The sequence below is a fragment of the Silurus meridionalis genome, chromosome 2 (genome assembly GCF_014805685.1).
Source record: "Silurus meridionalis isolate SWU-2019-XX chromosome 2, ASM1480568v1, whole genome shotgun sequence".
NCBI lineage: Eukaryota > Metazoa > Chordata > Actinopteri > Siluriformes > Siluridae > Silurus > Silurus meridionalis.
In genome coordinates this window covers 4176840-4248659 of record NC_060885.1, presented here as the reverse complement: position 1 = coordinate 4248659, position 71820 = coordinate 4176840, and the positions used below count along the sequence as shown (strand labels likewise).

At 39.4% G+C, this 71820-nt stretch overlaps 4 protein-coding genes across 7 annotated transcripts in view; 2 read left to right on the top strand and 2 right to left on the bottom strand.

The window, feature by feature from the left end:
• galntl6 (polypeptide N-acetylgalactosaminyltransferase like 6) overlaps positions 1-7030 on the top strand; it is a 290808-nt gene extending 283778 nt beyond the window's left edge. Inside the window, exons 12-13 of the mRNA XM_046838264.1 lie at positions 1261-1410; positions 6020-7030. Coding sequence (XP_046694220.1) covers positions 1261-1410; positions 6020-6187 — 318 coding nt within the window. The 3' untranslated portion in view covers positions 6188-7030. The remainder of the gene's footprint in view (positions 1-1260; positions 1411-6019) is intronic.
• Positions 7031-18946: 11916 nt separating this feature from the next.
• Positions 18947-54185, top strand: galnt7 (UDP-N-acetyl-alpha-D-galactosamine: polypeptide N-acetylgalactosaminyltransferase 7). 2 transcript variants are annotated; one of them, XM_046868774.1, is made up of 12 exons: positions 18947-19231; positions 22056-22495; positions 42559-42725; positions 44033-44163; positions 44304-44383; positions 46180-46362; positions 49771-49888; positions 49983-50105; positions 50318-50536; positions 50652-50750; positions 51687-51812; positions 53013-54185. In XM_046868774.1, the coding sequence occupies exons 1-12, from the start codon at positions 19109-19111 to the stop codon at positions 53148-53150; spliced, it is 1947 nt and encodes a 648-aa protein (XP_046724730.1). In that variant the 5' UTR covers positions 18947-19108; the 3' UTR covers positions 53151-54185. The 2 variants fall into 2 exon arrangements, with proteins under 2 accessions (XP_046724730.1, XP_046724729.1); XM_046868773.1 differs by lacking the exon at positions 46180-46362 and adding an exon at positions 46567-46749 and having other exon boundaries at positions 18948-19231.
• Positions 54186-55166: 981 nt separating this feature from the next.
• hmgb2a (high mobility group box 2a) lies at positions 55167-57404 on the bottom strand. Its single transcript, XM_046868775.1, has 5 exons — positions 57258-57404; positions 56443-56614; positions 56042-56193; positions 55783-55957; positions 55167-55704 (listed from the first exon to the last, which is right to left on the bottom strand). Exons 2-5 carry the CDS (start codon positions 56587-56589, stop codon positions 55540-55542), a joined length of 639 nt encoding a protein of 212 aa, XP_046724731.1. The 5' UTR covers positions 56590-56614; positions 57258-57404; the 3' UTR covers positions 55167-55539.
• Positions 57405-65124: 7720 nt separating this feature from the next.
• LOC124403802 (scrapie-responsive protein 1-like) lies at positions 65125-68402 on the bottom strand. Of its 3 annotated transcripts, none has more exons than XM_046877588.1 (3): positions 68336-68402; positions 66816-67054; positions 65125-65981 (listed from the first exon to the last, which is right to left on the bottom strand). In XM_046877588.1, the coding sequence occupies exons 1-3, from the start codon at positions 68339-68341 to the stop codon at positions 65915-65917; spliced, it is 312 nt and encodes a 103-aa protein (XP_046733544.1). In that variant the 5' UTR covers positions 68342-68402; the 3' UTR covers positions 65125-65914. The 3 variants fall into 3 exon arrangements, with proteins under 3 accessions (XP_046733544.1, XP_046733550.1, XP_046733538.1); XM_046877594.1 differs by having other exon boundaries at positions 68238-68376; XM_046877582.1 differs by having other exon boundaries at positions 68285-68376.
• Positions 68403-71820: the final 3418 nt, after the last annotated feature.

Genomic DNA, 71820 nt, shown 5'->3' with positions numbered 1-71820 from the left:
TTTCCAAAAAAAAAAAAAAACGTGGTATGCATGACAATGTCTTTTGGCACACTGACTTATGAAGATCGGTGCTCCCTGTGACTGTGTGTGTGCAGCCTTGTGCTGCCATCTGTTGGCATGTTACAAAATGCCACCTCATTTATACTAATAACATAAGAGGCAGGAAATGGAATTTATTTCCCAGATTGGAAAGGATGGAGTGGAAGATCTTGAGTGGCCTGCTATACAGCTCTGACCCTCAACCCTTTTGAACAACTTGAAATGAGGTGAACTAGAATGCTAAATGCATGTGCTTTTCTTTATTATATAATACACTAACAAGTACATTCTGCCTTTTGTTGTAGTTCAATATAATTTTTTCTAATATAAAAATACAATATAGTCCCCTTTAGACACGGTGCTTAGTGTGGAGGTAGTGTGCCTCAGTCATACGGCCGATTTGGAGTGGGTTGTATAATATAATTTGCTCGCTCATAATTAAATTAAATATAGTGCACCATATGGTAAGTGGAGAGTGAATCGAGCTAAAGGAACAGACTCGAGCAAAACTAATACCGCAATAACGAGCGCATGGCAGTGTTGCCATGGCAGCTGCGATGTGAAGAAGAACCAAACTGTGACGGCAGCCTAAGACTCATATGCAAGGATGTTGTGTACGTAAAACAAAAGTCAGCCATTTATTAGATACAACCAGTTGAGTTTTCCATGACTGGGAAGTTGTGTTTAAATAATGCGGACCTATTGAGATGGTAAGATTCATGGATTCGCATCGCTGCATCGGCATTCAATTTGTTTTTATTTGTATAGCACTTTTAACAATGGACACTGAAAGTGACCAATAATTTGTGACCAATATTTAATATGTAGATGAATTTCTTCTCGCTAAACTGTTTCTCGAGCGCGTTCTCTCAGCACCGCTGCTGTTACATGAATATGACGTGTCACAACACTACGGAGGTCGAGACGTGTCCTGAGATTCACATAGAATACAGATTAACATGGCAGAGGTAGAGCTGTAACTTCCTGCACACAGAACAGTAAAAGTTTCTTTTTTGCACTACAAAGGCGTGTTTGTGAAAGGGCCATGCTTTAGAAATCAGAAGGCACTTAAGAAAAATGATAGAGACGTACATCCCTAAAACCTATGCATCATTATACATTTCAACTGACCGCAATGCTGATAAACACTTGCTGTGTAATACTGTAACATGCAGTTTAATGACGTCACAAATAGGAATGATTTTCCGGCTTTTGCTTTAGATCTTTACCTTTGGCTGGAGGGAGGACATCAGGCCCGGGGACCCTCTGCACACCAGGAAGTTGTGTTTCGATGCCATCTCTCAGAGCAGCCCTGCCACTCTGTATGACTGCCATGGCATGAGGGGCAACCAGCACTGGAGCTACCGCAGGGTAACACACACACACCACACACACATACACAAAACATACTTATAATGCAATGTTCCCATACATCCAAGAAAACTTTTAGGCAGGATTTCCATATAAAATGTCCATGTATCCAGATAAAATGTCTTGTAAATATCTGTAGGACTAAAATAGAATAAATCGCATGACTACTATAAATAGATATTTTTTACCCATTGATGCCCCATTTGCCACCTGTATACTGCACTTTTCTAAATTCTCACTGTTAAACAAAGACACTCCTGTTCTTCAATTTCATAAAAGCTGCATTTTATTTTATTATTATACATTTTATTATAGCAAAATAGAAACTAAGTGGAACTGTTCTGCCACTTTATTGAAATCTGAACCAGGAATGTTTTACAACATTACCTGCAACTACAGATGACTGCTGAAACTATAAGCAAAAATACCGATAGTTTTTCCGCCATGCGTCTGTTGCTGGGGCGGGAGAAGGTCCACTGAAATAGCGGCCTCTAGAGGCAAATCACTGACACCACATGCTGTTTGTTTTTACATGTGAGCTGCATATTAATTAATACATTCATATTCAATTCATTTAGCACATTTTATGATTTTAGTACTTTATTTTATAATAAAGGTCAGTACTATTTTACATGGTGTGTTTGTTTTATCAGTATACATTTTAAAAAATTGGTTGATTATTCACTTATCAGCTTATTGTGGTAGAAGAGGAATATCATTTTCCTTACAATAACTAGTAGACCCAAGCCTGTTCCATCATGACAATGCCCCTGTTCACAAAGCCAACTCCATAAAGATCTGCTTTACATGGGTTGCAGTGGAATATCTTATTATATAGCTCTGATGAACTGACCTCCTCAACTCATCTACACCAGCACCTGACTTTACTAACACCCTTGTTTTTAAATGAAATATCACACAAATCTCCAGAAGCACACTCAAAATATAGTGGAACATCTTCCCAGAAGAAGAGTGGAGTTTATTCTAAGAGTGAACGGGGACTAAATGTTGAATGGGATTCTCCAAAAACACATACCAATCTTATGGTCAGGTGTCCACTAATTTTTGTCTGTATAAGTCTGTGGGTAGTTGAATCAGTTGAGTTTGTAATCAGTACGTATTCACATATGGGAGAACAAAGTGTGATAATGTGAAGGCTTTTCCCAGGCCACCACACAAACACAGTTGATTAGCATGTTTGATGATCGGCTTGAATGAATTAGCTCAATTTAGACTTTTTCGCACTGAGCACTGGGCTGTTGAGTTCATACGTTCGTTACAGCGAGGGCTCATCAGCAGTGGGGGAGGCACTTCAGTCTGCATTAAACACTGTACTGCCCATATGGTGGATCATGTGATCAGGTTTTATGTGGTAGCAGTATCATTAGCGCTTCAGCTAAGACTCATTGTTGTAATTTTCCTTCAACAGCATGGCCAGTAGAGTTTAGATTAATACATCAGGGTTCCTAAAGATTTTGGAAAAGTATATATATATATATATATATATATATATATATAAAACAAAAAATACACAAAGTCTATGCATACATTAATATTAATACTTTTAAAAACAAGTTTTGTTTTTGTCTAAAAAACTTTCTGCGTCCACACTTTCATGTTCTAAAGTTTCCCAAAAGTTGCTGTTCTGCGTATGAGAAAAACATAAGACCCTTCGACACTCGTCATTTCCGTCTGACGTTTATTCACTTCACGGCTCTTTGAAACGTCACGCCAACGATTAAAAATGCGTTTTTTTCGGAAGCCAGAAGGAAACGGAGAAGACCGAGAAAGAGAGAAGAGGACGAGAGTTAAATAAAACAATACAAATATTAAATATATAATATAAATATTAATACGAAACTATATCAGTGTGGACGTGGCCAAAAAGTGTTTTTGTTAATGGACTTTAATTTCTTTTTTGTATTTTCTTGGTGAATTGCACATGAACAATCCTTCTGTTTTAGTATCGTATTTAGTATTTAGTAGTTTAAAGGCTCTGGCATGGAGAAGCTGGTGTTGGATCTGTGATGATCACAGATGTTGAGCTCAGTAGCTCCTAGTTTTATAACCATAAAGACTGTATATGACTGTAGAAAGAACATTACTTCTTATACTCCAGTACTCATGTTAGTTCTCACTCTCCAGTGTTCTGTATTGTTGAAAGATTTATGATCAAACTCTTGATGTCACCCAAATGAGGATGGGTTCCCTTTTGAGTCTGGTTCCTCTCAAGGTTTCTTCCTCATAACATCTAAGGGAGTTTTTCCTTGCCACAGTTTTGCTCATCAGGGATAAATACACACCATTCACCTTGACTGTTGATTTCTGTAAAGCTGCTTTGAGACAATGTCTGTTGTGAAAAGCGCTATAGAAATAAACTTGACTTGACTTGAGTATCCCAGATTTAGTAAAATGCTGTGCATTGAATATGATTTGGTGTTTATTTGTATGAACTACAGTAGCTATGCAGCAACAGACACACAAGTGATTGACTTTTTAGGACTTCTGATTTAGTTAAGAATCGATTTTTTCTTTTTGCTGTAAAGACAATCTCTTCTGAAAAACACCAACTAAAAAAAGAACCAGTTTATTTGAGATGAAAGAACGCTGCACTGTGATTATGCCTCCCCCGGTGCGTTAGCAGGTGGCATTAAGGGGTAGAAAGATAAATAACCTACCCTAGTGAACCACTTCTACAGCGTACGATGCTCCCCTGTATTTTTATGTGAAATCTGCTCTCGTCCTCGCTCGGAGTGTGCTGAATAACGCCGAGCTCTTTGTGGCATTGCTGCAGGTTTAGCGCAGGAGCAGGTGGATGCTTTATTACGAAGAGCTCCGGCACAGCCGTGCTCTGCTCAGAGTGCACGTTACGGCTCTGCCATAAATGATGGAGGCTGATGCCGTGGTCGTGTTCCTCCAGCCTCCCAGCAAGATGATATGAAGGGCCTGACTAGAGAAATTACCGTCATTGCAGGATAGGTCAATGACGGTGGCGCACAAAGGCAATATACACTTGAAAGGACAGAGGTGGAGGCTGGTGGCGGAGGAGCCTGAAGTGAACCGAGCAATAAATCAACCGGGAGAGCAATAACCCATCTTACTCTTCTTCCTCTCCTTACTTCAGTCTTTTTTTTCACTTTCTTACATGTATACTGTATATATGTATACATATATCTACAGTGGTTCCCACAGAACTTGTTGGGGTTACGATCTAAGACCGTTCTGAGTTCAGAAATTTAGCAAATTTTGGACGGACCCCCGCAGCCCCTGTGGTACTTTAGTGAATTCATCTAGACATTGACAACTTATTACAATGTGTTTTAAAAAATTTTATGAACTTTCTTAGTGATTAGTATCTTTCTCTTCTTCTTCTTTCGGCTTCTCCCATTAAAGGGCGCCACAGTGGATCATCCGTCTCCATACCCCCCTGTCCTCTACATCTGCCTCTTTCACACCAACTATCTGCATGTCTTCCCTCACCATATCCATAAACCTCCTCCTTGTTCTTCCTCTTTTCATTCTCCTACTGATATACCCCATGTCCCTCCTCTGCACATGTCCAAACCATCTTAATCTCACCTCACTCACCTTGTCTCCAAAACGTCCTACATGCGCTGTCCCTCTAATAAATTCATTTCTAATCACTCCTAATAAAAACTTTAACATCTTATCTTACATTTAAGATCTGAGTTCACTCACAAACCTAATAAGTGCAGACCACAAGTTTGTTTACCAATAAATACCAGTGGCATTTATGACGGTTTAGAGATATGGATTCTTTTGCGTTTAAAGTCCTGAGTCAAGAATTTCTCTTAGAAGGAGAAAATCCTGACATTTCTGCATATCGAGGAAGTGAATGAATGGAGGATTGAAGGAATGAAGACATTTGTTAAAGTCTGCTGAAATAAATAAAACAGTAACGTAGATCATATCTATGGAAAATGTAATATAAAATGTACCACACACACACACACACACACACACACACACACACACACACACACACACACACAGAATCCTTAGTGTAGCCTTAGTGTAGCCTTAGTGTACCCACTCTGCACTACCATGCACTCCCACACTTTATGTACATTACTGGTCTGTAATCCCTATTTATTACCCACACTGTCTATACTGTCTCATATTGTCTGTATTGTCTGTATTGTCTTGTATAGTCTGTTTTTGTCTTGTTGTGTCTGTTTTGTCATGTATAGGTTTTTATTTATGTCTGTACTTTTGAGAGTAACAAACAGCTGGAACCAAATTCCTTGTGTGTGTCAACACACTTGGCCAATAAACCTGATTCTGATTCTGATTCTGATTCTGATGTACTTTCACTCAGATTCCTCACAAGGTTGATTCCTCAAGCTCCCAACCTTTACTGATAAAATAAAGTAAGCATTAATGATTAAGGGGGTGTAAAAAAAAAAAAAAAAAAAGGTTTCGGTCGCTTAGTTCCATCCCTGTAATCTGACTGAAGGGGAACAGGAGATAACAGCCGGATTAAACCCTTCCTCTGCCTCTTCTTTGCCCCATGAATATTTATTTTTTAGCGTATCTAAGTTTTTTGTAATAATAAATTTCCCTTCTCTGTCTACTCTGGTGGTTGCAGGATAAGTCTCTTTACCACCCAGTGAGCAGCGGATGCATGGACTGCAGCCCCACCGATAAGCGGATTTTCATGAACAAGTGCGATCCCGAGTCGTCGACGCAGCAGTGGCTCTTCCAGAGAGTCAACCTCACCATCCTGGACAAATTCAACAGCGCCACCACTTCCTAGGACGCTTTGGAAAAACGCAGCCAGCCAGTGGACTGGCTCCCAGAATCCTTAGCGAGGGGGGTAGATTTACTTAGTGTCTGAGTGTGGCTCCCCCCTACTTCCTCACCCCTCATCCTCCCAAAATGCCCACTAGTGCAGGAGCAGAAGAGGAAGGGGCGGCTCATGGGCAGGGGCATGAAGATGGGGCAGAACCTGAAAGACTCATGGGACCCTCAGATGGCTAGCAGGTCAAGGAGAACCTGTTCTTCTCTCTCGTTCTCGTTCTCTTTCTCTTTTTCAGCTCGGCCCCCAGTTCTTTCTAACACACTGATCAGCAGTGCTCTGTTTAAATATCGTTTCCTCCTCACCCTATCGATATCGCATGGTGGATTTGTACCGTACCGGGAAAATAAACCCGGAAGTGACGTTTTAGCATCTCTGTGTGGGTCTGAGGAGGTTTGTTTGGACTGTGTATTTATTTCTATTTATTTGTTCGTTTTTTTGTTTTTTGTTTTTTGGGGGGGGGGGGGTTGGCCATGATAAGCTATTATATGTGTAACTGACTTTGTTTTACCTTCGACCAAGGGTAAGAAATGAAATCGGATTTGCCCCACAGAGCTGGAGATGACAGGATTCAATGTTTTTCCTTTTTTTTTTCACTAAGAATCATGCCCCTTTCCTGCCCCAGTTCCTATCATCTCAATTCTAAATAAAGTACAAAAAATCAGTACAAATGTGAGTAGATACAGACTCCTTTCCTCCATGTTCTCGTTATTATACAGAGAAACTGTATGAAATGGTTCGTTTTTTCTCTCTATAGGTTTTTTTTTTACATTAAACAACACATAGATATCACAATTAATCCTTGCCAGCTGATTGCTGATGTTTCAGTATGTATTTATGCAAATGAGGCTTCTTCTGATTAAATATGCATACATTTGCACACTAAAAACCATCCAATTAGATGCTGGAATTAAAATATTATTTTCATGTATTTATTAATTATAGATTTATAGATTTATTTCTATGACAGTAAACCATGGATCGCCGAAATACTCGATTCTGTGATGCTTTATTCAGACTTTTTTAGTAGAAAATCTGAAAATATTTTATACATCAACATTGTTTGGAGAGATTCCTCTGTAATGTCATTCAAATGATCTGTGATCATCTTCTTTCAGATTCTCCCGTTAGAGGTTTCCACAGCGGATCATCCGTCTCCATACCACAACAACCTCTATAATAACATCTGCCTCTTTAAAACTCAACTACCTGCATGTCTTCACTCACCATATCCATAAACCTCCTCCTTGATCTTCCTCTTTTCCTCCTGTCTGGTGGCTCCACCATCAGCATTCTTCTACCTATTCTTCACACGTCCAAAACATTTCAATCACACCTCTCTCGGTCCCCCTAATAAATTAATTTTCAATACTGTCCATCCCTGTCACTCGCATCATCTTCAATTCCACCATCTCCAGCTCCACCTCCTGTGTTTTACTCAATGCCACTGTCTCTAAACCATACAACATCACAGGTCTCACCACAGTCCAATAAACTTTCCTTTTCACTCTTACAGATACTCTTAGAATCTGGGATAATCTGGATCTTTTTTTTTTTTTATTTATGCCTGTTGTGTTTTGTAAGTAATGTTGTGTCTCCCTCTGCTGGTCATTGCGGCACGATACACCCTAATCTCGTTATTTATTTATTTTTTTTACAGGAAGATAATTATTTCCTATAATTTTTAATTGATTTAAAATGTATTTATCACAATATTAGTAAAATCACACAGTAATCAGTGCAGTGTTGTGTAAGGTCTGAGGTGATCCAATGAATAGATCGACACTCAAACTTGAGCCAGGCTTGGTGCTGTGATATACACCGTCTGTATTTATGCACTCATCTCCTAAACACACAGCAGGTGTCTACGGCAAACCAGGAAAGCTGCTCTAGAGTCTGGTTCCGATTCAAATGTTCGATGTATGTGCATCCTGACTTTATTCTGAGGCCGATTCGATTCACGTCTCAACGCATAGCCAACAATACAATACATTAAAGATTCAACACAATGCAATGGAAACAATAAGATGCACTGCAATTCAGTATTCAGTACAGATAGATCGCATTTATTTCTTTAATTCAGACAGGCAACAAATCATAAACATTTTTCTTAGGTGCCTACTGACATCTAATGCATGGCCCTTTCACAAACGCGGTGCAAACAAAAAGATGATATAAAACCAGATGTTCTTTTCCTGTTCTGTCTCCAGGAAGATGCAGCTCTACCTCTGCCATCTATACTCTTAGTACATGCCTCAGTCTCCGTATTGTTGTGATAACACATCGCTTTCTACATAATAAAAGTATAGCGCATCTACTAATCTTTTTCTTCTTTCGGCTTCTCCCATTAGGGGGCGCCACAGCGGATCATCCGTCTCCATACCCCCCTGTCCTCTACATCTGCCTCTTTCAAACCAACTACCTGCATGTCTTCCCTCACCACATCCATAAACCTCCTCCTTGGTCTTCCTCTTTTCCTCCTTCCTGGTGGCTCCATCCTCAGCATTCTCCTACTGATATACCCCATGTCCCTCCTCTGCACATGTCCAAACCATCTCAATCTCACCTACCTCACCTTGTCTACAAAACGTCCTACATGCGCTGTCCCTCTACTCAATGCCACTGTCTCTAATCCATACAACATCTCAGGTCTCACCACAGTCCTATAAACTTTCCCTTTCACTCTCACAGATACTCTTCTATCACAAATCACTCCTGCTGTCACTCTTCTCCACTCACTCCACCCTGCACTCTTTTCTTTACTTCTCTAACACACTCTTCATTACTTTGCACTGTCAGGTACCTGAACTCCTCCACCTTCTCCACCTCTTCTTCCTGTAACCGCACCACTCCACTGCCCTCCCTCTCATTCACACACATGTACTCTGTCTTACTCCTACTGACTTTCATTCCTTTTAATCCTCATACAGTACCACAGCTCCTCTCTCGGCACCCTGTCGTATGCTTTCTCTAAATCCACCAACACACAATGCAACTCCTTCTGACCTTCTCTATACTTCTCCATCAACATTCTCAAAGCGAATAATGCATCTGTGGTGCTCTTCCTCGGCATGAAACCATACTGCTGCTCATAGATGATCACCTCTTCTCTCAGCCTGGCTTCCACTACTCTTTCCCATAACTTCATGGTGTGACTGATCAACTTAATTCCCCTGTAGTTACTGCAGGTCTGCACATCTCCCTTATTCTTAAAGATCAGTACCAGCACACTCCTTCTCCATTCCTCAGGCATCCTCTCACCTTCCAGAATCTTGTTAAACAATCTGGTTAAAAACTCCACTGCCATCTCTCCACCTTCCTCCACTCTTATACGTCACCCTATGATCCTCCTTCTTCTTATAATACGTGTTCACCACTGTTATTTCTATCCTTTTAGCAAAATCTACTTCTACATTCCTCTCCTTAATACCATACCTACCCATCACCTCCTCATCACCTCTGTTCCCTTCACCTACATGCCCATTAAAGTTTTATTCACCAATCTTTCATTCCTAGGTTCACCTTCTACCACTTCATCTAATTCACTCCAGAATTTTTCCTTCTCCTTCATCTCACAATCCACTTGTGGAGCATGGGCACTGATGACGTTTATCATTAGCCTTCAACTTCCAGCTTTACGATCATCACCCTATCAGAATCTCTCTTCACCTCCACTACACTCTTACTGTACTCTTCCTTCAGAATCACCCCTACACCATTTCTCTTTCCATCCACACCATGATAGAACGGTTTAAAAAGCTCATCTACTAATAATTATACATGAATAAATCTGTTTTTAACGATGCACATGTTACAAAACGATGCTTTGTGATACAAATACCAACTTGTATCCATTGCACACTTTTTTTAATCGATGCATCACATCTTTAACTTTTATAGTACGGTGTGTTTTGTGTGTCTTTTTAGGTACACAAGGGTCTTGAACATCTTCTGAATCTTGGTTAACTCTCCTGAAGGCTGAAAATCATTTGAATACCTCGTTGAGAGAAAGAGAACGAGAAGGAGACACACAGTCACCAAATCATAAAAAGCATCCTTTTCTCAAATTTTCTTGTCGAATCAGTGTCTGGTCCAAATGAAAAGGTATCCTGCTGATGAACTGAGATTCAGAGATCCTCAATAATATAGTAACTAAAGTACTATTTCAGTTCACCTAACCGCCAGAGGTAATGTCACGCCTCTAAATAATGCTGTTTTTTTTTTATGTATATATCATTCTAGTTTTGTGTAAAGCCAAACTGAAAATCTTTTCCTGATTTTCAAAATCTGTAAGATTTTCTTTATTCACAAATCACAAGGTAAGTCATAATTAAAAACTCCACGCAAAACTCCACAAAAGGGCGGAGTTTGAAATTAAAATAGTGCCCTTAATCAAGTGTTATCCTTTTCAGCCAATACTTTTGCTCTCTCTTATAAACTAGTCTTTAATTTATCGATTTGTAGTTTGGTTGCTTTCTTTGAGTCATAAATACCACATTTCTTTTTCAAATGCTTAAATGGATGATTTAGACGTTTCTCAGTGCGAGGTGCTATCATAAAGTTTTGAGACTAATTTTGTAACACACCAACAGGTGGCAGCACAAGGCTGCACGCACAGCCAAAGGGAGCACTATTTTAATATAATATAAACAGAGCCAATCTCGAAACTTTTTGGTACCCCCTCGTATCTAACATGATGAATGAGGCCCAGTGTCAGGAAGAACAGGTTTCCCCTTTGTGTTGACCTGAAAGGTGTTCGGAGAAAGAAATCTGCCCCCTGCACCTTTAAAACAAATTGGAAATTTACCTCCAAATAAAACCAGGTGCACAATTGGGTCGTCTGAGACAAATTTTGAAAATCCTAAAAGATTCCTATAATCCGAGACTAAAATCTGTAGTCTTTGATCGCTGGTTTGTTCACCGATAGCCGATTAATGGTCGTTGCGATGAACGTTTTCCCTCCGATGAAATTCTGGCAGTCAGAAAATTTCAGACACTTTTCTGAAGTGCAATTTCTCCCACAACGTCCAGGAACCAATAGGAGCGCCGATTAGCGTGACAACTTCAAACACCCTCTGGGAAAATGTCCAAACGAGCCAGGTGGACAGTACAGCAAGAAGAGAAACTTATCGAGTGATAGAAGGAAAAGGAGTGTTTGTATGACGTTTTTATTTTCAAGGCCTGTCATGAACAAAATGAACGCTACAGATTGGTTTTGTTTGCTGCCAGCTACCGTTAGCGAGAGTACGTGGGTCTGTCACGAATTGCTGATGGAAAACTTCAGACGAGTCTTTTTCTTGTGTGCGTCACGTTCTGCTTGTCGTACAGTCTGACATAATGACAACTGAGATCCTACAGCATGACACGGGGATCATGTTCGTACAGTCTGACAAGTAACAATCACAAAGGACTATTCGAAATCACACAGTGTACCAAATAAGAGAAGTTTCTCTGGAATTCAGGTGGAGCAGAACAACCAGAACCACAACTAATCATTAACTGACCAAAAGCACCACACGTCACATTTGAGATCTTCTTGAGGACGAAGTCACCATTTTACAAGCCACTTCTAACAAAACGAAATCCAAGGTCACACCTGCCATCATGGAGCAGGACTTTTTGGGGTCTTCCTGCTAAATTCATCTACGTAGGTATTTGTAACTCAGGCTGCGGCATCTGGTTCAGAATCAGCGAGTCGAGAATGCTGTGTCAGCATTAGTGTCACCACATGGTTGGAACGGGAGATGTTCAAACCAGACACTGGTTAGTAACGAAGCAATTATTCCATGTTCTTTGATGCATGTTCTCCAGCATCTTCAAAGTTATGTGTTAGCAGAAATCTAGCTAACTGAGCATACCAAATCAAGAATATGGTTTGAGAAAATCGCAGTCAAACTAATGAAAGTATCTACAGGTGTTTAATCAGCTAGTGCTGGGAAAGATCTATCTTACTGCAAGAAACAGTAAACTCTGGGAAGCCATGATTTTAGACCCAGTATTGCAAGGTACAATTCAGCTCACTTATCAGCGTCAGTAGTGTGAACCATTGTGGGGTGGTGAAGAAGAGAAGAGAAGAGAAGAGAAGAGTGGAGTGGAGTGGAGGAGTTGAGTTGAGTTGAGTTGAGTTGAGTTGAGTTGAGTTGAGTTGAGTTGAGTGGAGTGGAGTGGAGTGGAGTGGAGTGGAATGGAATGGAATGGAGTGGAGTGGAGTTGAGTTGAGTTGAGTTGAGTTGAGTTGAGTGGAAAAGTGCATTGAAGTCTCAGTCAATCAGTCAAATTCTGATGCTGGTTCATTAGGACACAGATTGAGAATATTATCAGTCCAAAAACTTCTAAGAAAAAAGTGAAAACACCTAAAAAGTCAGTTTTCTTGCTAATTTAAGAACATCAGGAGGAGGAGGTCATAAACATATACTAGAGAAAGTTCTGGAAGCTCTGGGTAGGGTGTGTGCTAAATGCCATAAATGTAAAATGGAAATGTGAAATGAAGCATGTCTTCCTTGAACACAGAGAGATGGTGGGACCAGTCGGGCAGTGGTTGAGTATCAGAGGGAGCATGGTGCAGCGTAGGGTGAGATACATGCTGGAAGGTAGAGGGGTGATGGTCTATTTTTTGCTTTGCAGGTGAGTTTTAAAGCCGATGTAGCGGCTAGAGAAAGACAGTGAAGAGAGCGTAGCAGTGAGGTGGTGTGGGAGAACTTGGGAAGGTTGAAAAAAAATAATTTAGGACTCTGATCTTCTGCTGAGCAGCTCACTTGACACCTGACAGCTCATGCATATTTGCAGTTTATGTTAAAAAATGGATCTCAGAAATGTCTTTTCTTGTATTCAGGAAGCATGTGCAACTAAAATCTAATTTCGAACGAGTACTTCTGTTCTAAATGGTTATGTGGACTAGTCTTGGGTCTATTTTGTTACCAGAGTGCCAATGAATCATACGTAATCTGATTTGCCATCAGATAAATGTGACTCGTTCAGAATTTAGAGTCCCCAGTTTCCCATCTGGAGTGTTTTAGAGGGAACCTGGTTTAAAATTTCAGAACTGTGAAGGACACACACACACACACACACACACACACACACACACACACACACACACACAGTAACACTACATGACACCTCAGAAATCTTTTATAACTGAAACTGTCATTCTGATATATTGTTCATTTCGTGAACACATTTCCTCTTTTCATTCTGAATTGAAAAGGATGCATGCAATGAAACTGAGACGTTTATAACACCACAAGTCCACTAGAGGGCAGGACACTGATACTACAGCTGCATACAGACTTGGACAAATTTGTTGGCATTGTGTTCATTACTTGTGCATTAAATATTAAATAAAAAAAACCTCACACACACACACACACACACACACACACACACACACACACACACACACACACACATCTGTATTACCCAAATGAAGTCTACCAAATGTTAACTTCATTGAATTTTTCCATTTTTTTTAATTTAATCCAAAAGATTTGTGCCAATTTAATCGATTACTCAATCTGATCAATCTCATTTTATTGATATATTAAAAAGACAAAAGTGCCTCATGAGAGAAGAAGAACCCACAATTTTCTTTCTGAAAATAACATGAAACGAATAAAATTGTCATCTTATCTTTTGCTTTAGATTTTCAATTCTAATTTGCAATTAAAAAAGGCATGAACAAAAGTAATGGCACCCATATTCAACTGCAGATTTCTGTAGCTCTCAGTGAGACTTCTGCACCTGTTTACAGGAACTCTGGTAAACAAACCTTTTCATAAACAAACTGCTCCACCAGTCTCAGGATCGAGGGGCACCTTCTCCTCACTGCAAGTCTCAACTCTTTCCATAAATGTTGAATAGAATTCAGATCAGAACTCATAGAAGACATTTTTAGAAAAGTCCAGAGTTTTGTTTTGACCCATATTTGAGTGATTTGGGGTCATTACATTAGTGGCAGCTTGGTGGTGCTGGGATTTGAACTCATGACCTTGCGATCAGAAGTCCAACACTTGAGCAACCACTTTCCCCGTTATCCTCTCAGTATCCTGTTGAACTGCAGATGGAATCATCATGGAATCATCTGATCAGAAGTGTTGGCGCTCATACAGTCTGTTTAGCAGCGTTGCGCACAAAGTTTTCTTTCATTTCTTGCTGAAGTCCCCATTTTCACACACTCTGATATTGAGCAAGACGACACTCCTTTTTCCAGCATTCTAACATCATGTGAAGGTGAGGTTCCATTCTGACTAGCAAATTTGATCTTCTAGCTACAGTATCTAGCCCCTCATTTTAGCACGTTAACCTGTTCGCATAAAAAGACAACTTTCTGTCATAAATAAAAAAGTATTGAATTTATTGAATCTAAGAATTAAGCATTTTCTGTTTTATTTTCCCCTTGATTTTCTTTGTATATCTAAATGTACATCAGTAGCTGCTCTGTGCAGTCAAATTTGACCACATGAACTGGGTCAAGTACGTAGATTAATGAGCTGTTTGTTTGCTTATCAAAAACGTCGCTCTCAACAGCCACACCACGGACTTGATAAACAAATTATTCATTCAAATCCTGAATCCAGAAAAGAAAATGGTCATATGATCCAACAGCACTGTCATATTGTCCATTGAGTAGCGAGAGGGATTCGAATCATCACTAATTCTATTATTATTTTAATTCTATTATGACAGTCTCTGTGTTCAAGTTTATTTATTTGTTTTTTTTAATAGGTGTCAAGGATCCTGCTGCCACGCCTACACCCATCCCCCCCCCCTTCCCCCGGCTCTCTCTCAACCGCTCCCGGCGCTAATCTCCGACACCTGTCCCTCGTTACCATTCCCCTTTATAAAGTCCCGTTCTGACCTCACTCGTTGTTGGATCTTCTATGTCATGTACAGTGATCTACCAGATTCCTGACCGCCAGCATTCCCTGCTGGTTCCTGCTCTGTGTGCCGATCCTAAAGTTTATACCCACTTTACGGTTTGTAACTCACCCAGACTTGGGTTTGTGTTCTGCGCTTAAAATAAAAGACTATGATTGAGTTACTCCTGCTTCCTATGCGTGGTCACTGCCCTGACAATAGGTCTCTCTTAGGGAAAGGAGCAGATCTGGATTGATCTCACTTGGGGGTTTAAATTTAGCAGTAATGTATAATGTGTTAGCGGCCGGAGCCTCTTTAAGAAGGTAGCAGATGGAGGTAAGACGTGAACGAGGCATCATGACATGCATCAAGAGTGAGTCATAGACAGATGTGGACGAGAGAATCTCGTCCATCTCATACCATCTCAGGGAGGTTTTCCTTGCCACTCTTACCAATGGCTCGCTCATAGATAATCTTAGAGAGTAATTTATATATTAAAAGTAATTTTAGTCATCTTTTTATCTCTGTAAAGCTGCTTTACGACAATTTCCATTGTTTAAAGTGCTCCGCAAATGCAACTGAAATCAATAGAAGTGAATGATTATAGGGATATCATATACCATGGCCTGCACACTCAGCACCTCCCAATCAGATTTTGGAGTGATGTTCTCCTCTACCATCATTAAAAAAACATATATTTTTTTTTTTTTGTTTATTTGTTTAATTATTAGACGAGATGTTTATTGCTCAAGTACAGATTTGAGAGATTTACAGAATCTATGCCAAAGAGCATCGTTTTTCTGGTGCCTAAATAATTTTTGTTTTGTTTTTTAGACGTGTGTGTGTGTGTGTGTGTGTGTAAACAGTAGTTATTTGTATTCCACTTTCCAAAAGACCTACATGTATTCATGGATGAACAGCCGTTTGTAGCTATAAGATCGAGCAAACATCAAATTATATCCGTGTGCTCAGACCAGTATCCGTGTGTGTTTAGCTGTGAGATTGGGTTGCGCACACACACACACACACACACACACACACATATATATATATATATATATATATATATATATATATATATATATATATATATATATATATATATCTTATTTAAACATTTGCCATGAGCAGGAAAGCAGCTGTAACTTTTATGAATCACGTCAACAAGTGATTCGATTCTCATGAACCAAGTTGATACCAAGTTTGATCTGGAAAGCTTTATCTAGAAATAGTGTAAACCAGGAAGTTCTGCTGGGAGTTCCTTATTAGCGCATTATGAAGCCTGAAATAACTTGGATTAGGAGTGATAAAGTGGAGAGAGGTCAAAATTTTAAAGACATAATGTCAAATTGATAAAAAAAATATATATATATATATTTATGTGTCAGTGGATCACCAGCTTTCAGGCAGACGAGGAAAATCCATGTCAAACAGCCATCCTATCAAGCGTTCTCTCCTCACTGCTTTTCTCCCTGTACACCAATGACTGCATCTCTACAAACCCCTCTGTCAAGCTCCTGAAGTTTGCAGACCAAACTACAGTCATTGGCCTCATCAGTGATGAGTCTGCATACAGAAGCGAGGTTTAGTCATAACAACCTGGCGCTGAACATGCTCAAAACAGTGGAGATGATTGTGGATTTCAGAATCCGAGAAACCTCTCTACATTCCCCTCACTCACCATCATGAACAGCACCGTGGCAGTGGTAGAGTCATTCAGGTTCCTGGGCACCATCATCTCTCAGGGCCTGAAGTGGGACAATCACACTGACAATCACATCGAACAATCATATCGACATTGTTAACAAGACCCATCAGAGGATGTACTTCTCGATAACTGTCTGGTTTGGACTTAGCTACACATTCAGACATTAGAAGACTACAGAGGAAGGATTATTGGTGCTCCTCAGACGTGGCAGAAGTGCACACATCCTTCGCTTAAGTAGGAGTACAAATACTCATGATTTAAAAGACTTTGGTAAAAGTTGAAGTACTGATTACACTTTTTACTCAAGTTAAAGTAAAGAAGTTTGGGTTCTGACATGTACTTAAGTAAAAAGGACCCATTAGTACTACCTGTTTTAGTGTCTCGCTTGTAACTGGACCTCACGTCATATGAATATATTAATTAGTGCTGTCAATTAATTAAAATATTTAATCGTGATTAATCGCATGATTGTGAAATAAATCACAACTGAATTGCACATTTTTATCTGCTCTTAATGTACCTTAAATTAATACTTTTCAAGGTTTTGATACTTTAATCAGCATGGGCATAAACGAATATGGATGATTTATGCAAATGTATGTTTATTATTAGTGAAACCAAATTAAACATAGAGCATGAAGACAAAATATTCTTGTAAATGTTTTTATGTGAAAAAAGAAAAAAAAAAGGGAATTATGGTGTTGTAAATTACACAAATCATCAGGACACCAAACAGAACTTCTGCTATGTTTTCACACGGACGGTTAATGAGGTGATACATGAGAAACTGTCTATCTTTTACGGATTACATACATATTTGTTTTCGATGTAAAATGGTTTATTTAAAAGTAGACGTTTCAATCTTTCTATACACATTTATTACGTCTGTGAGGCGAGTATTCACTGAGATTCAGGTTGTTTTGTTTATGTGTCTGTGAAGAGAGATGACCGAGACGGCTGAGTGCGCCCCCTATCTGTTTTCTTTATTTTATAAAAGCACAGCGTTTTGTTGTTATTATGAGTATACAAATAAAAGTAGATCCTTTATAGATTCGAATGATGTACTGCTCTTATCTGTACGATCAAAAAAAGACAGAGTAATTTAAGTTTGTTTCGGCGTTATGAGAAATAAATTGACACAAAACGCGCTGGCGCGTTGGTCGACCCCAGAGGTGCTGATTTGAGACTTTAGGTTTATTTTTTTATATTCGAGTAAAAAAAGGACGTTGTGAATAAATGTGTGTTGCATTGAAGGTTTAGATTTTGCCTCCTTTATATTTATTTATTTAGATTTGTAGTAAATAAAAAAATGGTTAAACAAATGCATAATAAAATTGGTGCGATTAAAATAATTTGCGTTAACACGTTAATTTTCAGAGCCCTAAATAATACAAAAAAGACATTTTCTTCTTTAATGAATGTATCCAAGCTGAACAACCACCATATAGAACACAAGCAGAGAAAAGATGATGATGATGATCAGGAACGTCTCTGTTCTCAGTCATGTTTACCTCACTGACTCCCTCTGTATCCTCCACGTTAACCCCAGACTTCTTACTGCCTTCTGTCTGGTCATCGTGAGCTTCATAAACTCGTCTAAGTCTGGGGTGTGTGAGAGACAGGAAATGATACACCAGTGGTAGATTGAAAAAGCTGCGAATGACAGAAAATAGGTTGATGGGCTAAAAACGGCACAGTGAGAAGAGAAATTATTCATGATGTCACCAAACAGATTAAAACTAAAGAAATGGATTGAAAAGTAGAAAGTACAGATATTTGTTTCTACCACCAGGGAATCTCTCATTAACACTTAAATGTTCTTCCCATTGTTCAATAGAAATAAAAATATGTGCAATACCACATTTTACGAATCCAAATTTTTACTTTTCTGTGCATCATTTTTTTATTATTATTTTTATTGTACTTTTTTTTAAGATGTGCAACTGAAAGCTTCTGTCCCCAAAACAAATTCCTTGTAAATGCATCTATCTATCTATCTATCTATCTATCTATCTATCTATCTATCTATCTATCTGTCTGTCTGTCTGTCTGTCTGTCTGTCTGTCTGTCTGTCTGTCTGTCTGTCTGTTCCTGCCTCGCCTAATGATTCATGAATCGTTTGTGACGAACCGATTCGCTCTCGGTTCTCTGGTTGTGCAGTACAGGAGCGTGTGGAGGTTCTTCACTCAGTCGCCGGAGCTAGCGCAGGACAGTGAGCTAGCTCTGGGTGGATTAGAAGTTCTGGGTAGAACAGGAGCTCTGGGTGGATCAGAAGTTCTGGTTATTCTTGTACCATCACCCCCACAGCTCACACAATGAGGCTGAAAGTCGGATTTCTCCTCCGGAGTTTGTTAGTCATCGGTACATTTTTGGGGCTGGTGCTGCTCTGGTCCTCTCTGTTTCCCAAACCCGGGGATGAAACTCCCTTCGGCAAACTCGTGAGTGCTTTAAGTTCTTCTTCTCTCTAATCGATGTGTTGATTCATTCTTTACTTCTTTTCTCTTTTTATTTCTTTCGGCAGCCATTTTTTTTGGTCTGTTGAGCGCCTACTTAGCAAACGTCAAAATGCTAAAAACAAGCTAACCATGGACGTTGTCATGGAGATAGCAACACTTAGTTAGCAGAGAAACCCAAATAACAGCGTCCTCTTCAACAATAAAATGTATTATGTAAAGATAAAAATGCCATTTAAAGCAAGATAATGTTTTATATCTTTTATTACAGTTTGTTTAGATAAATCTGCAGTGTGTAGGTTAAATAAGCTAAGCTAAGAGCAGAACCCTGTAGGCATCAGACAGGACCTGAACCCGGAAGTGTAAACTGTTACTGTTGGACAACAACAAAAAAACTACTACAGAGAATGTTGACGTGTAATTTAGAGACCATGTGCTGGAACCAGTGTGGTACAGCATCAGTCTTATGTTCCCCTGGAGAACCTTCTGCTTCACATCAACCAGAGCTCCATTCACTCATTCATTCATTCTTTTATCCATTTATTCATTCTTTCTTTCTCACACTCATTTATTTTTTCATCCATTCACCGATTTCCAGATTTATTCAATCTTCCATCCACTAGTTTTATCCATTCATTTATTCTTTGTTCATTCAGTCATTTCCCAGATTGAGTCACTCGTTCTTTCATTTTTTCATCCATTCATTCTCACATTTATTAATCCCACTTATTTATTCATTTGTTCCCAGATTCATTCCTTCTTTCATTCATATCCAGATTTGTGCATTCATTTCCTGATTCTTTCATTCTCGTATTCATTCATTCAATCAATTTTCATATGTATTTTGTCATTCGTTCATTCATTCATTCATTCGTTCATTCATTTCCTCATTCATTAAAGCCGTCATTCATTTGCACATTCTTCATTCTTTCATTTTCATATTCATTCATTTATTCAATTTTCATTTGTATTTTGTCATTCATTTGTTCCTTTCCTCATTCATTCATTCCTTTCCTTATTCATTCGTTCATTTCTTCATTCATTAAAGCCGTCATTCATTTCCACATTCTTCATTCATTCATTCTCACATTAATTTATTCTATTATTTATACATTTTTCATTCAGCTATCTATGCCTATTTTACATTCATTAATTCAGGAATGAATCTTGTCTTTTTCCAGTAACACTGTTAACACTGGAATGCTCCCTATATATAACACACACACACACACACACACACACACACACACACACACACACACACACATACACATGCATATCTGAGCAGTTTGGACTCATCAGAACACGTACTGACATGTTATTGGGACATTGGAGGAAACTGCAGGGAACCAAATGGACACTGAGAGAAACAACACAGAGATCAGGACTATGGTTTTACTCAGATCCAGTATGTATGAGGCGACACTGAGCAGGACATCCATCATCTTATTGACTAAAATACTGTACTTTAACTGAATATACCTTCTTCCCTGATTAGTTCAGCAGTAATGTCTTTAATTAGATCCTGTTCCTGTTCCTGTTCCTGTTTTCTCTCTCTCTCTCTCTCTCTCTCTCTCTCTCTCTCTCTCTCTCTCTCTCTGTGTGTGTGTGTGTGTGTGTGTGTGTGTGTGTGTGTGTGTGTGTGTGTGTGTGTGTGTGTGAAAGGACACGTGGCACTTTATTGTAGGCCAGGAGTTAATCATATCTTAGAATGTTGTATAACCTGGTTAATCATATTTCAGCATACGTTTATTCTTATTATGAGTACACATCCTACACACACACACTCATTACAGACATGAAATATCGAAAACAAAGATTATTTACAGTAAAACAAATACTTTTGTATTCACCTGTGGGACCAGGAAGTCCCAGATTTGGTGTCTGAGTTAGATCACATTTCTGATATTTTATATAAATATAAAGCGATTTTTTTATTGCAGTATATTGAGGCATACAAAAAAAAAAAAACAGGGCTGCAGCTATCGATTATTTTAGTGACCAAATTTTCTACCGATTAGTCCATCGATTAATCGAGTAACCGGATAAGAAGTACTTTTTCTTTATTAAAAAGCAGCACTAAATATACACGAGAAAATCAAGCGTTTCCCTTAAAGGTCGTTGGTTTCCTTTTAAGAAAAATGAACATTGTAATTAAATTGCGGTCTGTGGAAATAAAACTCATTCCCCTATTACATCAAAATACTAATATAGAAATAAAATATAAAAAATCTAGCTAGCTAAAAAAAAAAGGCTAGCAGGTGGTGCGTCAGTAATAATGGTCCGTGGGGAAACACAGTGTGTGGTTAAAAGGAATAAATGAAGCAACTTATTTGCCTCAATGTGCTTTTTTTTTTTTTTGTTTGTTTGTTTTTTTTTTTATATATATTAAAATACCCGAGTTAATCGAGGAGTCTATTGATTATTTTGTAAGATATTTTTACTTTCTCATAATCTCACATTTATTTTCAAGATATTTTTACTTTCTCATAATCTCACATTTATTTTCAAGATATTTCGCCTTTATTCTCGTAGTTTTAAAATGAATTTTTCAAGGTTTTTTTACTTTATTCTCATAATTTAGACTTTATTTTCAAGATATTTTGCCTATATTATAATTTTGAATTTAATTTTGACTCTGTTCGATTATTTATTTATTTATTTTTTAATGTGACACTAAAACCTCATCGTACTGTTTAAATGTTGATGTAAGAATCAAATGTTTCATACGATGGAAAGTCCTTGAGTTTCCTCGATTGTCTGATCTCTAGTTTTTCTCATAACACCACCATCACCATCATATTTTTAGGAAGTGAGAGACGCCCCGAACCTTCCTGACAACAACGGAGATCAGTTCAAAGCCCCAATGCCCTGGCCTCATGTGGAAGGAGTGGAGGTGGACCTGGAGGCCATTAGGCAGAGAAATGAAGGAGACAAGCCCAAACCCAACCCCAATTTCAGAGCTGAGGATCAGCAGAACATCATTCAGAAGCAATACGTCACGTTTAAACCCCACACAAACATCTTCTCAGACCCGGTCCTGCGCAGAGGGAGCCTGGGCAACTTTGAACCCAGAGATCCAGAACCCCAAGGGGTCCCCGGGGGTCCGGGAGAGGGCAGTAAGCCGTTTGTTCTGGGAGCCGAGTATAAAGATGCCGTGCAGGCCAGCATCAGGGAGTTCGGATTCAACATGGTGGCCAGCGATATGATCTCACTGGACAGGACCATCGGCGACTTACGACATGAAGAGTGAGTATCATGGGGTGTCCCTAAAATCCTTTCTTTCTTTTTTTTTTTCTCTCTCAACTACATTTCTTCCATCTAAACTTCCGGGTCACTTACCAGGAATTTAAGGGAATTGAAGGGATTTTATGGGAATTGTTTCGAAAACTCGCCAAGACAGACATTTTTTCTCGACGTTATTTCGTGTGCAGGATTCGAGAGATGACGTTATGGATGAACGCACAGTGCATGTAGGGGGCGTGGCCTCAGTAACCCTGCAGTAAATGTGCCGTGTGCATGCGATTGATTAATGCACTGCAACTATTTTGTAAATTCCCAGTTTATTTTTATTAATTCCCGTTCATTCCCATGGAAAGTTTCCAGAATTTCCTGGAATTTTGCGACTCTAGTAACCATGCAGCTGCTGATCTGATAAAAAATGAAAGGCCAAGCCCCCCAGAAATGTGATGGAAACAATATGAATAATGTTTAAACATTGCAATGAAACCGAACACACATTTCCTGCAGTATTTATTTATTTATTTTTATTTATTTTTTGCTTTCGCCATTTTTTTGGGTACGTCATGTGACGTCCCACTTCCACTGCGTCCTCAAGCAGCTATTTTCCTCTGCATTACTGCTGATAATGAATCTAATCTAGAAACCACGTCAGGCTCGTTCACAAAGGAACCCTAGTTTGGGCATTGTTGTGGATACTATGTTATGGAAAGAGCGCTAACAGGCGGTTGTGTGAGACGCCCAGGTGAGGCAGGAAGGCAGGCCTTTCCACTTCAGCAGGGTCGGTGACATTCCCTCGCATTCAACTCTCATTTGCATAAACTAATGGAACAAATGTTAGAACACTGTTGTGTATAATTTCCCCACCAAGAGAGTTACAATCTCATTCATGGCCTTTGGCAGATCCATTTACTGCGTTCTTACTTAAACATCTAAACAAGTGCACTGCACACTGCAGTGGCTTCTTTTAACTTACAACCAAGTCCAATGTCTTAACCACTGAGCTGCCATTACCTGCTCCAAAGTGCAGGATTGTGATGTCAAAAAGAAGACATTTTTTTTACAATAAAACAAGGGCCAATAACTTCATGAAAAAAAAAAATGTAACCTGTATGTTGTCTTTAATACCAGATTTTTAATATCTGGTGCCCATATTTTATATCTTTTTATCAAACTTGTGTGTGTGTGTGTGTGTGTGTGTGTTTGTATGTATATATATATATATATATATATATATATATATATATATATATATATATATATATATATATATATATATATATATATATATATATATATAAAACAGTGGAACCTCGATACTCGAGACCTTAATAGTTGGCGACTTTTGATTTGTAACCGGACTGAGAATAACTCACGAAAAATCTATAGTTCGGCAGAAAGCCGTGAGAGGAAAGTTCATTTCAAAACAGGGTTTTTACTAATAAATTACATAAAAATGTTTGAAAATTTTTTTATTATTGTATTATTCAATTAAAGTAGTAAATATAACATTTATGTCAAGTAATTTACAATTTTTGTTACTGTGTCGCAAACGAAAGTCAAAACCGCGCCATTTTTTGCTTCTCTTGAGGGGTCATAACCCATAACCCTTGAGTTTCGAGGGTTGCACTGTGTATATAAATAAATTATTTTCAATTTTAACATGACAATTGATAAACGATGAAATTAGTGTTTTTTTCTTTACAAAGTTCTGAACCGCTGTTCACAATAGAAATTCCCACGCTTGTCCCGGGACGCTCCAGAACATTTTTTTGCAAATATGTATGCGTTTTTATATTTTTGGTATTGAAGAATATTTGGGAGAAAAAAGAAATATATACACACACACACATACACACATACACACACTCATAAGTAAAATTTAGCTTTAGCTCACAGTGGTGTGAGAGTGTTTGCCCCCTCCCTGATTTCTTCTTTTTCTTTTTTTCTTTTTCCCATGTTTGTCACACTTGTGTTAGTTTGATGTTTCAGATCATCAAACTTATTAAAATATTAGTAAAAGATACACAAGTGAACACAACATGCAGTTTTTAAATGAAGGTTTTTATTATTGAGGGAAAACTAAATACAAAACTACATGGCCCTGTGTGAAAAAGTGTTTGTCAAGTTTATTTCTATAGCGCTTTTCACAACAGACATTGTCTCAAAGCAGCTTTACAGAAATCAACAGTGAAGGTGCATGGTGTGTATTTATCCCTGATGAGCAGCTGTGGTGACTGTGGCAAGGAAAAACTCCCTTAGATGTTATGAGGAAGAAACCTTGAGAGGAACCAGACTCAAAAGGGGAACCCATCCTCATTTGGGTGACATCAAGAGTTTGATCATAAATCTTTCAACAATACAGAACACTGGAGAGTGAGAACTAACATGAGCACTGGAGTATAAGATTATAAGTAAATTTTCGTTCTACAGTCTTTGGTATAAAAGTAGGAGCTACTGAGCTCAACATTTGCCCCTAAATCTAATAACTGGTTGGGCCGCCCTTAGCAGCAACAACTGCAATCAAGTGTTTGTGATAACTTGCACCGAGTCTGTTACAGCGCTGTGGAGGAATTTTGCTCCACTCATCTATGCAGAATTGTTGCAATTCAGCCACATTGGAGGGTTTTCGAGCATGAACCGCCTTTTTAAGGTCATGCCACAGCATCTCAATAGGATTCAGGTCAGGACTTTGACTAGGCCACTCCAAAGTCTTCATTTCGTTGTTCTTCAGCCATTTAGAGGTGGACTTGCTAGTGTGTTTTGGATCAGAACCCAAATTTGCTTGAGCTTGAGGTCATGAAGAGATGGCTGGACATTCTCCTTCAGAATTTTTTGGTAAACAGCAGAATTTATGGTTCCATTTATCACAGCAAGTCTTCCAGGTCCTGAAGCAGCAAAACAACCCCAGACCATCACACCACCACCACCATATATCACTGTTAGTATGATGATCTTTTTCTCAAATGCGGTGGTACTTTTACGCCAGATGTAATGGGAGACACACCTTCCAAACTTCCAACTTTTGTCTTGTCAGTCCACAAAGTATTTTCCCAAAAGTATTGGGGATCATCAAGATGTTTTCTGGCAAAACTGAGATGAGCCTTTATGTTCTTTTTGCTCAGCAGTGTTTTTTGTCTTGGAACTCTGACATGCAGACCATTTTTACCGAGTCTCTTTCTCATGGTGGAGTCATGAACACTGACCTTAACTGAGGCAAGTGAGACCTGCAGTTATTTGGATGTTGTTGTGGGGTCCTTTGTGAGTTTTTTTTTGTGGTAATTTTGGTTGGCCGGCCACTCCTGGGAAGGTTCTCCACTGTTCCGTGTTTTTGCTATTTGTGAATAATAGTTCTTACTGTGGTTCACTGGAAGGTTCCTTGGTGGTCTAGTGGTTAGGATGCGGCGCTCTCAACGCTGCGGCCCGGGTTCGATCCTTGGTCAGGGAACCGACCCCAGCCATTAGGGTTGCACAAGCCTTAGTGCCGGTCCCAAGCCCGGATAAATGGGGAGGGTTGCGTTAGGAAGGGCATCCAGCATAAAAACATGTGCCAAATCAAACATGCGGATGGTCCGCTGTGGCGACCCTTAATGGGAGAAGCCGAAAGAAAGAAAAACTGTGGTTCACTGGAGTCCCAAAACTTTAGAGAAATGGCTTTATAAACTTTTCCAGACTGATGGATCTCAATAACTTTTTTTCTCATTTGTTTCTGAATTATTTTGGATCTCAGCATGATGTTCAGCTTTTGAGGATCTTTTGGTCGACTTCACTTTGTCAGGCAGGTTTAATCAGGCCTGGGTGTGGCTGGAGAAATTTAACTCGGGTGTGATAAACCACATTTTTAACCACCACTGTATATTGAGTTTTGTGGACGTCGCTACGTGCAAATGCGTAAAAAAAAGTCTGCAAACCCGAATTCTAATAATTATAATTTTTTTTTCTTCATTTGACCGATGCAAACATTTATTCACAAGTTTATTGATTTAAAAAAAACAAAAAAAAAAAAAAAAGTCCAAACGATTTAGTTGTTAAATATCTTCTGATCACTGACCATTACAACACGCTGCTGTATAAATGAAGTGAACCGTTGGACAATGAACGTTGCCCGAGCGCTCACACCTTTGTGGACTTTGTACCACACGTTAAACCACACCCTGTTTTCAAACAAAAGTGAAGCAGATGCATCACACATTCCGCAAGTGCGAAATTGCGTAACTGAGCCGAAGCATGAAGCTGCAGAAACGTTTTAAACAAATTTTGTGAATTGCGTAATTATTCTTTTAATTAAATCCTGATGTCATTCATTTTTTCCAGCATTCTCTACATTTATTTTCTGTTGCTGCATTTCTCACTCACAAGCTCAGGACCCTCCAGAGCTATGCATAGCTTAGGTGGGAGGGGTTTTCTTTCTCTCACACTTCTTTATGGTATTCTCTAATTAGGGTTTCAAAGTTCCAGGAATTTTCACCTTCGATGGGGATTAACAGGAATTCATGAAAATAAGCAGGGAATTTACAAAATTGCAGGTTGGTTATTAACAAGGAACTTGAATGTAGTTGGAAAAAAATACAATTTTGCAGGATAATTTTGTTCAAAACAACCAGATTGAATGCGATTTCAGTTGAATTTCTACCTGCACATTCATCAGTCACATGCACACAGCACACTTACTGCAAGGCTACCGATGCCACGCCCCCTACAGGCACACAAAATAATATCAAAATGTCCGTCTTGCCGAGTTTTCACATGAATTACATAAATATTACAGACATTCATGTTTAAAACTCGCTTGTGCTCTATGTAAGTTATTGTGCAATGAAAATATACCAATAAAATCAAAAATGTAATAAAAAAAAGAAAAATAATTAGTTTGCATGCTTTACGTTGCCACTTATATCGTAATTCGTTTGTCAGCTTATAAACCATAAATTCCTGGTAAGTTTTCAACTTAAAATTCCCCACATGAAGCTCCCATTGAAAGTTTAAGGAAATTTACCGGAATTTTTTCTCGTCCCTTTGAAACCCTAATGTTAATTACTCAAGGTCAATGTGTCTTTCTGAGTCAGCTATAGGGTTAAGGGCCTTGCTCAGGGGCCCAGGAGTGGCATCTCCTTGTAGATGGGATTTGAACTCATGATCTACAGATCCCTACACTCATACTATCATTTATGAAATGTCCTCTGGCAGGCCGCAAGTCGCGTCTGAACTGCCAACTGACTAAACACGTACGTTCGACCTCTATGGCTCTATGATTAAAACGTTCCCCCGTTGTAGAGAGACACGCCCTGATTGCGGCAGGTGCTTGGTGTTTCCACCGTACCCAGAGGTCATGAACATGCCCTACTCCATCTAAAAGAGTTCTCATGCACCGATTGTTCCATTTCTCCTGAAGCGCTGCAGCTGCTTCACACATCGCAAACAAATCAGACACGTGTCTACAACCGTATGCTTCACACCTGAGATTGAGAACGCAAAATTGCGACGCCTCGTTGATTTATTCCTGTTAAATGTATTCGTAATGTTCATAGGTCTTTAACAGGAACTCGGTTTGTTTATAAATAAACCCAGTGGTTCGCTGGGATTGTCTTTGTGTTTGGAGTGAAAACTCACACGTTCACAAAAAAACCAACTATTTCTTTCAGATTATTTACCATAATTTCCAGACTAGTAAACGCACCCAAATATAAGCCGCACCCACTGAATTTGACAAAGATTTTTATTTTGAACATAAATACGCTGCACCTGTCTATAAGCCGCAGTCTACACTGAAACTAATGAACTTTACACAGGCTTTAATGAAAGACTGTCTGTTACACGGCTTGTATCTAAACAGTAGCCTACCAAGAAAGTCATTGTTCACCGTCTTCCTCCTTCCTTTCACAACTATTTCTCTCTAGAGAGTTTATCTTTCAGCATCGTCGTGCGTTTAAAAATCACCATCGGTGAAGCTTTTCTCTCGATGCCGTGCAGCTCAGAACACTGGTGAAGTGTGTTTTCATGACCGGTTGTTTTCAGCGTGACGAATGATTCGCATTTCCTGTAGACAGTCCGAGTGAGCGGCAGGTCAAACGTCAGAGGAACATCATCCATATTTATGATGTGGTGCGGCCCGATTCAGTGGGAGCGCATCTGATTTAATATAAAGAGTTTCATTGGTTCACCTGAACCCGTTCAGCAATTTCATTGGTCTAATGTTATGGGTCTCAGCTTTTTTGGCTTGAAGTTTGTAAGACCGGGAAAAACCCAGGAAAAATCCATAAATTAGACGCTTCGTTGTTTAAGCCGCGGGGTTCAAAGTGTGGGGAAAAAAGTAGAGGCTTATAGTTCGGAAAATAAGGTAGTGAACGACGTGCACGTTAATTCTCATAAATCAATGCGATCCTCAGTGACGTAATGAAATTCTGCATTTTTCATCAACACTTGGGTCTGTTTTTACTTTATTTAACGTCGTTCAAATACCTCGCTGAGAGCAGTACGGTGCCCTGGAATTATCTTCCTAAAGAGAACGTTCTCACCTACTCATCAAATCTAGACAGGATCGAGAGGCTGTATCAGAGACACACCAGTCTGAATGTGTTAAAGTGAGACAATTAACCTTATTGTTCTATAATGTGACATCTGAACCCCAGCTGGACTGTTAAACATACACTGTACATGCAGGAACTTTGAGTTTCCCTCAGGAACGTATTAAGTGGCGCACCGCGAGTTTGTTTAGTCTCCACCTCGCACTTTGAGGGCATTTTTTAAATTATTATTAAACTTAAAAACATCAATGCCATGGGTATTAAAAAAAGACTAGAGTTAGCGCAGTGTCACTGTAGCTGCTCGCTTCGTACCACAAATACGATTTGTAGCGCGTTGTTTTGCGCACTTCCGTTTTTTTACTCCGGTCTCGCGATTTAGCGTTTTATGTCCAACTTCCAAAATTCCTTCAGAATGTTTTCCCAGTTATATCATTTTATTTAATGCATATAATTTTATGCCAATTTAATCGAGTCCTCAATTTATTTTTTGATATAATAAAAAAAAAGGTGTGCTGCATTCATTTGATTTTATTCAAAAAAATGTTTGCATGAATGTGACCGTGAGCATGTGCCTGTTCGTGCATAATAGCGAAACCCAAACGTCCTCCAGAGTTGAATTCGTTTTCCTCAGTTAAATGCACTTGAAGCTGCTGAAGGAAAGCAACAAATTAGCACATTGTTAATGTTTAACATATTTAGTGATTTCGGGTGAAGTTTTCCTTTAAATGTGCCCTTGAGAGGAGAAGGATGATGTTCACAAGTCTTCTGTCTTTGCTAGGCTCTATGCATATGCGCACACACACACACACACACACACACACACACACACACACACACACACACACACACACACCCTGAGATGCATTGGAATGATGTTTGTTTGGTATTTAGCGCATGTTTTTCCTCAGCAGGTTTCTCATGTTGCACATCAATGGCGTGTACAAGGGCACAGACTAACCAGACGAGTTCCATAATACGAAAATATCCGCCCTGTTCCTCAGAGTTTGCAGCGCAGACGCACGTCACGCTCTTTCCCAACATCCTCTGGGAGCATTTATAGCCATCAGAAATGCGTTGGATGACGTTACAGCGGCGTTTATCAGACAAATCTGCAACAAAAATGTGCTAAAAAAAACCCTGAAACAAAGCTGAAACAAAGCTGCTCTGTGTAGAGGAGCTTTATGGGTCGATTTTGCTTACGATTTTGCATGTCAAATTTTATATTCATACTGGCAGATTTTTTATACTGCAGTAATGATTGACTGATTTTACCGGTACCGGTGGACAGGTTGGATTTTAGCACATCGATAACCGATTAACCAACCGATGGTTTTTAAAATGGATACCGGATAAAAAAGATACAAAAAAATGTTACTCGTGTTAGTAAAAAAATTTACCGAATCATGAAAATGTGCTGAATGAAATAAATTATATTCATAAATATTGAGCAAAATGAGACCTGCATTCAAACTGAAACAAAGCGCAACACTCCAAATGAATAAAAAGACGCTTCAAATAAACAGCACATGGCATCAGCTTTTCACCTCTAGAGGCCGCTCTCACACTGTCTATCGCAACGCGGAAAAACTATCCGTATGGATATTTGCTGATCGTTCCAACATTTAACTGATCAGTCTGCTAAATCGATTAATCGGTTGACCTCCAGTCATTAATGGGGGTCATAAAACACCTTGTCTTTTATGGTTTTTCACAGACACGTGCATGTTCCTTTTATTTCTATCTGACCATCTGGGTAATTTAATGCTGTAAAGATTTCCTTTCACCAAACAAATACATAAATGTCCAGATGTTTCGCTTTCATTTATTCATTTTCATTGCAATATCCTGCCTTAGCATGAAGAACAGCTTTACACACTTTCGACACTCAGTTCGTTTCTCCAGACATTCAGCTAAAATACTTTGCCGTGTCTCTTGCCAAAGTTGTTCTTCACTAGTTGGAGATTTCTTTACTCTCCAGTTCATCCCAGAACAGTTTAATAGGATTTAGGTGTGGTGACTGGGCAGGTCGTTCCTTGATGGATATCACTCCAGACGACTGTTTGCTCTCTAAATAACGCTTACAGAACTTCGGCTCGCCGTCTTGTTGTATGGGGACGTCTGTTCCAATGAGCCACAGTCCAGACGGAATTACACGGTGCTGAAGTATGGAATGGTTGCCATGTTGGTTCAGGATTCCTTACACTTTCTAGAATAAGTCTCCAACATTCCCTGCTTCAAAAAAAACCTTAAACCATTACGCTTCCACCTCGATATTTGGTTGTTAGGGTGATTCTTCTAACATCTCTCTGTTTTTTAGTCTTACACAAATTCTCAGTTTTTCACTGTCCAGTTATTGTGTGTTTTTGCCTTTTATCTAGTTTGTTGCATAGAAACAAATGGACGATTTGTATGTTTATTAAAAAACATAAAACATTCAATGTTTCTACACTTTTGAGTCACTATATAATCCAGTTCCAGTCAGAAATTTTGTTTAATAAACAACCTTACCAGAAGGTGGTGCTGTCTGCCAAAAAGTCTTTCTTAATTCCAGCCAGGATTGCATCAGAGACTTTTCTCCAAGAATTCACTCTACACATATATTTGTATAAAAGACCATAATTAAACTCGTGTTAGTCATAGTTTAATGCCGGTTATGCAGATAAACCACTCACAATTATGTCTGAGCTTACCAGAGATAAATACTCGTTTGATCTCTCAGTTGCAGGATTTAGCCAAACAATAAATTATGCATTTACATATCATATACATTTAGGAGTGAAGGTCTATGGTGCAGTCAGTGTTCCTATTCATTATGTTCAAGGGTTGAGATCAGAGCTCTAGAGCAGACCACTCCAGATCTTTGCTCCAACCCATGTAAAGCATAATCTTCATTAGGCTGGCTTTGTGCACAGGAGCACCGTCATGCTGGACCAGGTTTGGGTCTCCTAGTTGTTTTAAGTGAAGGGAAACCTGAACACTACCATTAGCACAGGGTCTTAAAAAGTCTTAAACTCGCTGTTCTAGGTCTTAATTTTCCGATGTCCATGTACTTCTTACGCTCATTGAAATGCTCCTGCAGCACTTTAAAATGTTGTGGTGTTGTAGTTCTTTCTTTCGCTGGTCCAAATATAATATAAAACGACTACAAATGAGACCAACATGCAACAGCCAATCAGCTTCCTTTTATTGCTATGAATCTCTCTTGGATTGTACCACAGACGTAAAACAGATTAGATTTTATTTAGGTATATGGAAGTGCAAGTTTAGCGATATTTGGCTTAAAAAAAAATTATTTAGAGCTCGGTTAAGGACAGTTACTGATGGTCACAGTTTAGGGATGAGCTACATACAGCTGGAAATGTCAGGTGTCCCAATACTTTTATCCACACAGTGTATAAAAAAAGAATAATTATAACAATATAAGCATTTTCCATGTGCTTAATTACCACTTTAACACTTTTTCGGTGGTTCATGGCGGTCCATCACTTGTGTGTGAGAGGTATGTGTCTTTCCAAATCATGTCCAATCAACTGAATTCACCACAGGTGGACTCTTATCAAGTTGTAGAAACATCTTAAGGATGATCAGTGAAAACAGGATGCGCCTAAACCCCCATTTTTAAGAATCATGGCAACGACTGTGAATACTTATGTACATGTGATTTATTTTTTTTGCTTGTTTGTTTGTTTTTTTTGTTTGTTTTTTGTACTTCCTTTTTTATTTTTAATAAATTTGCAAAGATTTGCAAACATTGATGCATTGAAAAGCAATAAAAAATTGAACACACTGAAATTTGAACAGAATAAACCTTTACAGGATCTCCCAGACATTGTTCACTATTTCAATCCCTGCCCCCGATGTGCTCCTGTTTTGCTCATGAATCATGAAAAATTACACTTAAATCCTTATACACGTATAATGTATGTATGTGGCTTTTCCCATTGGGGGCGCCACAGCAGGTCATCTGCCTCCATTCCCCTCTGTCCTCTACATCTGCCTCTTTCAATCCAACTACCTGCATGTCTTCCCTCACCACATCTGTAAACCTCCTACTTGGTCTTCCTCTTTTCCTCCTTCCTGGTGGCTCCATCCTCAGCATTCTCCTACTGATATACCCCATGTCCCTCCTCTGCACATGTTCAAACCTTCTCAATCTCATCTCCCTCACCTTGTCTCCAAAACGTCCTAGCGTACTAGGAGCATGAAACACGCTATGCAGTTTTGCTAATCAGCCAATGATGCTAGTACATGCTGAGGATGTAGCATGTAAATCAAACATTCATTGTTTGCATCGTTTAAGGTTTTTTTTTTTTTTTATTTGTTGAAATTTTTAGCTGTTTTTTTTTTTTTATTCTCATGGAAATGAAACAATGAACATGTTTAGTTGTGTATATTCTCGCTATCCGTATATTCAGAACAGGCACACAAAAGATTATAAAAAAAAAAAGAAAAAGATGCATCACTGTTGAATAATATAGAAAGGAAACAGGCTGTGATTCGTGTGTGTGTGTGTGTGTGTGTGTGTGTGTGTGTGTGTGTGTGTGGATGATGTATTGTACTTTAATTTTTTTTTCACCTTTTTCTAAAACTCTTTGTCTTTATTTAAGTTTCCTGTTGTGTTCTTCCAGGCTACATCTTGGACCGGAAGCTTTCTGATCCAACTCCTCTCACACACACACACACACACACACACACACACACACACACACACACACACACACACACATACATACATACATACACTCTTACACTTTTCACACAGCCTTATACAAAGCGAGGTCATCTCCATTACACGCATTGTCTTTCTCGCATTTGGTCCTTTATTCGCTGCCACACACACACACACACACACACACACCCATGTTACTCAAAAAGCCCACACACACACACACACACACTGTAATTTCTCGCTCTTTTGCTTTCTCGTTCACGTACACTCTCCTTTCTTTTCTCACCGTCGCCCACGCTTTGTTCGGCTCGTTTGCTCTTCTGTCGGTTCTTCGCTCCAGGAGTTTGTGTGTGTGTGTGTGTGTGTGTGTGTGTGTGTGTGTTGTTAGCAGCAGATTCTCTCCAACGAGACTCGTTAGTTCAGGTGCAGACTTGACTGTAAACCTGCATAAGGGCCAGGACGTCATGGAGGCAAGCGGCTCTACCTGTTCTGTCGCCCGAGTCTCACACTGTGATCTAAAACAGCAAACACACTAATAAGAGCATTTCTGCTCCTCTGGATGAGGAAAAACCAGAGGGTTTCTCAACCTGAGAATTCGTACTTCTGGTCTCGGTACACTTCAGTCACTTTTTAACGTTAACGACGTGACGCATCCATTTAAAGAAAAGTTAATTTAACTGTTGATGTTCCCAAATGATAATAAACAGTTTAAAAAAAGCCAGCAGTTTTAAGGTTTGCATTTCTGCCCCTAACTGTACAGAAATTTAACCGAACCGTGACCTTTTGTGTTACTTCACATGCCTAATGTGTGTGTGTGTGTGTGTGTGTGTGTGTGTGTGTGTGTGTGTGTGTGCGTGCTATAATTCCTCTCAAACACAGTTTAGGCTGATGGTTCATATGTATCTTCATGTATCATATTGTCGGCTTTGCATCAAGATGCGAATCACATCGGCAGTTATGGAGATGCACAACCCTATGAAGGTCTTGAGGCACTTCTTATCTTGTGGTTCCTCTTTTCTGAAGACCACCAGTAACTACTGTAACAGCAATCATTTGAAGCTCAGTAAAAAGTCTCGAGTCAATTACAAATAAGGACAAATCAGCTTGTTTTCATGAAAGTGAATACGTACACTATATGGACAAAAAGTATTGGTACACCTGACTTTCTCAGCCATATGTGGTTCTTCTCTAAACCGAGCTTGGGTGTAGGCGTGAGGGCACCAGATGCTGAGCTCCATTTCGTTTGATCATATTCTATATTGCCAAAAGTATTAGGACACCGGGTCATAAGTATGGTATGTGATTTCTGAGCATCGCATTCCACATTGTTCCAATTTTCTTATAATTCCCTCCACTCTTCTGGGAAGATGTTCCACTAGATTTCAGTGTGTGTTTATGGATATTTGTGTTCATCAAACACAAGGGTGTTATGAAAGGCAGGTACTGATGTAGGTGAGGAGACCTGGGGTGCAGTCAGTGTTCACATTCATCCCAAAGGTGTTCAGTAGGGATGAGATCAGAGCTCTATAGCAGCAAGATCTTCCTCTCCAAAGCATGTAAACCAGATCTTTAAGGAGCTCACTTTGTGCACAGAGGCATCACCATGCTGGAACAGGTTTGGGTTTCCTAGTTCAAAGGATGGAAAAATGTCATCCAGAGACGCCATAAATCGTGTGCCGCCATCTTTGTAGTACCATTTTGGAGAAGAAGTACATGTGGCTGGAAAAGTCAGGTGTCCCAATACTTTTGTCCATATTGTGTATGAGTAAATCCTTAAAGAGGATCTAACACACCTCACAAAACTCACACACACACACACACACACACACACACTCATTGCTCATCTCAATCCATTCCACCATCAATATTATATTTAATCATATTATACTGTTAATGTGCTGTTCACAACATTGTGTTTATGTTTACAAGTACACTCTTGTTTACAGTTCTCTCTTTTGCACATTGTACTGTATAACACATTAAACAGCAGGTTTACTGGTGGTGCTATTTTGTGTTTTGTGTATTTGTCCCACACATGTTATGGAGCTCTGTGTTGTGTGATGTAGCTCCGAGTTGTGTGGTGTAGCTCTGTGTTGTGGTTGTGTTATGTAGCTCTGTGTTGTGTTGTGTTGTGTTTGTGTTATGTGGCTCTGAGTTGTGTGATGTAGCTCTGTGTTGTGTTTGTGTTATGTAGCTCTGTGTTGTGTTTGTGTTATGTGGCTCTGAGTTGTGTGATGTAGCTCTGTGTTGTGTTGTGTTATGTAGCTCTGTGTTGTGTGATGTAGCTCTGAGTTGTGTGGTGTAGCTCTGTGTTGTGGTTGTGTTATGTAGCTCTGAGTTGTGTGGTGTAGCTCTGTGTTGTGTGATGTAGCTCTGAGTTGTGTGGTGTAGCTCTGAGTTGTGTGGTGTAGCTCTGTGTTGTGGTTGTGTTATGTAGCTCTGTGTTGTGTGATGTAGCTCTGTGTTGTGTGGTGTAGCTCTGTGTTGTGGTTGTGTGATGTAGCTCTGAGTTGTGTGGTGTAGCTTTGTGTTGTGGTTGTGTAAAGTAGCTCTGTGTTGTGTGGTGTAGCTCTGTGTTGTGGTGTAGCTCTGTGTTGTGGTTGTGTGATGTAGCTCTGGGTTGTGTGATGTAGCTCTGTGTTGTGTTATGTAGCTCTGTGTTGTTTTATGTAGCTTTGTGTTTTGGTTGTGTTATGTAGCTCTGTGTTGTGTGGTGTAGCTCTGTGTCATGTTATGTAGCTCGGTGTTGTGTGGTGTTGTGGTTGTGTTATGTAGCTCTGTGTTGTGTGGTGTAGCTCTGTGTTGTGTGATGTAGCTCTGTGTTGTGTGGTGTAGCTCTGTGTTGTGTGATGTAGCTCTGTGTTGTGTGGTGTAGCTCTGTGTTGTGTGGTGTAGCTTTGTGTTGTGTTATGTAGCTTTGTGTTGTGTTATGTAGCTCTGTGTTGTTGTTGTGTGGTGTAGCTCTGTGTTGTGTGGTGTAGCTCTGTGTTGTGTGGTGTAGCTCTGTGTTGTGTGGTGTAGCTCTGTGTTGTGTGGTGTAGCTCTGTGTTGTGTGGTGTAGCTCTGAGTTGTGTGGTGTAGCTCTGAGTTGTGTGGTGTAGCTCTGAGTTGTGTGTGTAGCTCTGTGTTGTGTGGTGTAGCTCTGTGTTGTGTGTGTAGCTCTGTGTTGTGTGATGTGGCTCTGAGTTGTGTGGTGTAGCTCTGTGTTGTGTTATGTAGCTCTGTGTTGTGTGTGTAGCTCTGTGTTGTGTGATGTAGCTCTGTGTTGTGTATGTAGCTCTGTGTTGTGTTATGTAGCTCTGTGTTGTGTTATGTAGCTCTGTGTTGTGTTATGTAGCTCTGTGTTGTGTTATGTAGCTCTGTGTTGTGTTATGTAGCTCTGTGTTGTGTTATGTAGCTCTGTGTTGTGTTATATAGCTCTGTGTTGTGTGATGTAGCTCTGTGTTGTGTGGTGTAGCTCTGAGTTGTGTGGTGTAGCTCTGTGTTGTGTGGTGTAGCTCTGAGTTGTGTGGTGTAGCTCTGTGTTGTGTGGTGTAGCTCTGTGTTGTGTGGTGTAGCTCTGTGTTGTGTGATGTAGCTCTGTGTGTGTGTGTGTGTGTGTAGCTCTGTGTTGTGTTGTGTAGCTCTGTGTTGTGTGGTGTAGCTCTGTTGTGTGATGTAGCTCTGTGTTGTGTTATGTAGCTCTGTGTTGTGTTATGTAGCTCTGTGTTGTGTGATGTAGATCTGTGTTGTGTTATGTAGCTCTGTGTTGTGTTATGTAGCTCTGTGTTGTGTTATATAGCTCTGTGTTGTGTTATATAGCTCTGTGTTGTGTGATGTAGCTCTATGTTGTGTGATGTAGCTCTGTGTTGTGTTGTGTAGCTCTGTGTTGTGTGATGTAGCTCTGTGTTGTGTTATGTAGCTTTGTGTTCTGTTATGTAGCTTTGTGTTCTGTTATGTAGCTCTGTGTTGTTTTATGTAGCTCTGTGTTGTTTTATGTAGCTCTGTGTTTTGTTGTGTTATGTAGCTCTGTGTAATGTGGTGTAGCTCTGTGTTGTGTGTTATGTAGCTCTGTGTTGTGTGTAGCTCTGTGTTGTGTTATGTAGCTCTGTGTTGTGTTATGTAGCTCTGTGTTGTGTTGTGTAGCTTTGTGTTATGTGGTGTAGCTCTGTGTGTGTGGTGTAGCTCTGTGTTGTGTTATGTAGCTTTGTGTTCTGTTATGTAGCTCTGTGTTGTTTTATGTAGCTCTGTGTTATGTTATGTTATGTAGCTCTGTGTTTTGGTTGTGTTATGTAGCTCTGTGTCATGTGGTGTCGCTCTGTGTCGTGTTATGTAGCTCTGTGTTGTGTTGTGTAGCTCTGTGTTATGTAGCTCTGTGTTGTGTTATGTAGCTCTGTGTTGTGTGATGTAGCTCTGTGTTGTGTTATGTAGCTCTGTGTTGTGTGATGTAGCTCTGTGTTGTGTTATGTAGCTCTGTGTTGTGTGTAGCTCTGTGTTGTGTTATGTAGCTCTGTGTTGTGTATGTAGCTCTGTGTTGTGTATGTAGCTCTGTGTTGTGTTATGTAGCTCTGTGTTGTGTTATGTAGCTCTGTGTTTGTGTTATGTAGCTCTGTGTTGTGTTATGTAGCTCTGTGTTGTTATGTAGCTCTGTGTTGTGTTATGTAGCTCTGTGTTGTGTTATGTAGCTCTGTGTTGTGTGGTGTAGCTCTGTGTTGTGTGTGTAGCTCTGTGTTGTGTTGTGTAGCTCTGTGTTGTGTGTGTAGCTCTGTGTTGTGTTATGTAGCTCTGTGTTGTGTTATGTAGCTCTGTGTTGTGTGATGTAGCTCTGTGTTGTGTTATGTAGCTCTGTGTTGTGTTATGTAGCTCTGTGTTGTGTTATGTAGCTCTGTGTTGTGTGGTGTTGTGGTTGTGTTATGTAGCTCTGTGTTGTGTTATGTAGCTCTGTGTTGTGTTATGTAGCTCTGTGTTGTGTTGTGTAGCTTTGTGTTGTGTGGTGTAGCTCTGTGTTGTGTGATGTAGCTCTGTGTTGTTTTATGTAGCTCTGTGTTGTTTTATGTAGCTCTGTGTTTTGGTTGTGTTATGTAGCTCTGTGTCATGTGGTGTAGCTCTGTGTCGTGTTATGTAGCTCTGTGTTGTGTTATGTAGCTCTGTGTTGTGTGGTGTTGTGGTTGTGTTATGTAGCTCTGTGTTATGTAGCTCTGTGTTGTGTTATGTAGCTCTGTGTTGTGTGGTGTTGTGGTTGTGTTATGTAGCTCTGTGTTGTGTTATGTAGCTCTGTGTTGTGTTATGTAGCTCTGTGTTGTGTTGTGTAGCTTTGTGTTGTGTGTGTAGCTCTATGTTGTGTGATGTAGCTCTGTGTTGTTTTATGTAGCTCTGTGTTGTTTTATGTAGCTCTGTGTTGTGTTATGTAGCTCTGTGTTGTGTGATGTAGCTCTGTGTTGTGTTATGTAGCTCTGTGTTGTGTGATGTAGCTCTGTGTGTGTGTGTAGCTCTGTGTTGTGTGGTGTAGCTTTGTGTTGTGTGTGGTGTAGCTCTGTGTTGTGATGTAGCTCTGTGTTGTTATGTAGCTCTGTGTTGTTATGTAGCTCTGTGTTGTTATGTAGCTCTGTGTTGTGTTGTGTAGCTCTGTGTTGTGTTGTGTAGCTCTGTGTTGTGTGGTGTAGCTCTGTGTTGTGTGGTGTAGCTCTGTGTTGTGTTGTGTAGCTCTGTGTTGTGTAGCTCTGTTGTGTGATGTAGCTCTGTGTTGTGTTATGTAGCTCTGTGTTGTGTGATGTAGCTCTGTGTTGTGTTATGTAGCTCTGTGTTGTGTTATGTAGCTCTGTGTTGTGTTATGTAGCTCTGTGTTGTGTGGTGTTGTGGTTGTGTTATGTAGCTCTGTGTTGTGTTATGTAGCTCTGTGTTGTGTTATGTAGCTCTGTGTTGTGTTGTGTAGCTTTGTGTTGTGTGGTGTAGCTCTATGTTGTGTGATGTAGCTCTGTGTTGTTTTATGTAGCTCTGTGTTGTTTTATGTAGCTCTGTGTTTTGTTGTGTTATGTAGCTCTGTGTCATGTGGTGTAGCTCTGTGTCGTGTTATGTAGCTCTGTGTCGTGTTATGTAGCTCTGTGTTGTGTGGTGTTGTGGTTGTGTTATGTAGCTCTGTGTTGTGTAGCTCTGTGTTGTGTGGTGTTGTGGTTGTGTTATGTAGCTCTGTGTTGTGTTATGTAGCTCTGTGTTGTGTTATGTAGCTCTGTGTTGTGTTGTGTAGCTTTGTGTTGTGTGGTGTAGCTCTATGTTGTGTGATGTAGCTCTGTGTTGTTTTATGTAGCTCTGTGTTGTTTTATGTAGCTCTGTGTTTTGGTTGTGTTATGTAGGTCTGTGTCATGTGGTGTAGCTCTGTGTCGTGTTATGTAGCTCTGTGTCATGTTATGTAGCTCTGTGTTGGATATATATGGTCGAAATGACAAAAATAACTTCTGGACTTGACTTGACTTTCTATTGATTTGGTGGATACATGTTCACCTCTGACCGTGGTACTTGTATGTGGTTCTTCAATGTTAGCACACAACAGTTTGGGATGTTCTTGTATGCTCAGGGTTGCAAAGTGGTGAAAAATGTCCCTTAAATTTCCAGAAACTTTCAACGGGAACTTCATCTGGGAAATGTTGGAAATATACCAAGTTGGAAAATCACCAGGAATTGCTGAGATATGTGGGGAAATGTGTATAAACTGGATGATTACAAACATTTAGTTTTGGTCTAAAGCTGATATACATGCAAACTAATAGTGATTTTTTTAAATGGCATTTTTTGACTGATTTAATCAGTTTATATAATTTTGTTGCACACCTGCTTACACACAGCACAAGGACATTTTAAACATAAATGTATGTAATATTTATGTCATCGGCATGAAAACTCACCAAGATATATTTTGGATATTTTTTGGACGTTATTTTATGTTCAGGATTCAAGAAATGAAGTGTGTTATGTTCTGGATGAACATTACACTGTACAGTACAGACCAAAAGTTTGGACACACCTTCTCATTCAAAGAGTTTTCTTTATTTTCATGACTATGAAAATTGTAGATTCACACTGAAGGCATCAAAACTATGAATTAACATATATGGAATTATATACATAACAAAAAAGTGTGAAACAACTGAAAAATGTCATATTGTAGGTTCTTCAAAGTAGCCACCTTTTGCTTTGATTACTGCTTTGCACACTCTTGGCATTCTCTTGATGAGCTTCAAGAGGTAGTCACCTGAAATGGTCTTCCAACAGTCTTGAAGGAGTTCCCCGAGAGATGCTTGGCACTTGTTGGCCCTTTTGCCTTCACTCTGCGGTCCAGCTAACCCCTAAACCATCTCGATTGGGTTCAGGTCCGGTGACTGTGGAGGCCAGGTCATCTGGCGCAGCACCCCATCACTCTCCTTCTTGATCCCTTGAAATAGCCCTTGATGCCTTCAGTGTGACTCTACAATTTTCATAGTCATGAAAAAAAGAAAACTCTTTGAATGAGAAGGTGCGTCCAAACTTTTGGTCTGTACTGTATGTAGGGGGCGTGGTCTCTGTAGCCCTGCAGTAAGTGTGCTGTGTGCATGTGACTGATGAATGTGCAGGTAGAAATTCAACTGAAATGGCATTCAGGGAGAAAAGACCTTCTGTATCAGACACTTAGGATGTAACAGTGTGTCACTGAAGGAGCTGCTCAGAGATTAAAATGTTTCATACACGGGGTGAGAAACATTCTCCAGCAATGATGATAGTTTATCCACCATCCTCCTTCTCCCACCTCCTGTACAGTGTCTAGGGGAACCCCCAGGACTGAGCTGGACTTCCCGATCAGCACAGATGATTAAGGCCACCACAGAGTAAAAAAAAAAGGTCTTTAGTAGCTCTTCCTGCAAGCACATATGGGTCCTGAATGATGTCCAACAAGCACGTTTAGGTCCTGAATGATGTCCATCAAGCACGTATAGGTCCCGTATGATGTCCAACAAGCATGTATGATGTCCAACAAGCATGTATGGGTCTTGTATGATGTCCAACAAGCATGTATGGGTCTTGTATGATGTCCACAAATGTATGTCCATTTAGTATATTTTATTAGTGTGTATACAAACTGTTTCCTTGAGTCTCATTTTCCGTCTGTCTGACTTGTGTCACAGGTTATCTGAATAAATGCTGTGTCTTAATTCCTGCCACAGGATACAAGAGTGTGTCAGATTTGTACACACACACACACGTTTCTGAAGAGCACAAGTGTGCTTTGATAGGGTCTTGTATTTACACAAGTGTGTTCCCGTGATCAGTAAGAGTAGTCAATTATTAAACGGCACACACTCAAGCTCTTTTTCACTCTGCGTAACGCCTGAGTTGTTTGTTATATCATGCATAGACACACGCACACACACACACACACACACACACACACACACACACACACACACACACACACCTTTCTTCACTGATTGTGTCTGATCTGGTAGAGCTTACAGAGGCTTAAAATAAACCCAGGCTTCTGTGGAGTTTATGTCTAACTTTGTGTGTGTGTGTGTGTGTGTGTGTGTGTGTGTGTGTGTGTGCGTCGAGTACACACTTCTCAAACTGCAGAGTAAGTGAGAGTGTGTAAGGAAAAAAAAAAAAAGAGGAAATGGCACTGGGCTTGGCAGTGTTGTGTTCCACAGAGAGGAAACCATGAGTAACTTGCTGCCTTCCTGTGTGTGTGTGTGTGTGTGTGTGTGTGTGTGTGTGTGTGGATCCTGTTACAGCAGCAGCAGCATACTGAGCACTTCATCTTGTTTGTGTGTGCAAGCGTCTATGAAACTTACACACACACTTCACTCCTAACTGTGATATATAACCACTGTAGTTACATCTGTGTATATAAAACGTGTGTGTGTGTGTGTGTTTAGGTGTAAGTACTGGCACTACGACGAGAACCTGCTGACGTCGAGCGTGGTGATCGTGTTCCATAACGAGGGCTGGTCCACCCTGATGAGGACCGTGCACAGCGTCATCAAGAGGACGCCGCCCAAATACCTCGCCGAGATCGTCATGATCGACGACTTCAGCAACAAAGGTATCACGTGCACGGACGGTGGTCACAGATACTGAGAACACACACCTCACCGCTCACATTCTTATCAGAGTGGGAATCGTCTGCTATGGTGGATCCAGCCATGATACAGCGGTGCACAAAGGGTTAAGGGCCTTGCTCAAGGGCCCAATAGGGATCTTGGTGATACCGGGGTTCAATCTGCGATCTTCCGACCTGAGCTAGGGATCAGAAGCCCTTCCTTGAACGCAACAGAGAAAAGACTCCATTGTTGGGATGGCTTCATATATCCCAGTGATGTTAGGAAGCAGGGGTCAGAGTGCAGGGCCAAAAATGATACAGCGCCCCCTGGAGCTCTGATGGTCAAGGGCCCCAAAAGTGGCAGCTTTGCAATACCAGAACTCGAAACCACCAACCTTCTGATCAGTAACCCAGTGCTTCAACCAATAAGTTACCACCTGGATCACTAGGTGCTATTCAAAACCAACCCGAGAGGAAATGTGTACAAAATCTTCACACTCACAAAACACAGAACAGAACAAGATGAAATAAACTCGAATCTGATTGGTCAGAACATGTGTGTTATTTTAATATAACAGTCTGATTCGTTCCAGCTGTAACATGGAGTAGTAACTCACTCAGCGGTCAAGGCTCTGGGTTACTAATAGGAAGGCGCCCAGAATCACCAAGCCGCCACTTTTGGGCCCTTAAGCAAGTCCCTTAACCCTCAACTGATCCGTTGTAAGTCTCTCTGTGTAAAAGGGAGTCTGCCGAATGCTGGAAATGTGTCACAGTTAATAATCTTGGTTTTTTTTTTTGTTGGAGGACGTTTATGTAAAAGTGATGTAGAACGAAGTTTCAGTCTTGGTTATGATTTTCTCAGGGAAATAACAAGGTGTGTGTGTGTGTGTGTGTGTGTGTGTGTGTGTGTGTGTGTGTGTGTGTGTGTGTGTGTGTGTATATGTTTGGGAGAGAAAAAGTTGCAGTTGTAACAGGAACTCATTTGTCTCATTGATGTTCCTCAGCAATTAATCTAATTATAAACCATTCAAATCTGTGGTATTAATTATCCCTGCCACTGCACACACTCTTCCTGTATAAACGTTCGTGTAACAGCTTGTTCCGATGTGCAGCATTCCTTACCGCCGTGCACTCTACCGCCAAAAGTATTGGGACACCTGACTTTTTTTTTTTGTTGTTGTTGTTTTTATAGCTATATTTGGTTCTTCCCAATTTGTATTGGATGTCCTTGGATATGGTTTCAGTGAATTTTACATAATCACACTTCTCTCTCTCTCTCTCTCTCTCTCTCTCTCTCTCTCTCTCTCTAGTTCACCTGAAGGAGAGGTTAGAGGAGTACATTAAACAGTGGAATGGCCTGGTCAAGCTGTTCCGCAATGAAAAGAGAGAAGGGCTGATACAAGCAAGGAGTATAGGAGCACGGAAAGCCAGTCTGGGACAGGTATCGTGTGTGTGTGTGTGTGTGTGTGTGTGTGTGTGTGTGTGTGTGTGTGTGTGTGTGTTATAGACAAACTGTTCATTTAGATGTAAGTGTTTGTCCTCTGTGTGATTGTGTATGTGATCATATCTAACTTTCTTCAGGTGTTGATCTACCTGGATGCTCATTGTGAAGTGGGGATAAATTGGTACGCTCCGCTTGTGGCCCCCATATCCAAAGACCGGTACGGCTTTTCGAACTTTTTGTCCATAATTATAAGTAAATTAAGGTGAATTTTTACGTCTACATTAGGGGGTGTAACGGTACACAAAATTCCAGGTTCGGTACGTACCTCGGTTTTTAAATCACAGTTCGGTTCAATTTCATTTGAAGTTTGGGGGAAGAAACGCAAAACATAAAATTGCTTGTTGTTTTTTATTAAAGCAGTTTATTACTATTAAATCAATTATTATTATTATTATTATTATTATTATTATTACTTAAACAATTTACTATAAAATGCCTGCTTGATTCAATAATATTTAATAATAAATAATGAATAGTAAAAAATTTATAATAAAATAATATAATTTTTTTTATTGATTTAATTGCCAGTAATTAAATTGATAAAAAATATATAATGTTCTAATAATATCAATAAATGAAACATTTAATTAAATAGTTTATATTTAATTATTATAGCAAACTTTAACAAATGTGTTCATTTCTTCCATCCTTTATTCATTCACTCACTCACTTTGCGGAATTGTCCGGATTTCTGCTTATGAGAGAAATTATTAAAGCAAATGCTAAAGAATTCGAATTGCGAGACTGTGGGAAGTGGGGAGATTTCACACATTCACAAAACAAAACCTAAATTTTACCACTACAAATCGTATTTCCAGCACGAAGGGAGTAGCCACAGTGACACTGCGCTAACTTTACTCTCTTTTTTTCCCCTGGCATTGATATGTATGTTCTCAAGTTTAATAATAATACAGTAAAACCCCGTTGTACGAGCATAATTCGTTCTTGAAAATTGCTCGTAGGTCCATTTGCTCGTACGTTCGAACTGATTTTCCCCATAGGAATGAATGTAAAAGTGATTTAATCCGTTCCGAGATCTCATTCGATCGCTTATTTTTGCACTTAAAAAGTATTTGTAGCCTATTTTTAACAAACAAATACACCACAAATGACCGTAATATAAACATAATTTAACACTTACTCATGTGGTAGTGGTTAATTGCGAGTGTGAGACGCACACCACGCTCGTAACCTCCTCGGTTTCCATGGTAATTCTATTTACTTTCATTTTCACAGCACCATCACTGATTTTCTTGGGAGACATTTTTAAGATTTCTAGTGAAATAAAAATATAAAACTAAAAAAAGTTAAGTTTTTGCTGCACTGAACAACGAGAGCAACCGAGCGATACGTCATCAACTAAGCGATTGTTTTCCCTCTGCGGAAAAACGTGAACCGGCAGCGTGGGTTTGCACGTGCCTTCGAAATTTTACGAGTAAGGTCGCTCGTATCTCCGTTTGCTCATACTATAGGTTGCTCTTTCAACAGGGTTTTACTGTAACAGTGAAAATTCCAGGTGTAAACATGCGGTCCATCACTTAATACGTTCCCATAGGAACTCAGATTTTAACTATGTTCCACACGTAAAAAGGATTGCATTCGGTACACACGTGTCCCGAACTGAAAGCGCTGTACTGAATAAATTCGGTACGAACACGTGTACCGTTATACCCCTAGACTACACTGACGTTATTTTAAATTCTTTGCCCTGGTGCAGTTACCCAGGCCTGTGCTACTGTTTGAATATATTTACCTCCATGTGTTTTGACATTAACTAGATGTCTCTATTTGAATGAAACGCAGGATTTCTCGCGGACGCACAGCCGAGGTCTGAATCCTCACTCGGCTATGATAGCTTTTAAGACCATGCCTGAAACGGGTTAGATAATGCTTCCGACTGTACTTCCTGTCCCGCACGCAGGATAACACGGGCGCTGTGTTGACCTTTTGCAGAACGGTCTGCACGGTGCCTCTGATAGATTACGTAGATGGCAATGATTATACGATAGAGCCTCAGCAGGGAGGGGATGAGGACGGCCTGGCGCGAGGAGCCTGGGACTGGAGCCTGCTGTGGAAAAGAGTTCCGCTCAACAGCAGGGAGAAGAAGAAGAGAAAGCAAAAGACCGAGCCTTATCGGTAAACGAGTTTGCTGTGCAGCATGGTCATTAAACCCTCCCCCACCCCCTGTCTCTCTTCTGTTGTGTGTCGTGTGTGTTTTTTTCCCCACCCTTTTTCCATCTCTGTGGCTGCGATTGTGTGCGAATGCGTGAATGTGTGTGGGTTATGTTTGCATGGGTTGTCCTCTCCCTCTTTCCCTTCATCTTCCATCGCTGCTGTTAGAACGGTGTGCACGGTGCCACTCATTGACTCCATTAATGGTCAGACCTACTCCATCGAGGCCCAGGGCGGGGGGGACGAGGATGGCTTTGCCAGAGGAGCATGGGACTGGAGCATGCTGTGGAAGCGAGTGCCGCTCGGTAGCCGAGAGAAGGACATGAGATTAACTAAAACTGAGCCTTATCGGTAATTTACAACTTAATTTCAAAGAAATTGGTGATATGTATTGATTATCAGATTGGTGGTGGGTGGGCATGTGCATTGTGCTTTCAAACTCGATCTTCCAAGATCGGCTGAGCTTTTTTTTTTTTTTTTTTAATTTTTTTTTATTTTAACAAGCTTAACCGCTACAGCGCCTGTCAAAAGTGTTTCTTAAAAAAAAAGTAGTCTGATCTTCTCTCCTGTTCTCCGTCTTACACAGGTTTTTCTGTTAGAGATACAAATGTCACATTTTGGACTCCACAGAACCTTCTTCCACTCATTCATTGTTCAAATCTTGTGTGTTTTTACCTTCTATCTATTTGGTTGCATAGAAACAAAAGGAACATCTATAAAAATAAAATAAAATTAAAAACATAAAAGACACAGGTGTTTCCACACTTTTGACACGCTCTGAATAATCCAGTACATCACTGCTGGTCTGCAATGCAATTTATACCAATTAGTGTTCTAATGCAAATAATTCAAATGTATGCTAATTAGTTGCTTTAATTGCTTTGCTCTCATCGCATGTATTCATAAATCTCGAATCACTTCAAAATAAAGATTGATGAAAAAGTATTTTCCGGACAGTAAGACATTAGTGAAAATGACGTCTGTTTGTTTTGCGTTCATTGTAAGGCTCAATTTGGATCGTTATATATGATAAATGTTCAGCAATTGGTTTCTCGTTTCAACAAGGTATGTATTACGTATTGTTCGGAAGATACGCCTAATGAAAAGGACCTCTCTCACTCTGCGGCTCCCTGGAACTCCATTGTGAAACAAACCCAGCCCCATGCTATCGTAGCTGTCTAGACACACATTAACTCAGGTGTGGGTGGAGCAGACTGACCTGATATTTTGAATGGCAAATACAAATTTCCATAAACCTAAACGTCCAAAAGAGCAGCTGATTCACGAACGGACTGTGTGCACCGTGTTATATTACAGACGTTTCTTTTATCTTTCCCTCACATCTTCAAGGACCTAGCAGTGTCTGGTCTCACCCGAGATATCTTACAAAGCCTGTTTTACACCATGTAATGACACGGCACACAATTCATGGTGTTTACCGGTGTTTACTGTGCCGTCCGATTAAATATTAACGTACAAGCTCCTGTGTTCTATAACCTCATTATTAATATCATTTCCACTACTGCTGTTTTAGTACGGATACATATGACCAGAGGTGGAAAGTAATTTTCTCACGTTACTGCAATCGAACAAATGAACTTTTAAAAAAAAAACGTGTAATTTTACTTATACTTGCAGTTTTTCTCAGTTGCTTCGGAGCGTTTCTCAGATCAGAAACGTCATCTCGTAAAACCGTGCACATCATAGAAATCATCTCTCGCTGCTTCGATCAAATCGCGAACGCTTTGGTATAAACCTTTAATCGAGTGTGTTCAAGTGTCTGCTGTTATCATTACATTATCAGTCGTTTATGTTCATGCTGATCAAAATATATTGTACCGCTTTCACCTGAATAGGTTTAACCCCCAAAACATAAGTGATTGAATGAAAAAATGGTCAAACCGGTTGTCGGAATGTGTCGAGCTCAAATATATAAATTAAATTTTTTTTTTTGTTTTTTTTTTTTGTAAAAGTAACCCAAATTGATGAATTGTGCAGATCTTAAACGTCACTAACGAAGACGAGTGAATGTATCGGATTAACCAATGATCGACCGGTTCTCTAAAACCGGGTCAAAGGTGAATTTCGCGAACCTTCAATTGGCGACGGACAAAAGACAGAATTACAATTTCTGAAAATGGACAAACAACCAAGAAACGAACGTACACTAATACAGTACAGTAGAAAGTGTGAATCCTGTCCGGTCTCTTACAATCAATATAAATCAAATATACGATCAAATAAAATACATTTGTGCTGCTGAAATTTATAGATGCCATACAGAAGAAATTCAGTCGTTGTACCAAACCGAAGTTTATATCAATACTGAAACTGCACAGCATCTTACTGACGACACGACTAAACATTTTGACGATTGTTTGTAAAACAATAACGAAAAGACTCGTACTTTCACACGCTCACTTTTAAGAGATGAACTGAGGATTTTGAGAAAAGTTCAGGCTTTTGTTAGAAATCCAGTGTTTGTACTGTGATTAACTGATCTGAGAAATGCTCCGAAGCAACCGAGAAAAACTGTATAAGTATGTTTAGTTTGAAGTATTGTACTTAACCACATTTTAAATCGTATCCGTAACTGAGGAAATATATATAAATAAATAAATGTAATTCAAAGGGTGGAAATGCGCCCCGGAAAAACTAATGCACTCGTCATCAAAGATGACGTTATAACAGGAGAATTGCTTTTTGTTCTGCTGCAAAAGTGCATCGTTCACATTAGACTCAAGTCAGTGTGATTTTATTTATTTATTTATTTATTTATTTTTTGCCTTAAATTTTTAATGGTGTGCCATCAATTAGAAAATCGGTCGAGATTTATATCTCCTTGTCCTTTCTGGACTACACTAGAATCCCCCCTCCCACCCCCTGCTGTTAAGGGAAAAACTAAAGACTTTTTACTTGAGTAGATTTTTAGACCAGTAACTTTATTTGTACTTAAGTGAAGTAACAGTGGTTCTACTTGAGTAGAATATTTTCTTACTCTTTCCACCTCTTCATATGAGGCACACTAAAGCACTTTATTGGCCCTGACTAAAATTAAAGCACCATTATTGTGTTTAAACTTTCTGGAAATGTAAAGGCTTGCTGTTTGTGTGTGTGTGTGTGTGTGTGTGTGTGTGTGTGTGTGTGTGTGTGTGTGTGTGGCAGCAGCAGTGGCGTGCTTGTAAAACATTGGGTCTAAAATGTTCACACCTGAGTGTCTTAGATATGATCGAGAATGGAACTGAAACAGGTTATGAAAAACTGAATAGATTAGTACAGTTACTTTAAGGAGCATGTCTCATGGGACACCAGTGTGAGGGGATTTTACATAGTGCATGAGGTTTACTGTGTGTGTGTGTGTGTGTGTGTGAGGTCTCCTGCGATGGCCGGTGGGCTGTTTGCTATAGAACGAGATTTCTTCTTCGAGTTGGGCCTCTATGATCCTGGTCTTCAGATCTGGGGTGGAGAGAACTTTGAGATATCGTACAAGGTAAAGAAGTCTTATAATTAGTCTGGAGCTCATATAATGATATCTGAATGAACTGTACATTTAGGTGTGTGTGTGTGTGTGTGTGTGTGTTCAGATCTGGCAGTGCGGAGGGCAGCTACTGTTCACTCCCTGCTCTCGTGTAGGACACATCTACCGTCTGCAGGGGTGGGCCGGAAACCCGCCCCCTGCTCATGTCGGCTCCTCCCCCACACTTAAGGTTTGTTTTATGTTACCATTTATTTATTTTTTTGATTGGAATACAGAAGTATTGGAACACCTGGCTTTTTGAGCCACATGTGGTTTTTCTGCAGACTTGTAGCACAAACTTGGAAGCACACAATTGTATAGAATGTTTTTGAACAAACCACGAACCTCTTTTATATTAACTGGAGCCTTGTTGGTCTGGTTTGTTTTCGTTCGCTTGTACAGAATTACGTGCGGGTGGTGGAGGTGTGGTGGGACGAGTACAAAGATTATTTTTACGCCAGCCGCCCCGAGACGCTCACCCTGGCTTACGGAGACATCGGCCCTCTGAAGAAGTTCAGGGAAGAGCATCGCTGCAAGAGCTTCAAGTGGTTCATGGAGGAGGTGGCTTACGACATCCCCGTCCACTACCCACTGCCTCCGAAAAACGTGGAGTGGGGCGAGGTGCGTGGCTCAGCATCGGTGCACTACAGGAAGTTCATACGCAGCACGTTATATAGAGTACGATATAAGTGGGCGGAGCCGAGTTCATATAAAGTGAAGGCGTCTCTGATTTCAGATCCGTGGATATGAAACAAATTACTGCATTGACAGCATGGGACACACCAACGGGGGGAACGTGGAGATCGGACCGTGCCACAGGATGGGGGGGAATCAGGTGAGAAGTGGCTGCATTCGTGTTTTAAGATGAATCTGGAATTTATTCACATTGTGTCTTTTATGTGAACGATGAATATTATATACACCAACCAGACATTACATTATGACATTATAACATTGAGTGGAAGTGAAAACACTGGTGATCTCCTCATCATGGCTCCTGTTAGTGGGTGGAGATATTTATTAGGCAGCAAGTGAAGACTTTTTCCTCAAAATTGACGTGTTAAAAGCAGGAAAAATGGGCGTAAGGATTTGAGCGAGTTTGACAAATTGTGACGTCTAGACGTCTGGGTCAGAGCGTCTCCAAAACTGCAGCTCTTGTGGGATGTTCCTGGTCTGCAGTGCTCAGTATCTATTAAAAGTGCTTTAAAGAAGGATCAGTGGTGAACCGGCGACAGGGTCACGTGCGGTCATTGATGCACGTGCGGAGCGAAGGCTGGTCCGTGTGGTCCGATCCAATAGACGAGCTCCTGTAGATCAAACTGCTGAAGAACTTCATGCTGTTAATGCTCGATGGGTCACGTCTGTTTTAGCAGCATAAGGGGACCAACACAATATCAGGCAGGTTGTCATGTTATGTCTGAGCAGCAGAAGCATTTCAATTAAAACTAGTTCAGATTTCTCCATATTTTAAAATAAAGTGTACTGTTTTTTTAAACTGTTGATGGAAAGACTGTTTATAGCTGCTATAGCATAAGTGAAAACAGGAGCTCTAAATACATAGTGTAGTATATTCTTTTATGTATGTAATTATTTATTTGGCGGTGAAAGTGAAACCTCTGTTATAGTGAAATAATCGACTATAATATTAATATAGTAAATCATTGATTATAATGCGTAGTGATATCGATCGAACGCCGATCGTTTCCGCGTAACCGCACGCCCCCGAGTGACTCGTTCCTAAATGAATCTTCTGCTGCTCTTCGTGTCGCAGCTGTTCCGAATAAACGAAGCCAATCAGCTGATGCAGTATGACCAGTGCCTGACAAAGGGCTCGGACAACTCCGTCATCGTCACACACTGCAACCTGAGGGAATACACCGAGTGGAAGTACTTCAAGGTGAGTCCAAGAATCGGGATTCTGAGTCATGTCCAGGATTTTATTTATTTTATTTTATTTTTTTCCTGACTGACGTTTCGTGACAAACGCCTGTAGCTCCAAACCAGGAAGTGGTTGAAAGTAAAATTAGAAAGTAAGAGAAAGAGGGAAAGAAAGAGAAAAAAGGAAAGAAAGAGAATAAGACACGGAGGGGGGGTACTGTTTTAAAGGTGCATCCAAATCACTAATTTAATCAAAATCTTGTTTTATCAGAAGGAAAGAAGAAATGACAGAAAGAAGGAAGGAAAGATTAAGGAAAAAAGAAGGATGGAGAAGAAAGAAGGAAAGTGGGAAGGAAGAAAGAGAATGAAGGAAAGAAAAAGTAAGGCAGAAAAATGGAAGGAAGGAAGAAGGAAGGAAGGAAGGAAGAAAGAAAAGGGAAGGAAGGAAGGAAGGAAGGAAGGAAGGAAGGAAGGAAGGAAGGAAGGAAGGAAGGAAGAAAAGGGAGGAAGGAAGGAAGGAAGGAAGGAAGAAAAGGGACGAAAGGAAGGCAGGAAGGAAGGAAGGTAGGAAGGAAGGAAGGAAGGAAGGAAGAAAAGTCAAGGAAGAAAGTAAAGTCAGGAAGGAAGGAAGGAAGGAAGGAAGGAAGGAAGGAAGGAAGGATGGAAGGAAGCCAGGAAGGAAGAAAGGTCAAGGAAGGAAGGAAGGAAGGAAGAAAAGTCAAGGAAGGAAGGAAGGAAGTAAAGTCAGGGAAGGAAGGAAGGAAGTAAAGTCAGGGAAGGAAGAAAGAACGGAAGAAAAGTCAAGGAAGGAAGAAAGAAAGAAAATCAAGAAAGAAAATCAAGAAAGAATGAAAGAAAGAAAGTCAAGAATGAAAGAAAGTCAAGAATGAAAGAATGAAAGAGAAAGAAAGAAAGAATGATGGATGGATGGATGGATGGATGGTTGTTTGTTTGTTTGTTTTGTTTTGTTTTGTTTTGTTTTGTTTTTGTTTTTGTTTTTTGTTTGTTTTTGTTTTTGTTTTTTTGTTTTTTTTAAGAGGAAAAGGCCCAGATGTAAAAGCATCATGTTTTTGATGAGTTTATTCTGTTTGGTTTCTTGAGGAAAATCTTTAGATGTTTATGATTTAAAATTGAACTTGTGCTTCATATTGAACTCCTTCATCCAGGACACTTTGCAGAAACGTATTTCATCCTTAATGTTTATTTTTTTATTTTTTAGGATCTGCACCGGTTCACACACACCCCCACAGGAAGATGCTTAGACCGCTCAGACGTTCTGCACACAGTCTTCATCTCCGACTGCGAAAACAGCAAGAGCACCCAGAAATGGGAAATGAACAACATCGTGGCTGTGTGAATCCTGCCTCCGGGGGGCGCCGCACGCACAGGATGAACTCTCGCTGACCTTTCTCCTGCACCAGGGGTTTAACGTTGTACATACAGCCCACAGAAAACGTCTCCTATTCCGACGTCATCTCCAGTAACGAAGCCACGTTCTGAAAATGCCATCTTTATTTTTATATGTAGGTATTTTACTCCATGGTGGATGATGTTTACAGGCGTCCCGTCTCGTACCGAGACGCCCAGACGTGAAGACGGCCGATCTGTTACCACTGTTTTTAGTACCACGTCACTGCTCCATTACACTCCTTCACTTCACACTTACCGAGAACCTTTTAAACTCGACACTGGGCATTTTTTATTATTTTTAGTTTTTTTTTTTTCTTTTTCTTTCTCCAGAAACTCGTCCAGTTTTCTTCCTTTTTTAAAAAAAAAAACAACTTTAAATCCGCCAGCTGCTTTTTTTAAATTTTTGTAGTGGTGAAATTCGGGGGTGATAAATAGATAAATATATATATAATGAGGAAAGGGCTGACAAGGCAGAGGGAAACCTTGAAACTATTTATTTACATTTTAATTATTGCTTGGAAACAGGAACGATTACTAATAATGAGGAATGTGAATTCTTTCAATTTGAAGTTTTTTTTTTTTTTTTTTGGAGAATCACTGGATGAACAGCGTGGACGGTGAAATTCTTGTCCCACGTGCAAACCAGTACGCACCGTGTATGCTATTTTTTGTACAATGTAAATACGAGCGTTTTTTCTTAAACGGACATTTCGAGTTGCAGTTGGCTTCGCAATGAAGGTGTAATGAAGGTGTTTTCTCAAGAGAATAAATCGAGACATTTTTACCACTCGTCCTGTGAACAGACGATCTCGGACTCGGATTCTAAGGACGTGGGAATCGGTGTTGGGAAGATCGAAATCACTTTAGTCACATGATTCTTTGAATCTCGTTAACCAAAACGAATGAATCTTTTAGATCATTTTGTTCCTTTGATCAGAAATCAAATAAAAATTTCAATTTTCAATAAACGGATCCTCCAACACGTCTACATACACCGACTTTGACTTTAGTTCCATCAAAAAAATGTGACGAAGGAGAAATGACGGTAAACAGAACGAGAGGCTTCACGTCTCATATCTTCTGGTCCGTGTCGTTAGTTCTCTGGCCATAATTATTCTAACAATAATCTCGAAATAAAACAAAATGATCTTTTGCATTGTGTAGCGTCTGCGGGAGTCACGTGATAAAAGACTCGGACCAGAAGAATCGTGAGATGAACTGCTCATCGTGTTTGGGAGTCACGTAATAAAAGAAAGAACGACTCCGATTAGAAGAGTCAAGAGATGACTCCTCACTGGTGGGAATGACACGTACTAGAATAATAAGAGCATGAATTAAAAGATGAATAATACATAGTGTTCAGGTGTCCATCAACCTTCTTGTGGTCAGGTTTCTACATCTCCATATCTAAACCTGACCATCCCATGCCATATCTAAATGTCTTCAAGGCCACGTCAAACCTTAAAGTAACGATCTCTTTCTTGCTAGTTTTAGAAGCACCATAATATATATATATTTTTTTACTTTTCTGACATTGTGTCACACATGGAGATTTTGCTGTTGGGTTTCCTCCATTCTGCACACACTAGTATTAATCAGCTGATTCACCACTGCCTGAGTTAAACCACATGAATACCAGGGAACCCCTGCACTAGAACACCAGACTACCCAGAAAACTTTTTCCAGTCTATTGGACTTGCGCACATTTTGACCATTTCTGATTGTATAATATGCACATTATTGTGTTACATCCCCAACACACAGTCCATAAAAAAGATTGACTCCCATGAAACTGGTCCATGGTGTAAGAAAGGTCAGGGACCTCTGCAGTAGAAAACTGGGGTAGGATCCTGTCCATCTCCACACACACACACACACAAAAGTTGCTGTAATGCACTTGATCCAAATCAGATGTAAATTAGCTTTATATTTACACCAGGGACATTAAATAAGCCAAACAATCTGATGATAATATACAAAATTTTATTATAAAAAAACGTCTACACAACATTTCAAAAGCTCGTCTTAAAAAAAAATGGTTTTGAGGATTCAACTACACATCAGTGTTCCTCATTTTCTTACAATGCCAGTGGAGACAAATTTCATCAAGACAAGAGAGAAACCACAGCTCGAAGGAAAAAAAACAAAACGACCAGAGGCAGTGCTTAACAAAACCAGCTGTTAAATTTACAAAACAGTACATGACCTGAATATGTATTTCATCTATACACATCTCTGTACATGTTTTGGAGAAAAAAGTCAATTTATTAAAAAAAAAAAAAAAAGGAAACGCTTTTTCACATTGCAAACGAATCGGCACAAAATTCCTGAAAATTTTACTCGTCGTCATCATCATCGTCGTCTTCGTCCTCCTCGTCGTCGTCCTCTTCATCGTCGTCCTCATCGTCCGTGACTTCGACCTTCTTGGCTGCTGGCCGCCCTGGTCCACCTTTCTTCGCACCGTCCGGCTTTGCTCCCTTGGCGCGGTATGCGGCAACATCCTGAAATCAAACGGCGTAAATCAACCGAGAAAAGAGAAAAAGGCTAAAAACCAAACGTACTAATAAATGAATTGTTACCTTCTCATATTTCTCCTTCAGTTTCCCGGCCTTCTGCTCATACGGCGATTTATCCTTGGCTGTCAGTTTGGACCACTGCTCGCCCAGCTTCTTCGCGATGTCGCCGATTGAGATGCCGGGGTACTCGCTTTTCACCTTTGGCCGGTGATCAGAGCAGAAGACGAAAAACGCGGATCTGTGAGGTAGAAGGACTGGTTTAAAAAAAAAAAATGCAACCATCAGCTCTTATAACAAGGCGTATGAGTGGTTTTGAACGTACGGTGGTCTCTTGGGTGCGTTCGGGTCCTTCTGCCTCTTGCCTTTTACGACGGTGCCTTTCGGTGGCACGTAGTTTTTCATCTCGCGATCGTATCGTACCTTGTCGGTCTTGGCCAGATCCTCAAACTTTGATTTCTCCTTAGGGGACATGGTCTGGGTGGAGAGGAAAAAAAACGTTAAAAGTCACTTTTACAATCCTTGCACTTTGATTTCTCTTTAGGAGACATGGCTTGGATGCATAGAAGGGAAAAAAAGTTCTCATCATGAAAACCAGGGGGCGCTATTGAACATCCATTAAAACTAATCAGGAATTAAAAACAAACACCCCAGAAGTCAAACTACTTCCTTACTCAAGGACTAGCATAGTACTATATAATAGTGTAATAATATGGTTTTCCTGACCTTCCATCTCTCGGCGCACTTCTTGGAGAACTCGGAGAAGTTGACCGCAGTGTCCGGGTGCTTCTTCTTGTGCTCCTCGCGGCACGTCTGCACAAAGAAGGCGTAGGACGAGGTCTTCCCCCGCGGCTTGTTCGGATCCTTCCCCATCACTTTTTTTTTTCCTCAGAAGATTCTGAAATGATTGTTTTTGTATTAGAAAAAAATAAATAAAATCATACAATAATGTGGAAATATAAATACATATAAAACCAGCACGACCGTCAATAAGGAACAGGTTTAAACCGGTTTAATCCGATCTCGAGTTCCGGCTTTAACACACCACAGTCCTGCCTCCATTTTATTTCCCGCCTAAACGGCTGAGGAGATTATCTACAGGCTAGTAAAGGGCTTAAATAAACCTCACTTTTATTGTCAAAAACTATTCATTCCAACGTGAAATCTTTCCCAATCGATTATATATTGTTATTTTAATACTTTTAAACTTTAACCTCGACTTTTTTGGCGCGACTTTTCTTTGCTACATGGCTAACAAATTTTTTACCTCAAGCGCGCGCTCCACTACGCATTTCCCAGCAAAGCGTTTTAACTCTTTACACGACTCCGATTGCATTCACTTCACTGGATTTTCACTACTTATTCCAACTCAAACACCTATATTTTAACTTTTGCGTCTTAAATCCTGACAAAATGTTCGATTTTATTTTTTTTATTATTTTTTTTTTTCTCCAAAGCGCCAAACAAACCTAAAACAGATCCCTTATTAAAAAATAACACTCGCCTGTAATTATAAAGGTTTAAAATAAAAGAAACCCCACCTGTATATGTTGAATATTCACTCCGTCCAGTACAAGCACAACTTTCTCTTAGGTGCTGTTTTGTCTATGGCGCAGGGCGTACAAACTTGTCCCAGAGCGCACTCAAGAGGCTCCTCCCTCACGGTCAAGCCTGATATCCGATTGGGTGGAACGCATTCAAAAAATCTAACGCTTTCCTCCTATTGGCTCTTAGACGCAACGGGAAGTCCCTCCTGTAACAAACGGTTAAACTAGGGTCGACTCCCAAATCGAGCTCCATTTAACGTGTAAGTGCACTATGCTGTAATGAACATACACCCTGAGTAGGCCACCTATGCAGTGAGAACGGTTAGATTTGGGATTCAACTCACTTTGGATCGCCGCGCTTTGCTATTGGCTGGAGGATGGATTTTAAACCGTCAAGCGGTTGAGCTGAATTGTGTTCGCGTTTTGGTGCTTAAATCACGTATAAAGAAATAAAAAACAAAACAATAAATAGATTTGAATAATTTAATTCGCGTGTATATTATTAAGCTTTGGGTATTCATACACGTTTTGTGAAAGCGTGTATCAGCTCGAGACGAGGTGTTGGTTTCGTAACACGGATGTTTTTGTTTTGCACACAGCCGCCATGTTGGTTTTTCTTAGCGACCTGATGGCGGGAAAACAAAAAAAAACACACACAGGGAACAAAAGATGGCAGATGGATGTTTTGAGTTGGAAATTAAAAAAAAAAACAAGCTGTACATTACTTCTAATAAATATAAAATCGGATCCCTAATGAAATATATAAGGAAGTCATTGTGATGCCCAACATTTAGTTGAGTTTATAACCTACATAGGTTTTTAGAATATTTACAAAACCAGTCAAACTTTTGGACAAACCTTCTCCTTCAGGCATTTTTCTATATTTTATTATTTCCAACATTAATACAAACAGAAAAAACAGGTCATGGAATTATGAAGTAAAAAAAAAAAAAAGTTAAATAACCAAGTATATAATTTTTAATTCTTTAAAGTAGGCACTGTTTGTTTTGATGGCAGATTTGATACACACTTTTGGCATTTTTTTCAGTCAGCCTCATGAAGGAGTCACCTGGAATGGTTTTCCAACCATCTTGAGGAGTTCTCAGAGGTGTTGAGTGCTTGTTAACTGCTTTTCCTTCACGCTCCGTTGTTTGTTGTCATAATTCTGATAAAAAAGAAATGGTGGTCCCACCAAGTGCAAAACCAGATGGAATGTCCCTGCAAAATGCTGTGGTAGCATGTTAAATTGTGGGGCTGTTAAATTCAAATTCATTTTTACGGCACTCATTCTGTTAACATGTGATTAATGCAGTGAGTCCGGTGAAAACCGGTGAAATTAAAACCTTGCAACACACATTTATTTAGATATTAAAAAATAAACTAATAAATTAATGTTTAATCACTAAATTAAATTACTGATTCACACATCCAGCAATTAAAACCGTCCGTGTGGAAACAAAGCAAAAGTTCTGCTTGGTGTCCTGGTGATTTTTGTAATTTTTGTAAAACACTATAATTACTTTGAAACATTTACAAGAATATTTTGTCGTCATGCTCTAGGTTGAGTTTGGTTTCAATAACAATAACCATACATTTGCATAAAGCATCTATATTTGTCCATGTTTATGTTGATTAGAGTATTAAAAACTTAAAAAGTTTTCTTTTGAGGTACATTTAGAACAGATAAAAATGTGTGATTAAATTGCGATTAATCAGGAGTTAACTATTTAAATATTTTAAACGATTGACAGCTCTAATATCTATCTATCTATCTATCTATCTATCTATCTATCTATCTATCTATCTATCTATCTATCTATCTATATCTATATCTATATCTATATATATATATATATATATATATATATATATATACAGTACAGACCAAAAGTTTATATATATTATATACACAGTACAGACCAAAAGTTTGGACACACCTGCTCATTCAAAGAGTTTTCTTTATTTTCATGACTATGAAAATTGTAGAGTCACACTGAAGGCATCAAAACTATGAATTAACACATGTGGAATTATATACATAACAAAAAAGTGAACTGAAAATGTGATATTGTAGGTTCTTCAAAGTAGGCATCAAGAGAATGCCAAGAGTGTGCAAAGCAGTAATCTAAGCAAAAGGTGGCTACTTTGAAGAACCTACAATATGACATATTTTCAGTTGTTTAACACTTTTTTGTTATGTATATAATTCCACATGTGTTAATTCATAGTTTTGATGCCTTCAGTGTGACTCTACAATTTTCATAGTCATGAAAATGAAGAAAACTCTTTGAATGAGAAGGTGTGTCCAAACTTTTGGTCTGTACTGTACACACACACACACACACACACACACACACACACACATATGTTGTATATATGATGTTGTTTTGTATCTGAGATCTGCAGAGCGTGCCCGAAGCTCCTCCATATCAGCCAGTTCTAACATCTGATTGACAACTGACACCTCAGATCTTCTAGCACTGCTTGACTGGTCCCACCTTCTCTTAGGGTAACAGGTAGGTTCTTACCCTTCTTTTAGAGTAACAGTCTCTTTTCTGTTTTGGCACCGAGGTAATAGAATGAACTTCCCCTAGACGTCCGAACAGCCGAGTCACTGCATCTTCAAATGACAGGTGAAGACCTACCTGTCCTTGAAACCAGCACTTATTTTGCCCTATTTTATGTATTTATGTAACGAAAAAAAAAGTGTGTCATAATTCCTCCCAACAGAGTCTTTGGCTCTTAGGCAACCTAGTAAACCAGTGTTGATGTGTTCATTGTTAGAGACTTCAACGCAACCTTTTTGTCACTCTGGACAAGGGCGTCTGCTAAATGCCGTAAAAGAACAAATAAATTGCTGTATTTCAGATGTGGATTTTGTTACCCTTCGTTTCTCACTGACTTCCTTTGCAGCGAACTTCAGACTGTTGCATAAGTGCAAGTCTTTGCTGTAATTTGACCCATTTTCAGTGAAAGTTCTTACAGATGTCTGCAAACGCTTCAACACTTGTAGGTGCAGACAAAACAACTCAAGACAGTTACACACTGCTCATTAATGCTGTTTCTCAGTTCCAGTGCAGGAAGCAAGAGCATGTGTGTTATGTTTATGTATTTAGTCTAGCCCCAGATACAACATTGTAACACTAACGCACAGCTCTCTTTTTCTAATATTTTTCACATGCATTAAGTTAAATATAATCTTGCTTTCAGTGGTTCTGAGGTTGGGATTAAACTTATTTTATTCAGTTTAATAGGCTCACTATTTAATAGTTCACTATAGATATATCATATATACTGTAAATGAAAATAACCTTGGCATTTTGGCTGTGCTTCACTTTCAGAAAAACTTGTCTCCGTGTTTGTTTGGGGGTTTTTTGTTTGATTTTGTCAGCATCCTACACTGTACTATTATAGACTCGAGCATGATGGGCTTTATTTGAGTTCAGGTGTGTTGTCCGTGAACTCAAGGGCAAGTCTAGTCATCTAGACTTATAAATTCAAGCTACTATAACATACTTCAAAGACAGTAACAAATTTGATTTGATTTGTTACTGTACTTAAGTAGTTTTCACGTACCTGTTCTTTACTGAAGTATTTCCATTTGGAGAGACTTTAACTTCACTACATTTCAAAGTCAAATATCGTACTTTTACTCAATTTCATTTGGGGAAATCAATCGATCCATTTTATTTATTAGGATAAAAATACGCAGCAAGTCACCAATCAGGGTCGAGCGCACTCAGTTTTGAACTTGTTATGATTGCCGCTTGGTGTATATACTTATCGCCAACATACTTGTTCAGTGTCAGTTCAACAACAAGTGGAACATTTGAGAGGAATAAATGACAGAAGGAACTCCTGATCCCAACTTAGAACAACATCCGTGGCCACGATTTGTTAGATTTTTTTTTTAAGTAGTTAAAAAGTAAGTGATAATGATAATTTTGATAGGTGTTTTACTCATTAAATATATTCTATTAATAAATCAGCACCATCATCCTGCTTGCTAGACTAAAGAATGTTGTTGGAATAAAGGGAACAGCTCCCTCCTGGCACAGGTCTTATTTGACTAATCACTATCAGTTTGTTGATATAAATAGTGAGTTTTCCACACTCTCTGAGGTTAAGTTTGGTGTTCCGCAAGGATCTGTCTTAGGCCCACTGCTTTTCGTTATATATGCTGCCTCTGGGTAAAATTATACATAAACATGGTATTCGCTTCCATTGCTATGCTGATGATACACAACTGTATATTTCAGCAAAACCAGATGATAAAGATCATCTTAAACATGTTAAGGAGTGTGTAAGGGACATTAGACAGTGGATACTTGATAATGATTGATTCCTTCTGCTCAACTCGGATAAGACGGAAGTACTTTTTTCTAGGACCTCAGTGTTCAAGTCGAGGTTGAAAACATAATTATTTAGTCAAGTCTTTTATCAGTAGATTTTTCTTAGGTAAAGAAGCAGATCTGAAGGGATCATGGATATAGAGTGTTAGGTGAACTGGGATATTTGTATGCTGTCGTCCCCTCACTCTCACACATTCACTCAGGTTTGTTAATGGTGGTGTGGTGGGTCGTCTCTTACCCCAGAGATCCCTCATGTCGGTGTTACCTTCTGGTTCTCACTTTTACTTATGATGCCATAGCGAGCCTAGCCGGAGTCTTCAAATTCACAGTGTCCTTAACTTTCATACAACAATAAGGACACATAATAATCCATATCCTTCTCTTCCTACTCTCTTGCTCTCTCTCGGTCGAGTTAAAATCCTCCTGAGGTTCCAGTCAACACTGTTCCTTCCCACTGCTCTGCCTCTGCATATGTCCTCTTCGTTTGGAGGCCACTCTGTGCAGCTGGTGACGGTTTCTCATCAACGCCTTGGGTGGTTCCATGAAATTCCGGAGTTAGAACGGGAACTTTGAGGATGGATTTGGACTGTAGTTAAGGTTAACAGACTGCTACACTCAAGACTACAGTTAGCTTCTGATCACCATCACTGTACTCCACAACATCGTGCATCTGTAATAAATGGACATTCGGTGTAACCCAGATGAGGATGAGGTTCCCTCTTGAATCTGGTTCCTCTCAAGGTTTCTTCCTTATGCCATCTCGGGGAGTTTTTCCTTCACCACAGTCGCCACTGGCTCACTCATCAGGGACAAACTTACACTTATAAAGTGTAAACTTACATCTTATTCATTTTTATCACCACATTATCTGTGTAAAGCTGCTTTGAGACAATGTTCATTGTTAAAAGCGCGATACAAATAAAAATGAATTGAACAGAATTGAGATCAGTGTGTTAAGAGTAACATTATATCTTTATATCTATATCTTTTCATGTAAACTGATTAAGCAAAGGGTCTTGTGACAAAAATGATATTAAGAACATTATAGTCATAATAAATCATAGTACTTTGAATACTTAAGTACATTTACAAGCACATTAAGCAAATAATTTTTTTCTTTTTCTCAAGTAAAATTTTACTTTTAATGAAATAATATTTTACCCAGTGTATCTCTACTTTTACTCAAGTACATGGTTTGCACTTCAAGAAATCCTTAATGTTTTTTCATGCTAGATATATTTATCTTGATCTTTGATACTTGGTATAGGGACATGACTAAATTGTTAATCTTCATGTTTAAGAAGGAATGGAAAACAGACTCTACTGATACACCATCCTCTGCTGTACTTTATATTTAGTTGCTCCATTTGGAGCCATACATCACAATGAAGCACTTTCTCACATGCTAAAGCAGCCCGGCACCAATTAACATAATACTGCAACCCAAACTCTGTAGTGTTTTAAAGGAGACACTTCTTTTAGCCTCCCCCACTAGCAGTTAGAAAGGTAGATGCCGGCAGTGATGATGATAACAGCTGTCCAACAAGTTTAAACAATAGGAAGGCCATAAGTGATTCGGGGTGTTACAGGACTTGAAAGTTGCCCAATTGCCTCTGAATGACGCACAGCTGAGACGTTTTGTTGTCTTTCTCCAAGCACAAAAAAGGTGTCAAAGCAGGAGGCAAATTGGGCAATTTAACTATCAACTTATTTGTCCGGCAAGCCAGAGTATTTTATGTTTGTATTTATTTATATTATCGTTTATTTATATTATTGTTACTTACTTTTTTAATAAGCTTTTTTTTATGTTAACATGCTTTTTTATGTAATTTGGAAGACGCACATTTACAGATATCTACAGTGATTTATACAACTGAGTAGTTGAAGGTTGCTTGCCCAAGGGCCCAGCACTGCTGGTATGTAAACTAGCCACCTTCTGATCAGAAAATGTGCTACACATGACATTGCATAGATAGTGAGGTTACAGTGTACCCTTTTTTATGATTACTTGATATTGCTCTTATTAAAGGTAAACAGAGAAATTCATTCTTCAATTTTAAGAGCTAGGGTTAAGTGTCTTGCATGGGCCCAACAATGCAGCTTGGCGATGCTGGGACTTAAACCCTCGACTTTAACCATCGAAATTCCAGAAATGTGAAATTTAAGCTCACAATTGTACAAAATTTAAGGTTGTTGTACTATTAATTATTATGCTACAGTAGTACAAATAATAGGAAAAAATGTATAGATTTATGATGTTCCTCCCTTAAAAATTATCCAAAAGAGAAAATGTCAAGTCAAGTCAAGTTTATTTGTATCGCACTTTTCACAACAGACATTGTCTCAAAGCAGCTTTACAGAAACCAACAGTCAAGGTGAATGGTGTGTATTTATCCCTGATAAGCAGCCATGGTGACTGTGACAAGGAAAAACTCCCATAGATGTTATGAGGAAGAGACCTTGAGAGGAACCAGACTCAAAAGGGGAACCCATCCTCATTTGGGTGACATCAAGAGTGTGATTATAGTCTTTAAACAATACGGAACACTGGAGAGTGAGAACGAACATGAGCACTGGAGTATAAGATTGTTTTATTAATTTACTTATTATTAAGTAATGTCCTTTCTACCGTCTTTTACATTCATAATGGTTATAAAACTAGGAGCTACTGAGCAACTTATAAAATAGCTCAACATTTGCAATCATCACAGATCCAACACCAGCTTCTCCATGCCAGAGCCTTTAAACATGAACATGAAGTGGGATCCAATTGGCACTGATATGTCTCTAGATGGTTCAGGATGTTTGCAGGGTCGGCATCTACTTCTGTAAAGGTCCACAATTTTCATAAGGTGGGACGTGACTGGGGGCTGGAGCAACCTCGGGATGCCTCGGGATGGGTGGCTGAATGATGAAAATGCTGAATAAATATTGGTTTGCTAAAACATAAAGGTGTTTGGTTATTTGAAAAGTGTTTTCTTTAGATAGGCTGGCTAATGTATTTAGAAACCTGACTTTCCAGTCATCTTTGCTTCTTTCCCAAACCCCCAATGATGGAGGTGCACCATGCAATTGATCTAGAAGACCCAAATCTGTTCCAGTTTGCCAAGTGATTGTATTGGATGTTTTTTGCATTAACATTACATTTTTCCTTCAGTTGAACTAGGAAGTCCAAACCTGTTTCAGAATGATAGTGCCCTTGTGCACAAAGTAAGATCCATGTAGATATGGTTTACATTGTCTGCCGTGGAAAATCTTGAGTAGTCTGCTATGACCTCAACCCTAATGAACACCATCAGGATGAACGTGAACGCTGACTGTACCCCAGGCCTCCTCAGCTCACCTACATAAGTACCCGACTTTACTAATGTCATTGCAGCTGAACGAATCTCCACACAAACCTCCACAAGCACACTCCAAAATCTAGTGGAACATCCTCCCAGAAGAGTGGAGGTCATTATAAAAGTGAATGGGGACTAAGTGTGGAATGGGATGTTCATAAAAGCACATACAAATTTTATGGTCAGGTGTCCATAACCTTTTCTAAATATAGGGTATATTATTTTTGTATTGCAAATTCACAGATCTCCAGATTCTATCCTAACATTTAGGATATTCTGTGCTTGTGTGCTGGTTGTCAGAAAGCTTTCAGCTGAAACAAATCATTTTAAAAAATCCCCCCAAATAGCATTTCAGGGTAAAGCAAACAAGGCAGGAAGCTTATGTTCTTTGGCAGATTATGAGGCATCTTTAGAGAGAAATCAGATCTTATCAAGGTATGTTTTATGTTAATGTCCTTCACTCGAAAAACATAATTGGAAATCAGTCACAACCTTTAAAACTACATTGTCCAATATCTGACAGACCCCATATCCCCATGCCTATAGCCTATAGCACTGTCCATAATTTACATCATTTAAATGGATCGTAGAAACTGTTTTAATGGTATTTTCTGTAAAGTCTCCATGTTTGAATTCACATGAGATTCCAGAACCCTATAAAGGCAGAGTGGCATAAACCTATCCACCAGTTTAGTGCTCAAAACAACACAAAACATCATATATCATTATATAAACAATATGCTACTTATCACAGTGGCATGTTGGGTGAGACAGGGTATAGATTGATCATATGTGTTAGATCAGGTTTAGTATAAATAATATACGTCCAGAATGGGATACTCTGCCCTAAAAATGTACTGTGCTGTAACTAGATATTAGCACAGAATGTTATTCCGCTGCTTTAAAGTTTGGTCCTGAAGAGATTTTTTTCAATCGCTCCCACAATCTTTCAGTCCGATCAGGGTCCAGTTTCAGACGTTTCGCACGGGATCACTACGGAGATTTTCGATCCAAAAAAGACTGCCCTGTAGCAAAAACAACATGGGTTTGGTTCAAGATTATTTGTGAAAGAAAAATATTTAGGCAGAACTGACACAATGGTATTTTATTGATATAATTGTATAAACCTAGAAATTAATTTCAGATCACAGCATTGCAATGAAATTATTTCTCTTATTATTATTAGCTATTTCGATTTTTTTGTTAATCATTTTTTTTTTATACTACTTGGACAAAAGTATTGGAAAGCCTGACTTTTCCAACCGTATGTGTTTCTTCCACAAACTTTTACCACAGAATTGAAGACACACAATTGTAAAGGACATCTTTGAATGCAGTATCATTACATTTTCCCCTCACTTGAACTAAGACACCCAAACCTGTTCCAGTATGACAATGCCCCTGTGCACAAAGCTAGCTCCATGAATTTACTGTACATGAGTTGGAGTGGAAGATCATGAGTGACCTGAAATAGAGCTCAGACCCTATTGAACACCTTTGGGATGATTTGGAACATTGACTGCACCCCAGTACCTGACTTTACCAACACCCATTTGGATAAATGAATCTCACACAAGCACACTCTAAAATCTAGTAGAACATCTTCCCAGAAGAATGGAGGTTATTATAACAGCAAATATTATTGAGGTTGTCTGCAGAGCACAGTGTGCTTTTCACCCCAGCCAAAAATGCGAAGCAGAAGTATAAGCCATTGTTTCATCCTCTTTATGTGTCCCCAACGTCCTGATGCCTACAATGGTTTTCTGTGTTCAACACCAAATTCCATGACTCATGATCCCTGTCACTCAGCATTTGAGTCCCAGCAAATACTTCACTTAGTGGCAAAACTGTGCAATTACCTGGGGCAGCAGAGCAGCTCGAGAGGGTAACAGTAACACACTATGTCACAATCGTTGCCCTCCCAATAATGGTTTTGTAACGAGTCAATGGGTCTCATCCTCTCCAGTCCAAGGTCATTGCACTTTCTGTCTCTCAAAGTCTTTTTGTAGCAGGACAAGCGTTTTGACGGAATCGACTGTCCCATATCTAACCCCAGCAGGAGAATGACTGTGATGATTAATACTTTCATTTTGTAATTCTGGAAAAAAGAAAAGTAAATCCAGTATAAGCACATACATTCATCAGAAGAGACAGATGTGCAAAAGTTGGTGAATTGTTGAAACCTTCCATCATTCCATCAAATGTACATTATCATCGTGTGCTTGGTAATATTGTAAACAGCCGCTACGATATTTCCTCTCCACTGCTTCTCTTTTTCTACCCATCCAAGGCTTCCAGAGATCCAGTAATTTGCCACCTCATAAAGAGTTGGACCTTCAAAAAGTAGGATCCAAAACCATCTAGAGATGTACCAGCTCCAGTAATTTTACACTTCATTGTGATTTTGGATATTGGATTTTGGATTTAAAAACCCTTTTAATTAATACTCAAAATAAAATTCTACATATGCTGTTTCTCCATCAATGAACATTTAAATCTCTGGCATAGGGGAGTTGGTGCTGAATCTAAAATGACCTCAGATGTTGAGGTAATTTATGATTTGTTTAGGAGGTTCCTGGTTCCACAACTCCAGCTGACTGTATAAGACTGTAAAAAGGACATTACTAATATCAAATATTCTGGTGGTCATGATATTTCCAACTTTCCGGTGTTTGTAATGTTTTCATTATTTATAATTACACTCTTGATGTCACCCAAATGAGGACACGTTTCCCGTTTTGAGTCTGGTTCCTCACGAGATATCTTCCTCATACCATCTAAGGGATTTTTTCACCCCAGATTCGCTCATCAGGGATAAACTCACAAATTTAAATAAAGGTAAATTTTGTTTTATAATTCTTACATTCTGTAAAGTTACTTTGAGACAATGTCCATTGTGAAAATCGCTTTAGAAATAAAATTGAATTGAATTAAATTCACAAATCTTCATAGTTTAATGAACATTATTACGAATGATGAGTCCTAGGAAATCTATAGTTTTATAGTGACGGATTTGTGATATCAAACATTCACCACGAGGATATAAGTGTTACAGAGAAACAGAAATACGATTGAAACATGATACGACTGGCTAAAACTCTCCAGAAATTAACTTACAGAATAAATTTACAGAAATTTTACTTCAGAAATCATACTCATAAGAAAGCAATCACAGCTTTAGCTTCACTGGGAACGAGTCTATTTGAATCACAGCATGAATAGAAAAGCTGATCTAAAAATAATCACATTTAACCAAATGATAATAATAATATTCAACAAACCTGATCTTTTTATTCACCCTGCAATGTAAAATTTAGTGCCAGCTCACCTGTGTGGTGTGTGTGTGTGTGTGTGTGTGTGTGTGTGTGTGTTTGCTCACTCGCATAGAGTGCTGTAATGTGGATGAGTCTGGTTCCAAGATTTACACAGTGAGCTCCTTATACCAGTCCTCTCTGTGACAGGCTCTCTCTCTCTCTCTCTCTCTCTCTCTCTCTCTCTCTCTCTCTCTCTCTCTCTCTCTCTCTCTCTTTCTCTCTCTCCAACTCTCTCTCTCTCTCCAACTCTCTCTCTCTCTTTCTCTCTCTCTCTCTAACTCTCTCTCTCAGGCACCAGTAGATCTAACCACACCCCCACATAAACTATATGTAAAAACAATATTGTACCCCTGACTTTTCCAGCCAGTTGTGATTCTTTCCCAAACTGTTCTCACAAAGCTGGAGATGCACAATCAGTTAGGTCTTTGAAAGCAAAAGTATTGAATGTTCTCTTCACCTAAACAACACCTCTGTGAACAAAGCCAGCCCCATGAAGATATGGTTTATGCCTAATGAGCAAACTAGTGGCAACAGTGGCAAGGAAAAACTCTCTGAGATGTTATAATGAAGAAACCTTAAAGGGGAACCAGACTCAAAGGTGTACAGTGATTGGTGCTTGAATTCAGATGCATGTAAACTGCGGTCCTGAGCCTATTGTAGTAGACTGTTGATATTAATTACAGTCCAGAGCTATCCTTATAGTTCTTCAGTTGCTCAGTAACTTCATGGACCTTTAGGCTGTTTATGTGCAACCTGCACAGAGTGGTCTCCAGTAGAAGAGAACTCCATCCAGATGTAGAGCTTCGGGATGAAACTGTTGGATTTGAAAAAGGATGGCATTTTTAACTTGACAGAAAGAGAGAGACAGAAAGAGAGAGGTGTTTACAGAGATGGTAAGCCTGATGTGTGAGAAAGGAGGAGACACTGATGCTCATCTCTTACATTTAAGATTACAGTTCTATTAAAACCTCCAGTCTCACTGCACTAGAAATAAAAAAGCACCAATATCAAGTACTGACACCATTATGATTTAAAGTCAAATTCCCATTTACCTAATAGTGAATAAAGCCACACGATCCACAGTGTATGGTTTACACTGATACCCTCTCTTTAGACACGTCAGTGTAACTACGTGGGCTTTTGTGCTTTATTGAGGCACGAGCCCAATTATGACTGAATGCTGCCACTGCAATACAGATCTGCATGTCAATGCAGCGAATTCACTTTGCTCACCTACTTCATGTGTTCATTACACACTCGTCTGTATACAGTGTGTAAGCCAGCGCTGAACAAAGTCTTGCTGTAAACTGCTTTAGTGTTCAGACAGCTTTGTGACCTTGTAAAGGAGGTCTAGTTTAAAGTTAAATTCACTCATTCACGGAGAGGATTACATCACAATGTATATACTCATACTGCTTTGTTTATGTGTGTTTCTTTGAGTCAACAAATGTACTAATATTTGGGGAATGAAGCCAAATATGATGCAAGCAGACAGACAGACTGCTGCTTTAATAAGGGAACACAGGTGCAAAGGATATAAATAAATAAAACCTACATCTAATTAACCACCGTGTCGTATAATGCCGGTGGACATGAAGTTACCTTTACTGACAGATGATCTAATGACAGCACACCATCATTTCTTAGGGAATCGCTTAAAACTTATTTCATTTGGAGTTCATTTAAAGGAGACCAAACACACACACAGTTTTGACCAATCTCATGTTAATCTTTAGTATCTATAGAGTAGTATTGCTTCCTTTATATCTCACAATAGTCTTTAGTTTGATGAGATTTTTATATATATATATATATATATATATATATATATATATATATATATATATATATATATATATATATATACACATATATGATCCGGAATCGTATCCCGAATCTGAAATCATCAAGAACAGCAGCAACAATGATGTTCCTATAGGGTAAATACTGTACAAGGTTCTCCTTCCCTCACATCCAAAAACACACCTCTTCGGAGACGTTCTTCTCGAATGAGTCCTGTGCCGCACTGATGCTGATGATTTCTAACCGAATGAAGCACAGTGATGGACATGATCTCGCTCTGTTCTGGTTTCTGTGCGAACGCTCTCTCGGTAGAAACACCCAGACATGCAGGGCCTTAATTGGAAAAAAAAAATCCAGAAACATATACAAATCTGGAAGGCGTGTATTTGACACATTAATACTCCACCATACATCCAAATTGTTTTTTGAAACCATGTTTAGCATGGGTTTCAGTGTAGATCACAGTGTAAATAACTCTGCTGTAAATGGACATTTGGTGCAACCCAGATAAGGATGGGTTTCCTCTTGAGTTCGGTTCCTCTCAAGGTTTCTTCCTTATGCCATCTCAGGGAGTTTTTCCCTCACCACAGTCACCACCGGCTCGTTCATCAGGGACAAATGTACACTTATAAAGAACATATTCACTTTTAATCACCACATTATTTGTGTAAAGCTGCTTTGAGACAATGTTCATACAATGTTCATCTGATGGCTACATACTGCCTCTGGGTATGATTTTCCAAACAACAGCAAGTCTTATATGTGTATCATTGCCAGTTTCTTTATGCATGGATTGGGCAGTCTTTTAAACACTATCTGAAAAAAAGTACTAAGACACCTGACTTTTCCAGCCATATGTGGTTCTTCCCCAAACTGTTACCACAAAGATGGAGGTCCACGATTCCATAGAATGCCTTTGGATGACTAGCATTAAATTTTCCCTTCACTTGAACCATGAGACCCAAACCTGTTCCACCACAAAGCTAGCTCGCTCCATGACATGGGTTAAAGTGGAATTTTTCTTCATCATCAAGCTTTTATTTAGTTATCTTTTGTTGGTAACCATAACTCAGTTTTATGTCAGGCGGCATTATAATTTTTTTTCTTCAATCTCTTACACACATATTCCCCCTATTTAAGCAGCAGTCTGGTAGTCTGCTTGCATCATATTTGGCTTTATCCACCAAACAGTACATTTGTTAACACTATAATAGCACCCTTGTGGTGAATGAGCACAAATCTCCACAAGCACACTCCAAAATCTAGTGGAACAACATCTCAGTAGAGTGGAGGTTATTATAACAGCATATTGGAACTAAATGTGAAATGAGATGTTCAGCACACAATCCTATGGTCAGGTGTCCACAAACATTTGTCCATATAGTGTATATATATATATATAATTTAAATAAGTAAATGTAATAAAAAAATGTGTTTTTCTTCAAACTTGGACAGACAGCTGAAACTCACACACACGGGAGCAGCAGCGCAAACACACCGAGGTCCAGCGCATTTCAAGCTGTAAATGTTGCATTTGAAGCCTCAATGCCTCCAGTTTATTTTCAGAAGCTAAATCTGGCATATCATGTGGCTGGCTGCTTCTCCTAGAGTCTCAGAAAGTGGCACACACACACACACACACACATATTGGCAGGCATTGGCATACATTTTTTCATGAAGCAACCTCAGGCATAGAGATGACTGCAAACATGTTGGCAACAGGTATAAGGATAATGTTATTTGTACA

Coding starts and splice junctions, on each gene's coding strand:
- hmgb2a (XM_046868775.1), bottom strand. CDS start 56,589: ATGGGGAAGGATCCGAACAAGCCGCGGGGGAAGACCTCGTCCTACGCC. Junction 55,958..56,041: donor AACGCACCCAAGAGACCACC/GTACGTTCAAAA, acceptor TCTACCTCACAG/ATCCGCGTTTTTCGTCTTCT. Junction 55,705..55,782: donor TGAAGGAGAAATATGAGAAG/GTAACAATTCAT, acceptor GTTTGATTTCAG/GATGTTGCCGCATACCGCGC.
- LOC124403802 (XM_046877582.1), bottom strand. CDS start 68,341: ATGCGAGTGAGCAAACACACACACACACACACACACACACACACACAC. Junction 67,055..68,284: donor CACACACACACACCACACAG/GTGAGCTGGCAC, acceptor TCTTTTTTCCAG/AATTACAAAATGAAAGTATT. Junction 65,982..66,815: donor GAGCTGCTCTGCTGCCCCAG/GTAATTGCACAG, acceptor TTTTTGCTACAG/GGCAGTCTTTTTTGGATCGA.
- galnt7 (XM_046868774.1), top strand. CDS start 19,109: ATGAGGCTGAAAGTCGGATTTCTCCTCCGGAGTTTGTTAGTCATCGGT. Junction 42,726..44,032: donor CGACGACTTCAGCAACAAAG/GTATCACGTGCA, acceptor CTCTCTCTCTAG/TTCACCTGAAGGAGAGGTTA. Junction 51,813..53,012: donor CCGAGTGGAAGTACTTCAAG/GTGAGTCCAAGA, acceptor TTTATTTTTTAG/GATCTGCACCGGTTCACACA.